Consider the following 72,089-nt stretch of genomic DNA (forward strand, 5'->3'; position numbering starts at 1 on the left):
CTTCTGAAACATAAGGTGCCTGCATAATATGTAAAGTGCTTTCGAAAGCAAAAACAGCTCGAAAGCACTTTGCATGTGATGCGCCTTATGTTTTACAAGACGACCATTGACGACCGTGCTGTGCGCAAATATGCATGACATTTCTTAACGAATTTACCACTATGTGTCCACATCTGTTGCTATACATGCACTTGAAAATGGGCAGTATATGAAACTAGTAGTGCAAGTAAAGTAATTTGCACATCATTTTTTAAATTTATTGGGGCTGTGGGGCCCACCCAGAAGAAAATAATTTCTCAAATATCTTTGCCCTCTGTTGTACGATGAGACATACATGAAAAAACTATACATTTTCATGAATATTCTGCAATTTGCACTTAAGTTCCTGGTAGAGGGTTCATCGAACCACTTCCAACTTAAACCTCTAACGTTCCTCTCTCGAATAGTGTGAGGAAACAACAAGCACTTAATTACGGTATATTGATAATTTTTACTTACGGACCATCTGACAGCAACTGAATAAAACAAAATATTAGTGCCATACGCGTTTCGCCTTTATTTTCTGCAAGGCATCATCAGTGGCAGGTTGCGTGGACGATTTCCTACATATTAAGGCCCCTGTTGCATGTAGGAAATCGTCCACGCAACCTGTCACTGATGATGCCTTGCAGAAAATAAAGACGAAACGCATATGGCACAAAAATTTTGTTTTATTCAGTTGCTGTCAGATGGTCAACAAGAAAAAATTATCAATACACCGTAATATTACACGCAACTGAGGAAGACAGGACTACAAAAGTTTAAGATGTCAACGAGAACTTAAACCTGTGCGAGTTCTAATTTCTCCTATTTATTTTTTTTTTTTCTCCCCATTTATGTGGACAACACCAACATATATTCGCATTCGGATGAGGTGTAGCATATCCGTGACACTTTCTCCCCTATTTCGCTGTAATACAAAAAGATCTGCTCTTCTCTGAACCTTTTCGATATCCTCTGTCAATCCTATCTGATGCGAATCCCACACCGCACAGTAGTACTCCAGAGAAGGGCGGACAAGCGCCTAGTAACAGTGGCTATCGAGTTCTGCTTGGGACCTGTTAACTGTCAAAACAAGCTGCGACCAATCCCAGCCGAGACACATCCGTCAGGCACACAAGGTGGGTTGACGAGATGCTGGGACTCGAGCGACCCCCCCTACACGTACAACGGCGAACAGAGGTGGGCGCCTAGATTCGCTGCATCGCCTATATAAGGTATAAGGATAACCGAGACGTTGTCTCGACACCTACCAAAGTTAGATTCCGGCTTGGTCTCAGGGTTTACGGCTCGTTCTACTTTTAATGTGTTGATGGAAAACTAGATTCTGACAGTTACAACACATCTTTTTACTGGACAGCGCCTGTGTTATCTTAGCTCTCATACCGTTACAGAAGATTTGAGCACAGCAAATGTGCGACTTATTTGGAAACGCCTCCATCTCACCGAGCTCTGTTAAAATGTGCACCGACTAAGGCTTGCAAATCACTCCAGAAAAATTACCGAAGAAGCTGTACTGAATGAAAAAGAGTAGAGATCTGGGACAGGATAGGTCATAACTTGTTGTCCAGGGTCTAGAGTACAAGAACTTAAACTGGTTTTACGTTAACTTGTAGTAATTAAGGGAGATTGAGAATTTTTGTCAGTGTCGAGGTCATTACAAACAAGGGACATTGAGACTTTTTGTCGATGTCGAGGTCATTGCAAACGCAGTTTTAGCTCAGGTGAGGCAGGAAGCATCCACGGCCTCTTCAGAGGAACCATCCCGGCATTCGCTAGCGCACTCGTGATTTACAGAGACCACAACAAATATAAACCATTATGGTTGGTTACAGGTTTTAATCCCCCGCCCCCACATTGTAATCATTACATTGATTACCTTTCATGTAGAAGTAATACTGCCTGAGGAAGACGTTGAAAATAGTTCGTGAAGCAAATTTGGTTTCCATTGCAGCTGAAGTTGTTATATTTGCTCTAAGTTTGTCCCTGACTGTGATAGTCCTAAGATTATTGTTACAGGTGCAATCACACATTGCTTTCGTCATTACATACGTAGATTAGTATCAAATACGCAAAGCGTTCCAAACTCCTTATGTTAAAAACAAGTTTAATGAGAGGTCCGAACAACGTGACTTGAAACACGAAAAAGCAGGTCAGAAAAATCTACTAAACACCATGTCGTTGTGGATGAAAAGAGAACCTTAATTCTCCCCACAGCATCCAGCGTTCCAAAGAAATGTACTTCGCCAGTGGTTGAGAACTGTATCCCTGCTGACTTTGAAAGGATGTGGCTGCAAAGTCAGTGCCGAAGTTGAGCTTCACGTAGACAGTAACTTCCCTAATTGTCTGATTGCAAGGGCTGGTCCCATGCTGTGGTTGGGCAGTTTGTCGATTCTGATTGTCCTCGTCATGTGAGAAACAATATTCTTCGTGCTAAAATGCTATATGCACAGCTATTCTACAATGAGACGACACGGTTTTTGTTTATATATCTTACTATACTTCCAGCGGTCAATATACAATAGCATAGTTCGCATACGCCTTATTAAAGTCGTAACAGTTCTTTTCTACATTATCGGATTTCAGTACAGAAGCAGCCAAGTACAATATTCCTGATTTACTATGCAAGGAACAGTTAAACACTACTCTCTCGGTTAGAATTCTGTAAATTATACCACACGAGCTATTCTCTTTCAAATGAAACTCTGGAGATTTATGGATAAGATCATATTCTTAAAAGCTTCTGCAACATATTTCACACTTCCCATTACAGCTACATATGTATTCATCAAGCCACTTTATTTTGCGTACCTCTGTCATTTTTTCCTGTTGCAATCCCGAATATTGCGCGGGCAGAACGATCGTTGGTAAATTTCCGTGTGGTCCCTAAACTCTTTGATTTTATATTCGCGGTTCATTCGCGAGATATACGTCGGAGGAGACAATATACAGTATTAATTTTAAGAATTGAATTCAAATGGAAGTACGTGACCTCATAAACTTATATACAGAGGTCAAAATAAATGTTACGTGTTGTCGAAACTTTAATACTGGAAGGTGTGATCCAGAAATACTTTATGACTTCAATACATTGGTTTGTTTATAATGTAATTATAGAGGAAACGGACGGATGACCACAGCAGTTAAGTCCCATAGTGCTCAGAGCCATTTGAACCATTTTTTATAGAGGAAACAGTCCATGTTTCTACGGTGAGAGAACAGTATGTGCAGTCTATGGCAGCCGTATCACCTGTAAACATTGCAGTACTTCGGCTGTGTGTCATTACGACAGCTGTGTTGCTTCAGGATAGTTCGGAAAACAATAATGTACGATTAGAGGCTCCTTATAACCTCTCTAATTGGGCAGGGAATGAGACAAGTAGACATCGCAGCGAATGTCGCTGTGAGTTGAAGTGATGTCTCTAGAATCCGGAATAAGTTTTGAGGATCATCACAGAAGTGGCAATGGAAGAAAAACAATAGGTGTGCAGGACTGATACCTGCGTAAAAAAGCAAGCAGAAACCCTCAACACAATGCTACGCGTCTACGGCGGCAGTTCCAAACGTATACTGGAGTGCAGGTGTCAGCATAGACGATATGAAACAGGCTCCGTGATGTGGGATTACGTGCCGGAAGATCTCTCAAGCCTCCTCCTCTAAATTGGGTTGGGAGAGCGGATCATGTCGCATAAGTACTAAACCACTTTTTGTGGTCTTAGCAGCAGCAGGACACAACGTTCTTTTCTGAGGAGACAAAATACTGATATTCTTATGTGGAGGCAACAAGCACAATATTCACAGCCTTACTGCATCGTAGACTGCCATCCTTATCAAGGCGGTTCAGTCATGTTTTCGGGTGGAATAATGTATGGCTGCAAGACATCCCTTGTCCCAATACAGGGGAGGATAATGGGTGTGAAGTATGGGGACGGCATCCCTGCATGTATCGAGGCTCCATTTGGTGAACACATTGGAGCGGGATTCATGCTGGTGGACGAAATTGCACGCCTCCATCGTCAAATCTTATGAGTGGAGCTAGAATCAGTTGGCTGGTATGGCCACCGTATTCTCCGATCTCAGCTGCATTGAAATGGGCCATGCTAAAAAGAGCGGTTTGCGGTAATCCTATCCTAATACAGACGACAAGACGCCACAGAGACTTCTCTGGAGGAATCCCACACGCTTAAAAAATGGTTCAAATGGCTCTGAGCACTATGGGACTTAACATCTATGGTCATCAGTCCCCTAGAACTTAGAACTACTTAAACCTAACTAACATAAGGACAGCACACAACACCCAGTCATCATAAGGCAGAGAAAATCCCTAACCCCGCCGGGAATCGAACCCGGGAACCCGGGCGTGGGAAGCGAGAACGCTACCGCACGACCACGAGCTGCGGACCCCACACGCTTATTTAGACAACTTGATAAGCAGTATCCCTAACTGCATTCAGAAGTATCTCCAATTACGAGAAGGGCCCATTGGTTCACAAACAATATGTTATGCAAGATGACGGTGAGAAGAAATTGTAATGCGTGCAGTGGAATCTTTAGTGAGGTTTTGTTTTTGTTCTTCTGTTCATGTTTATCAAGGGAAATGTGTGTAAATTCTTTATTTTTGTTTCCTTATGACTCTACCCAGCAGAACGAAATCAGTTTTGTTTCCTATTATGTCCTATATTGACAATAAATCAGTATGCAACATGTATTTTGACCACTGCATAATAATTTATTACGACAAGATAGCTTATTTGTTGCTATATTCACATTATCGGTTTTGGCAGTGTATTACCACCTTCAGATGTCATATTAATTCACTTCGTCATGATGTATAAAAATTCAGCTTATGCATCCTGTACATCATTGAATGGTATAAAATATGTCAATGAATTATACATCACGTCATCACATGCTTTTTCATCTGTGAATTTCGGTAGTACGCTACTGCGTCGGCTCGCCCACTACGAACATTGTGACAGCCAAAAAACGAAAGGCGGCATCACCTTCCCCGGTGATAGATCTTCAACTTTTCTTGGGGTGAATCCACGTGTTTCCCCTGCCTGCTTTGCTCCTTTGCCTCCGTGTCTTTGAGATGCCTTCAGCACTCGTCCCTCGTACACGACCGATTTCCTTCCCCATCCTCTAGTCCGAGCCTGTGAGCCATTTCTAATGACCTCATTTCCGTAAAGACGTTAAACTTTAACTTACTTTAACTTTCCTTCCCTGTGCCACGGGCGTCAGACTCTTTTCGTAATAAAAGAGCAGAAACAGCACTCTTGTTTGTACTGTTAGGAGCAAGCCAGAGCACCTGTCTTTAACATATTATTAGTAACTTCACGGAAAAAAAATCACCGAAACGCAGCGAGATTAGTGAGAAAATCTGTTCCCTAACCATAATATACGAATGTGTCCCAACCGACTCTGTCACCTCATATATTTCTGAAAAGAAACCAAATATGTAAAATGAAATTGGCCAGTGATGCACTTATGTCAGGGGCCTCACACAACGGGCAGCAATGCATAATTCATAAAGGTCAACGAACACCACTTTTAACGAAAAGTTAGCTTTTTTTAATGGCACATATATGTTTCTTCCACAGAAATGAAAACCGGAAGAATAATTTAGCGATAAGACGTAGTTCTAGCGTCTTAAACACAATTATTAGTGGCACATAAAAGCAACATTAACTTCAGATTTCTGCCTGTCATCCAGCACGGAAAACGCACTCACAAATAATCGCTATCGTCACGTCCGATGAATCTGCGTCACTTCAATATAGATGTTCGAAATTCCCACCGTTTGCATCAGTACACTTGTTCAGACGGTGAACAAGTGATCGTTGCACAGTTTGCAGTGTTTCCACAGATGATGTTGCACACACAATGGTAGTATGTTGTTGTACATATTCTCTGGTGTCTTGGCGGGGAGGGGGGGGGGGGGGGGAGGGGGGAGTATACACACTCTTTCACTGCGTCCCAATCCCAGAGAAAGAAGTTAGCGGCAACGTCGTGGGACCGGGCTGTCCAGCTCACATGACTCCCCCGCTTATTCGCTTATCTGGAAACACTGCATCCACTACTCCCCTGGAAACACGTCTGTATTATGCAGAGCATCCGTCATGCTGGAATCACATTGATAGATGCGTTTCCAATCTCACGTCCTCCATGAGAAGTGTCTTAAAGAAATGGTGATAAAAGTGGGAACCTACAATACGAGTACCAATGATGCCGTACCAAACGCTGACATCCCGCGCGAAGCCAGTGGGGATTTTGCACGGATCAGCAGTGCATGTTCCGCACATTCACACGCCCATGATTTGTAAACGAAGCTTCATCCGTAAACAATGTATCACGTAGGGAGTCAAGATGAAATTGCTATCGCTGAAGTGCAAAATGACAGAATTCAATGCGGGATTCAAAATCTTTCCCGTACAGTTCTTGGTGGAGACGATATCACAGATAAAATATAAGCCTATACAAAATTCTCCACATACTACAACAGTTTATTCCAGAAACGTGTGCAATCTGTCGTACACTCACCTCAGGGTTGTACGCTACAGCAGCCAGAACAGCAATTTCGTTGCCATTGCTAGTTGCTGTGTCTGTATGCTGCCGCTTTCTGGGTGCCCAGCTGCCTGATTCCATGAGACGTGCAGATGTTGAAATGGTACGACGTGAAGAACGCCTTCGATCCGGGTAACGTTCAGCGCACACTACTACAGCTGTTGTTTCATTTCTGTGACATTCACCGTAAATTAACGTCATATCTAGTTTTTCTTCTTTAATGGCGACCGCATATCGACGAGACGACCCAAATGTCACAAGCCACACCAAAACAGGGTAAGCACTGTCCGAAACATACGCGAAACTCGTCGCAGTATATTTTCTTGTTTGAGACCAACAGCAGGAGATACAATTACACTGGACAATGTGGGTAGGATATGCACACTAATAATGTTCTGTTTACAGCTGGCGGCAGGAGAGTGCAGGTAAAATTTGCCCTGAACATTACGGCAGAAACCGAGGCACATTTTTAAGTCCAATATTTCAGAATGTATGAGGTTCATGGCAGTAAAACCAAGTCTTCCATCACTAATGGTACATCGAGATTTTATTTCTGTAGAAAAAACATACATGTGGCATTTAAAAAAACGTAACCACTGTGTGAGCCCCCGACATATGTGCATCTCTGACCAGTTGCAGATTTCACACTTCGTTTCATTTCGGAAATCATGATGTGGCAGAGTTAGGTGGGACAAACTGTATATACAGGCATATTCGTATACATTATGATACGCACATATAACTTCGTTTCTGTTAACGTTTGAGAAGCCTCTCAGGATTGACACACAATGTCGGAACGTACTTTACCCATGCATGAAGTGGCTCTTGAATGCGAAAATTCCATTTTATGAAACTTTGTTTCTGTGTGGTTGCACAGCCTCAAAATACTTAATAAAAGAAAATATGGTCTTTAGTAGGGTCTAATGTAATGTAAACGATCTGATCGCTCGATTTAAATAAAGGTCGTTTACATTGTAGTATACTGAGGACGATGTTTTATTTTATACTGACAGGTTTCAGATAGATTATATAATGGTAAGACAGAGATTTAGGAACCAGGTTTTAAATAGTAAGACATTTCCAGGGGCAGATGTGGACTCTGACCACAATCTATTGATTATGATCTGTAGATTAAAAGTGAAGAAACTGCAAAAAAAAAAAAATGGTTCTGAGCACTATGGGACTTAACATCTGTGGCCATCAGTCCCCTAGAACTTAGACCTACTAAAACCTAACCAACCTAAGGACATCACACACATCCATGCCCGAGGCAGGATTCGAACCTGCGACCGTAGCGGTCACGCAGTTCCAGACTGAAGCGCCTAGAACCGCAAGAAGAAACTGCAAAAAGGTGGCAATTTAAGGAGATGGGACCTGGATAAACTGACTAAACCAGAGGTTGTACAGAGTTTCAGGGAGAGCATAAGGGAACAATTGACAGGAATGGGGGAAAGAAATACAGTAGAAGAAGAATGGGTAGCTTTGAGGGATGAAGTAGTGAAGGCAGCAGAGGATAAAGTAGGTAAAAAGACGAGGGCTGCTAGAAATCCTTGGGTAACAGAAGAGATAATGAATTTAATTGATGAAAGGAGAAAATACAAAAATGCAGTAAATGAAGCAGGCAAAAAAGAATACAAACGTCTCAAAAATCAGATCGACAGGAAGTGCAAAATGGCTAAGCAGGGATGGCTAGAGGACAAATGTAACGATGTAGAGGCTTATCTCACGAGGGGTAAGATAGATACTGCCTAAAGGAAAATTAAAGAGACCTTTGGAGAAAAGAGAACCATTTCTATGAATATCAAGAGCTCAGATGGAAACCCAGTTCTAAGCAAAGAAGGGAAAGCAGAAAGGTGGAAGGAGTATATAGAGGGTCTATACAAGCGTGATGTACTTGAGGACAATATTATGGAAATGGAAGAGGATGTAGATGAAGATGAAATGGGATATATGATACTGCGTGAAGAGTTTGACAGAGCACCGAAAGACCTGAGTCGAAACAAGGCCCCGGGAGTAGACAACATTCCATAGGAACTACTGACAGCCTTGGAAGAGCCAGTCCTGACAAAACTCTACCATCTGGTGAGCAAGATGTATGAGACAGGTGAAATACCCTCAGACTTCAAGAAGAATATAGTAATTCCAATCCCAAAGAAAGCAGGTGCTGATACATGTGAAAATTACCGAACTATCAGTTTAATAAGCCACGGCTGCAAAATACTAACAAGAAATCTTTACAGACGAATGGAAAAACTGGTAGAAGCCGACCTCGGGGAAGATCAGTTTGGATTCCGTAGAAATGTTGGAACACATGATACAATACTGACCCTACGGCTTATCTTAGAAGCTAGATTAAGAAAAGGCAAACATACGTTTCTAGCATTTGTAGACTTAAAGAAAGCTTTTGACAATGTTGACTGGAATACTCTATTTCAAATTCGGAAGGTGACAGGAGTAAAACACAGGGAGCGAAAGGCTATTTACAATTTGTACAGAAACCAGATGGCAATTATAAGAGTCGAGGGACATGAAAGAGAAGCAGTGGTTGGGAAGGGAGTGAGACAGGGTTGTAGCCTCTCCCAGATGTTATTCAATCTGTATATTGAGCAAGCACGAAATGTAACAAAGGAAAAATTCGGAGTAGGTATTAAAATCCATGGAGGAGAAATAAAAACTTTGAGGTTCGCCGATGACATTGTAATTCTGTCAGAGACAGCAAAGGACTTGGAAGAGCAGTTGAACAGAATGGACAGTGTCTTGAGAGGAGGATATAAGATGAACATCAACAAAAGCAAAACGAGGATAATGGGATGTAGTCGTATTAAGTTGGGTGATGCTGAGGGAATTAGATTAGGAAATGAGACACTTAAAGTATTATAGGAGTTTTGCTATTTGGGGAGCAAAATAACTGATGATGGTCGAAGTAGAGAGGATATAAAATGTAGACTGGCAATGGCAAGGAAAGCGTTTCTGAAGAAGAGAAATTTGTTAACATCGAGTATAGATTTAAGTGTCAGGAAGTCGTTTCTGAAAGTATTTGTATGGAGTGTAGCCATGTGTGGAAGTGAAACGTGGACGATAAATAGTTTGGACAAGAAGAGAATATAAGCTATCGAAATGTGGTGCTACAGAAGAATGCTGAAGTTTAGATGGGTAGATCACATAACTAATGAGGAGGTATTGAAAAAATGGGGGGAGAAGAGGAGTTTGTGGCGCAACTTGACTAGAAGAAGTGATCGGTTGGTAGGACATGTTCTGAGGCATCAAGGGATCACCAATTTAGTATTGGAGGGCAGCGTGGAGGGTAAAAGTCGTAGAGGGAGACCAAGAGATGAATACACTAAGCAGAAGGATGTAGGCTGCAGTACGTACTGGGAGATGAAGCAGCTTGTTCACTGCATGGAGAGCTGCATCAAACCAGTCTCAGGTCTGAAGACCACAACAACAACATCCACTTAGTGCAATAGTAATGCAATCCTGCAACGACGGTAGCCGAGAATGTGTCTGTAACATCTGGTGAAGCTTTACATATGTAAAGAAAGAGAATTTTAGCCGTGTATTTTCGTGTTCAGTTCACTGGAGAGGCCTATTTACTGGTCAGGAAAAAATTCATCTGATACGTGCCTAATGAGGCATTCTGACGCTGAAATCAACCGTCAGACGACATTTTAAGGTCGTTAGAACCCACTATGTCGAACAAAACATATACAGTGGTCTGTTCAGAGGCAACTTTTCTCTCGATGTTCGAATTATGTTTTTGTTCCTTGTCGCGCGGGATTAGCCGAGCGGTCTTAAGCGCTGCAGTCATGGGCTGTGCGGCTGGTCCCGGCGGAGGTTCGAGTCCTCCGTCGGGCATGGGTTTGTGTGTTTGTCCTTAGGATAATTTAGGTTAAGTAAGTGTAAGCTTAGGGACTCATGACCTTAGCAGTTAAGTCCCATAAGATTTGACACACATTTTTTTTTGTTCCTTTTTTTAATATTTCTCACTCACATGTGTTTCACTTTTAACTAAGACTGGGATTTTATATATGGTCTTGCACCATCACTGAAAAGGGTTCTAGGTGCCGCCACACCCACCGTATTCTCCTGGACTGGCCCCTTTAATTCCAGTAGGCCGTCATCCACGTCCGGGTAGCTGCCCGCAGCTCTTGGAAGTTTGCGGAAAGATGTCCGCGCCGAGGTTTCCTCATAGCCCCGAATAGGTTGTAATTGGAAGGGGTCAAGACAGGAGAATACTGTGGGTGTGGCAGTACTTGGAACCCCATTTCAGCAATGACAGTGGTAGATTTCCGACTTTTATGGGAACGAGTGTTGTCGTGTTTGAAGACCATTTTTCGTGGCGGTGAACATCCTCCACACACTGCCACCCACACACGGCATGCAGTACGTACACCCTCCTTCCACAGAATCCACGTCTTTAAGCGCTGTCCTTGATGATCACGCTCCATGTTGTCACCTAATCTTGTCTGCTCACCTAATGACAGCAGTTTAGACATTGGGCTGTACTGCACAGCGGTTACACTTCTACTGATTGTTTTGCCACCTACGGTTAGACCAAAGTACTGTAATGATTGGTCAAATGACGCACCGTGAATGATGAGATAAAGTAAAGTGTAAATCAATAAAGTGTAAGTGTAGTTTTCCTAAGGATAAACAAAGGTCAAGAGTTAGAAAAGTAAAAACTGACGAATTTTCGTCTAAAAATATTTAGAAGTGCGATAGCTCACTAATTTTCTGTATAGTCATAGCTCCGAATTCAATATTTTTCGGAGTAGGTTCACCTTAGCATGTTGTCCATTTCGCGATATCAGCGCAGTGTAATTTATTAAAACAGAGACTCGGCAATGTGACCTAGTGCGGTACAAAATCTAAAAATATCGGTGGCTATCCCTGCTTTTCCTGTATAAAAAAAAATACAAAAATAGTTGCACCGGAGCTGTGACGACGCAACCAAGCCAAATGCTCTTCGAAGCTTTAAGTCAGGATTACTCCGTACATAGTATTCAAATTATTAAGACGACAATGAAACACGTGTACAAAGTCCAAGGTGCTTTGAAATGGGGGATGTACTGGCATTCATAATCTTCAGAGCGTTACTGGCAAACGTTATGTTGCACCATAATCCCAAGATATTTGGACAGAGTTCGGCAATCGATACTCGCGTTCGAACGGGCTCGAGATTCCCCGGTAAGCCGCAGCGCTCGATACAGTATTGGCCCTGTTTGAGCATTTACGTGGGCTTGGATTCACGCGGCGCGAGTGCAAAGGGTCCGTGAGAAATCACTAACTACTCATCAACAAGCATAAAGTCTGACCATTTCGTGAAACTCAGAAGGAAATAGCATTAAAATCACCGCTCCACAGATTGCTGTTGTATTTGAACAAATTTTCAGTAAGACTTCTCACAGAATAACGCTATGAATGGATATAGTATAAGCATTTATACTGGTTTTCAAGTAAATGTAACAGGCAAAAAAGAAAACGTTGTCCTTGAAAGAAAAATTATTTGACTTATCCCAGTACAATACCTTATTTCTTTATGAGAGATTAATAATTTAGCAAGTGGGTTGCAAAACAGCATTTCAATTACTTTTACATATTGTAATAACAGGTAAAAACGTTACAGATCAGTTGGAAAACAAGATGGCAACATTCATATAAAACAAGGGAAAAGATTGACCAAGAACTAAATACCTAACAAAATATACACGACGTGACAGAAGACGTGGGGAAGTGATATGCACATATACAGTTGACGGCAGTTTCACGTACATCCAGGTATAAAAGGGCAGTACATTGGCGAGCTGTCATTTGTACTCAGGTGCTTCAAGTAAAATGGTTTCGAAAGTCATTATGGCCGCACGACGAGAATTTACAGTCATTGAATGCGGATTGTTAGTTGGAGCTAGACGCAAGGGACATTCTGTTTCGGAAATCGTTAAGGAATTCAATATTCAGAGATCCAAGAACGTGCCGAGAGTACCACATTTCAGGTATTAGCTCTCAGCACGCCAACGCAGTGGCCGAGGCCTTCAGTTAATGGCGGTGAGCAGTTGCGTTAGCGTCGAGTTGTCAGTGCTAAGAGACAAACAATACTGCGTGAAGTAACAGCAGAAATCAATGTAGGATGGACAACGAATGTATCCGTTTTGACAGTGCGGCGAAATATGACGCTAATGGGCTATGCCTTTCCTGGAGTCGTGACCATATCGGTTGGATCCTAGACGGCTGGTGTGATCAAATGAGTTCCGATTTCAGTTGGTAAGAGCTGATGGTAGGGTTCGAGTGTGACGCACACCTCACGAATCCATGGAACCAAGTTGTCAACAAGGCACTGTGCAAGCTCTTGGTGGCTCAGTGATGGTGTAGATTGAGTTTACAAGAAATGGACTGGCTGAACCGATCATTGACTGGGAGTACTTGTGTTTGGTTACTTCAGGTGCAGCTGCTCATGGGCTCCATGTCCAAAACAACGATGGAACTTTTATGGATCACAATATGCCATGTCACCAGCCTGCAATTATTCGCGATTTGTTTGGAAAACACTCTGGAAAGTTCAAGCGAATGGTTTGACCATCCAGATCGCCCAACGTGACTCCCATAGAACTTTTATCGGACATAATCGAGAGGTCAGTTCGTGCAGAAAATCCTGCACCGGACACACTTTCGCAATTATGGACGGCTATGGAGGCAGTATGGCTCAGTATTTCTGAAGGGGACTACCAACGACTTGCTGAGCTCATGCCACCTCGAGAAGCTGCGCTACGTCGTGCAGGAGAGGACTCGACACGATATTAGCAGGTATCCCATGACTTTTATCATCTCAGTATATTGTGGGAAATTGACTGTAATAAGCCGGCCGGTGTGACCGAGCGGTACTAGGCGCTTCAGTCTGGAACCGCACGACCGCTACGGTCGCAGGTTCGAGTCCTGCCTCGGGCATGGATGTGTGTGATGTCCTTAGGTTAGTTAGGTTTCGGTAGTTCTACATTCTAGGGGACTGGTGACCTCAGATGTTAAGTCCCATAGTGCTCAGACCCATTTGAACCATTTGACTGTAATTGTCGTCCAGCGGCAAGAGGCGTCTTGGAGATGGTACTATCACACGACACTAGATCGGGGCACGAGTGAAAGGTCTAGAACTAGACATAACCATGATTGCTATTCTTTATTTATTTATTAGCTGCTGTTGTTGCATGTGACCCTACACCTGTTACAACACTGTAGTCCGTGCATCACAGTTATTTTTGTTATCAAAATTCACAATGCATTAAAACGCTAAGACAGGTAGTAGAGATAGTATCAACAATAGCCAAGATTGCAAGTCAAGCGAAAGTTCGAACAGAACCCGTGATTTCCTGAATTGTGACGTATATTGTTCCAACAGTTTGAATCGGCCTCAAACACAGCCATACTTTTGGAAAACAGTGCATGTTGGCTACAAAAATTCCATTCCGCGCATTTATATGATCATTCCATATATATTTTTATTCTATGCCTGGTTTCGCTCTTTCGTTTTTTAATTTTATTTTTTCTTCTGAAACCAGTCGCGATAAGAAATCATTATTATACGAAAACATTAAGGTGAAGCTATATAAGCGACATTAAAATAATGAGTATTATTGTCAGGGCTCTTAAAAAGAAAACGTGCATAGTTTGTGGCCGCACCAAGACGCCGAAAAGTAATTTCCGAGAGTTAATCAGGTCTGACAAAAATGTCTCGCCTAAGATTAAAGCGCCTGGGTTCATTAGCAAAAGAAGAGTAATTACCTGAAAAAACTGTGATCAAGCCGTTGCAGAAGAAAGACCTCGGTAATCGGCACGCTCTCTTCGGGGTTTTATTTACCTTGCAACGTTTATGCTTTCGACAGGCAAATTAATGGAACGTCTCATCAGAATACCGGATATCTCCTTTCTCTGACGTTGCTTAACAAGATACGTTTCGCCCACACCGCCCAAAGGAATAAAGCCTCTTTACTTTAGTCCTTTTATTCATGTGAGAAACGGGAGATTGGCTGGAGTTGGAGATTTCCTTTACTTGATCTTGTCTCTCCCAGATTTTTTTATCAAGCCAAAAGAACGAAAGTCTTCCGTTCATCTCTACTGTTATTTTGTACGTTTCTTATAACATGTTTGAACAACGAAGAGACGATTTAAAATTAATTTACTTTTAGTAAACGCTACGAATGCCTCATTTTGTTTAGGAATAGTAGTTTATACGCAGTGATAAAATTTCCTGCATATCCATAAAAACGATACGTACGAAACAATTCTCATTTCCTTTTACTATAGAGAATATATCACTGACATTTATCTGCAGTATGATTTTGGAACATATACTGCGTTTGAACATATTACCTCCAAGAAAACAATCTATTGACCCTCTGTCAACATGGATTCAGAAAATATCGTTCTTGTGAAACATAACTAGCTCGTTTTTCACACGAAGAGTGTTATCGACAGGTGGTCTCAAATTGATTCCATATTTATGTATTTTCAGAACGCCTTTGACACCCTTTCTCTCAAAAGGCTTCTAATCAAATTAGGTGTCAATGGAATATCGTCTGAGTTCTGAGACTGGATGTTTGATCCTGTCAGAAAGGTCACAGTTCGTGGTAACTGACTGAAAGTCATTGAATAAAACAGAAGTGATATCTGGCGTTCCCCAAGCAAGTGTTATAAGCCCTTTGCTGTTTCAGCCATCAGAAGATCAATACCAAAAGAGAAATGATTTAGACAAGATATCTGTTTGATGCGAAAAGTGAAAATTGACTCCAAATAACGAAAATTGTGTGGTCATCAACATTAGTACTAAAAGGAATCCATTAAATTTTTGTTGCGCTATAAACCACACAAATCTAAAGGCTGTAACTTCAACTAAATACCTAGGAATTCAACTTTAATTGAAACGATCACATAGACAGAGTTGTGGGGAAGGCGAATCAAAGACTGCGGTTTGTTGGCAGATTTGCTAGCAACTTGACTGTTGCTATCACCTCTTCGTGTGAAGCCCCTGTGAAACGGTTTTAATTCATTAAACCCGGGGAAATATGACACTCTATGGCATTACCTTTTATTCTGAGAGATGCATACGGGGCCTGAAGATGGCATGATGGAATGCCGAACCTGGTTGTCGTCAAACTAAAATAAGGTAATATCTTAGCTACACGGCTGTTGGAGACTTTCGTTAATACTGACAATTACTTAACCAGCTGATGTACCCAGTCCATGATGGATCAACAGACATTGGCTTGAATGTCGGTTACGTCATAAAAGCGTTGGCCTTCGAAGTTAATTTCTGCACTTTGTCATTCTGTGGTAGGTTCGTATTGATAACACCAAGTCACTGTGATGATTTTTTCTCAGAAAATAGCTGTCTGTGTTTTACGTTTCAAGTTGCAGCAGGCGTCCATGCGCCATGGTTTTAGTTCGAGAATCGAGATGTGCGTGAAAAACTTTGCACACCACTTCCCTTCTTCGAAGCGTTTTGAAAAAGTCTTGAACTCTAATGCACAATACTGAATAGGGATGTTGTTCCATTTAGATTTGTGGCTTAACAACGTTCGCACACTACGGTCGTACATCCACTACATAGCGCTGCCTGCTCACAAATGGCTATTCGCATGCACATCTGTTGTTTACAGCTGTTTGGTCCAGCTGGGACCGTCGTTACCGCGCTGACGTTGCTTATAAGCCAGGTTTACAATCAGTCTCGAAACTCTTTGGGCGCACGGCGTACAATTGCTGGAGCACGATCTTTATTGAACATGGCATAAATTAGTTATACAAGCACTCATAAATGATGCCATCACTAAACAACGGCCCTCTTTTGTATTATAGTTCTCTCAGTAGTGCATGTATACTTCAGTTGCCGTCACTAAACAACGGCCCTCTTTTGTATTATAGTTCTCTCAGTAGTGCCTGTATACTTTAATCTCGTTATCAGAGTCCTCGTTATCAGAGTCTCAAAAAACTTTCGTCACTTGACGTCACGGTCTGTGCTCCGTTCTTACACTTCTTTCACACCAATTATTAACTCTTCGGTCCGTCAGATTCATCTTCTATTACCTTCGCTGTTTCTTCCTTACAACATGTCCTCTACGCCAATTCTTCTTCGTTCCGTCTTTCCGCTGTAATATTCCCAAGGGTTCCCTCTTCCATCTTCAATACATGTGCATATTAATTTCTCTGTTCATAGCGTGTCACAATAAATATTACATACAATAGTATGGAAATCATGTTCCCAAATATATTACCGAGCCACAGCTTTTAGTAATTGGTTTGCAGAACATTCTTGACAATTCGAAAGAATAGTTTGACCAGCCACGTCAACGGACACGAATCCTATCGAAAAATTTATAGGATATAATACAGAGGTCAGTTGGTGCACAAAATGCTGCACCGACAACACTTTCGCAGCTATGGATGGCTATAGAGGCAGCATGGCTCAATATTCCTGCAGGGGGCTTCCAGCGAATATATATATGGAAGCCCCTGCAGGAATATTGAGCCATGCCAACTCTATAGCCGTCCATAACTGCGAAAGTGTTGTCGGTGCAGCATTTTGTGCACCAACTGACCTCTGTATTACATCCTATAAATTTTCGATAGGATTCGTGTCCGTTGACGTGGCTGGTCAAACCATTCATTCAAATTGTCAGGAAAGTTCTGCAAACCAATCACGAAAAGTTGTAGCCCAGTAACATGTCTGGGAACATGATTTCCATGAATGACTGCAAATGGTCTCCAAGCAGGCGGACATAACCATTTCCAATCAACGGTCGGTGCAGTTGGACCAGAGGACCCAGTCCATTCCGCGTAAACAGCCCACGCCATTATGGAGACAACACCAGCTTGCAGTGCCTTGTTGACAACTTGGGTCCATGGCTTCGTGGGGTTTACGCCGTACTCTAACGCCACGATCGACCCTTAACAACTGCAATCTGGAGTCATAGGACAGGCGACTGTTTTCCAGTCGTCTAGCGTCCAAACGATATGGTCACGTGTCCAGAAGAGGCGCTGCAGGCGGCGTCGGGCTGTTAGCAAAGCCACTAGCGTCGGTCGTCTGAAACTATAGCCCATTAACACCAAATACCACCGCACTGTCCTAACGGATACGTTCATCGCACGTCCCACATTGATTTCTGTGGTTATTTCAAGCAGTGTTGCTTGTCCGTTACCTCTGAGAACTCGTCGCAAATGCCGCTGCTCTCGGTCGTTAAGTGAATATCTTCGGCCACCAAGTTCCGTGTGGTGAGAGATAATGCCTGAAATTTGGTATTCTTGGTACACCCTTGACACTATAGATCTCGGAATACTGAATTCCCTGACTGCCCTCTTATGTCTCGTGTACGCGATACTACCGCCATCTGTATGTGTGCATATCGCTATCACATGAATTTTGTCACCTCAGTGTATATTCTGTGTTTTGACAGATAGATGGTCTGTCTGTCTCTCTCTCTCTCTCTCTCTCTCTCTCTCTCTCTCTCTCTCCATCTCCATATCTCTGTCTCTGTCTCTCTCTCTCACACACACACATATATATATACCTCACTAACTCTCTTCCAGCATGTCTCGCGCTACAAAATGCGGTTATTCTGGGTTTCAACATATATACAGGGTGTTACAAAAAGGTACGGCCAAACTTTCAGGAAACATTCCTCACACACAAATAAAGAAACGATGTTATGTGGACATGTGTCCGGAAACGCTTCATTTCCATGTTAGAGCTCATTTTAGTTTCGTCAGTGTGTACTGTACTTCCTCGATTCACCGCCAGTTGGCCCAATTGCAGGAAGGTAATGTTGACTTCGGTGCTTGTGTTGACATGCGACTCATTGCTCTACAGTACTAGCATCAAGCACATCAGTACGTAGCATCAACAGGTTAGTGTTCATCACGAACGTGGTTTTGCAGTCAGTGGAATGTTTACAAATGCGGAGTTGACAGATGCCCATTTGATGTGTGGATCAGCACGGGGCAATAGCCGTGGCGCGGTACATTTGTGTCGAGACAGATTTCCAGAACGAAGGTGTCCCGACAGGAAGACGTTCGAAGCAATTGATCGGCATCTTAGGGGGCACGGAACATTCCAGCCTATGACTCGCGACTAGGGAAGACCTAGAACGACGAGGACACCTGCAATGGACGAGGCAATTCTTCGTGCAGTTGACGATAACCCTAACGTCAGCGCCAGAGAAGTTGCTGCTGTACAAGGTAACGTTGACCACGTCACTGTATGGAGAGGGCTACCGGAGAACCAGTTGTTCCCGTACCATGTATAGCGTGTGTAGGCACTATCAGCAGCTGATTGGCCTCCACGGGTACACTTCTGCGAATGGTTCATCGAACAATGTGTCAATCCTCATTTCAGTGCAAATGTTCTCTTTATGGATGAGGCTGCATTCCAACGTGATCAAATTGTAAATTTTCACACTCAACATGTGTGGGTTGACGAGAATCCGCACGCAATTGTGCAATCACGTCATCAACACAGATTTTCTGTGAACGTTTGGGCCCCATGTTCTTCCATCTACGCTCAATGGAGCACGTTATCATGATTTCATACGGGATACTCTACCTGTGCTGCTAGAACATGTGCCTTTACAAGTACGACACTACATGTGGTTCATGCACGATGGAGCTCCTACACATTTCAGTCGAAGTGTTCGTACGTTTCTCAACAACAGATTCGGTGACGGACCAATTCCATGGCCTCCACGCTCTTCTGACCTCAACCCTCTTGACTTTCATTTATGGGAGCATTTGAAAGCTCTTGTCTACGCAACCCCGATACCCAATGTAGAGACTCTTCGTGCTCGTATTGTGGACGGCTGGGTTACAATACGCCATTCTCCAGGGCTGCATCAGCGCATCAGGGATGCCATGCGACGGAGGGTGGATGCATGTATCCTCGCTAACGGAGGACATTTCGAACATTTCCTGTAACAAAGTGTTTGAAGTCACGCTGGTACGTTCTGTTGCTGTGTGTTTCCATTCCATGATTAATGTGATTTGAAGAGAAGTAATAAAATGAGCTCTAACATGGAAAGTAAGCGTTTCCGGACACATGTCCACATAACATATTTTCTTTCTTTGTGTGTGAGGAATGTTTCCTGAAAGTTTGGGCGTACCTTTTTGTAACACCAAAGGTGTTTTATATATATATGGTGAGTCACCTAACGTTACCGCTGGATATATTTCGTAAACCACATCAAACACTGACGAACCGATTCCACAGACCGAACGTGAGGAGAGGGGCTAGTGTAATTGTTTAAGACAAACCATTCAAAAATGCACGGAAGTATGTTTTTTAACACAAACCTACGTTTTTTTAAATGGAACCACGTTAGTTTTGTTAGCACATCTGAACATATAAACAAATACGTAATCAGTGCCGTTTGTTGCATTGTAAAATGTTAGTTACATCCGGAGATATTGTAACCTAAAGTTGACGCTTGAAACCGCCGACGTTCAGGTGCGTGTTGTAACAAACACGGGCCACGGTCGGCGAGCAGCATCTGCAGGGACATGTTTACGATGACGACCGTGTTTACGAGTGTGGCTGTAGTGCACTGTTGTGGTTTGGTCTAGCTGTCGCAGTGTCCGCATGTAGCGCATGCTGCTATTGTTATTCTGCATTCGTCTCCGCACGCAGACCAACTGTAGTACACCGTGTCACCAGACGTCTGTGATAGTGTAGTGTTGTAGGAACTGTGACCATGGTGTATTCGAACTCTGAAAAGGCGGAGATGATACTCATCTATGGCGAGTGTCAACGAAATGCAGCTGAAGCCTGCAGGGTGTATGCAGAACGGTACCCGGACAGAGAGCATCCAACGTGCCGCACATTGCAAAACGTCTACCGCCAACTGTATGCAACAGGTATGGTCGTAGAACGCAAACGGGTCCGTAACAGGCCCGTCACAGGAGAAGCGGGTGCAGTTGGTGTGTTAGCTGCTGTTGCCATGAACCCACACATGAGTACACGGGACATTGCGAGAGCCAGTGGACTGAGTCAAAGTAGTGTCATGCGCATACTGCATCGTCACCGCTTTCACCCGTTTTATGTGTCGCTACGTCAGGAATTACATGGTGATGACTTTAATCATCGAGTGCAATTCTGTCAATGGGCATTAACAGAGAATGCGTTGCAGTTCTACCTGTTTACCGATGAAGCGGGTTTCACAAACCACGGGGCAGCGAATCTACGGAACATGCATTACTGGTCCGTGGACAATCCTCGCTGGCTCAGACAGGTAGAGCGACAGCCACCGTGGACTGTAAATGTATGGTGCGGAATCATTGGCGACCACCTCATTGGTCCTCACTTCATTGCAGGGGCCCAAACAGCTGCAACGTTGCTCGAAAATGTCCCACTGGAAACGCGTCGACGTATGTGATATCAGCATGATGGTGCACCTGCACATTCCGCAATTAACACTAGGCTGACCCTTGACAGGATGTTCGACGGGTGTTTCACAGGACGTGGAGGACGCATAAATTGGCCAGCCTGTTCTCCTGATCTTACACCTCTGGACTTCTTTCTGTGGGGTACGTTAAAGGAGAATGTGTAACGTGATGTGCCTACAACCCCAGAGGATATGAAACAACGTATTGTGGCAGCCTGCGGCGGCATTACACCAGATGTACTGCGGCGTGTACGACATTCATTACGCCAGAGATTGCAATTGTGTGCAGCAAATGATGGCCACCACATTGAACATCTATTGGCCTGACATGTCGGGACACACTCTATTCCACTCCGTAATTGAAAACGGAAACCACGTGTGTACGTGTACCTCACCCCTCATGGTAATGTACACGTGCATCAGTGAAAAAGACCAATAAAAAGGTGTTAGCATGTGGACGTTATGTGCTGTTCCAGTCTCTTCTGTACCTAAGGTCCATCACCGTTCCCTTTGGATCCCTACGTAATTAGGTGCTCTCCGATACACACGATCGAACAGCGGAGGAGTGGTACTCAAGTTTCAACTTTAGGTTACAATATCTTCGGACATTTTACAATGCAACAAACGGCACTGATTACGTATTTGTTTATATGTTCAGAAGTGCTAACAAAACTAACGGGGTTCCATTAAAAAAAACGTAGGTTTGTGTTAAAAAACATACTTCCGTGCATTTTTTTATGGTTTGTATTAACCAGTTACACCAGCCCCTCTCCTCACGTTCGATCTGTGGAATCGATTCGTCAGTATTAGATGTGGTTTACGAAATATATACAGCGCTAATGTTAGGTGACTCACCCTGTGTATATATATATACTATCTATCTGACAAAACCTAGAATAACAGTATTTTGTAGCGTGAGACATGCTGGATCACAGTGAGGTTCTGGAAACTACCGACAGGGATGAATAGCAAAACCGACTTCACTGCCGTAACCAGCTACGTTAGGTTTCTCGGTGAGGATTCCTGGCGCAAACAGCCCAATCATGTTGGTTCCACAGTTTATCGATTGAGTTTATATCCGGAGAGTTTCGTGGCCAGAGGACCACGGTAAACTCATCCTGATGCTCTTTCAACCACGCATGTACACTACGAGCTGTGTGATACGTTGCGTTGTCCTGGTGATAGATGTCATCGTACCGAGGACAAGCAAATTGCATTTAGGGCTGAACATGGTCCCCAAAGGTAAATGCATACTTGTGTTGATCCATTGTGCTTTCCAGAATGACGAGATCACCCATGGAATTCCTGGTGCACGGGGTTTGTATTAAAACGTTTCACGCCGTACACACCAACGGCTGTTTGTCCGATGGAACATAAAATATGATTCATCTAAATAGGCTACTTGTCGCTACCCAGTGAATGACCCGTTGCAGTATTGGCGTGCAAATTACGTACATGTGTATGAGAACTAGTCTGACTACTTCTCGGCAGGTAGCAGCGCTGTTCGCCACCGATGAACAGGAGTCAGCATAGGTGCACGAACCAGGAGCCTGCTGCGGAGGTCCATGCGCAGCAACGTTCACGGTTGGTAGCTTCTTTTTTCATTCCGGCGGTAACTTGCTCAACAGTTGCACGTCTATTCGCCCGTGCATATCTCCACAGCCGTCGTGCAATCCTGTCATCTATGGCCCATGTTGCACCGCAGTTGCCTCGGCGCCGGTTTTCGGTAGCACCATTTTGTTGCCATGCACTGTATTCTGTAACCACGGCGGTTCACGATCAGTTCACAAACTTGACCTTATCGGAAATGTTTCCACACTTGACCCAAAAGCCTGTGACGTTTGCTCATTTGGACGCCAGACAAATCGGTTCGTTTCCTAATTTTCCTAATTACGACAATAACTGCATTGTATTCCGCGTCTCCCCGGCACGATTTATATATCCTCCGTTGCCAGCGCTGCCGCTTGCCGTCTGTGAGTGGTTATTGCACGTTGGCGACGAACATACGCGGTGGTCACATTAATGAATGGATCACGTAGGCTCTACATGCTCAACATACAGATTTGGTAGTGATCGAAGGTGATGGCTGTAATTGTATTTGTGGCTTAAGGAAACACGACAGATTCCGTGGAGAAGATAATCACAGTGAATAAGAGTCTAGTGCTATCTCATTTAACAATCTATTTTGGTGCTACCACAGATAGTAAAGATACTCTAGGCAGAGCAGTACGTTGCATTACTAGAAAGTATGCATTCTGTTTCTTTTTTCTTCTTTTTTACCTAGAGAACTTGTGATCTATTTCTATTACTCGTAGCTCTTTGCTGAATCCAAAAGAATGGTAACATATGAGTCAATAGGCTGCGTGATATTCCTGCTCAAACTTCTTCACTGCTCGACGTTCCGATCCCCCTGCTGAGTCTTCTTAAGGATGTCATTGGTGTCCCTGCATGGCTGAACACTCTCGAAAGACAGTCTCGCGTTCACATATAAAAGGCTATTTTCTCGTGCTTTTTCGGAGAAGCTGAGTTATTGGCTAAAATCCTTCAGGCTGTTGCTGGTAGGTCATCTTCACTGGATAAATATTGAAGGCAGATACTGAAAGAGAGGAAAAATCGAAAATATCTCTGTTGTTGTACGGCCTCGATTTTTTTCATAGTACCCGATACGTCCCTCACTCGCCGTGGCTGAGTATTTACTTGCGTGATTGCGGGCAGCGACGAAGACGGAAGCGTGCAGCCGCCATTGCTTTTGAAATTGTGCTCGTTCTTCGAGGTTTCGATTGCTTCCCAGACATCCCTTCTACAAACACATTGCTGCAATAAATGATTATTTCGTTTCCAAAGTTCTATATTTTCCAAAGTATTTCATCTACTAACACGACTGACGCATGAACAGAACCGAAGATTCGCCGAGTTTGCATTGTGCCCACCAGTTGGCGTTACAAGTGCAGTGCGTTGACAGAATGACGACAAAGTAAGAAAATAGTTTTTGTGTGTTCGAATATGCGAGATGTTTATCTGTTACAACAGTGTAGCGTGTTCAGAAGGAATTCTTCATCTACATCTACTTCTGAATCTACATACACACTCCGCAAGCCACCTCATGGTGCGTGACGGAGGGTACTCTGTACCAATACTACTCATTTCCATTCCTTTTGCAAACAGAGCAATGGAAGAACGGTTGTTTATATGCCCTATAAGTCCTACTTTCTTCTATCTTCGTGGTCCCTACGCGAAATGTATGTTAGGGGCAGTGAAATCGTTCCGCAGTCAGCTTCAAATGCGAGTTCTCTAAATTTTATCAATAGTGTTCCCGAGAAAAGAACATCGGCTTCCCTCCAGTGATTCCCATTTGATTTCCCGAAGTTTCTCCCTAATACTTGAGTGTTGTTCCACTCCATGAGCAACAAATCTAGCAGCCTGCCTCTGAACTGCTTCAATGCCTTCCTTTAGTCCGATCTGGTGTGGATACTCGAGCAGGACTGAAGAAGGGTCGCACTAGCGTCCGATAAGCGGTCTCCTTTACAGAAGAACTGCACTTTCTAAAATTCTCCCAGTAAACTGAAGTCGACCATTCGCCTTCCCTACCATTACCGTCTTACCTTCACATGTTCCAGTTGTGGTTGTTGCGCAACTGGCTGCTCATTCAGAAATTTCCTCTTCCAACAAGATGGGACACTCTCTCATAGGAACACTGATGTTCATCGGTACCTAAACGCTCGGTTTGACGTAGCGGTGAAGATGATGTGACGCTGTCCCCTTGGCCCCTCAAATCGCCTGATCTGACGCCTTGTGACTTTTTCCTTCGGGGGGGAGGGGAGGGGGCGGGGGTGACAATAAGGGGCATGTTTACGCGACCTCACTGCCAAGAACACAGGGAGAGCTCGGAGAAAGCATCAATGTTGCTGTGGTAGCCACCGACAGAACGTTGCTGTATATGATGTGGAACGAAACTGACTACTGTTTGGACGTGTGCAATGTAACCAGAGTAGCGCTCATAGAATATCTGTAGCGTACAAAATCCAAACTCTCCGAGTTTACGGTTCTGTTCATGCAGTATTCATATTAGAGCATGTAATACTTTGGAAAATACAGAGTTCTGAAAACGAAGAAATTGTTTATAGTTGCCCTTTGTTACCTTCTGTGGCTAACATGGTCACATTCTTCTTGGTGATCCTCGATCGCTTCTTTCATATTTTGCCATGAGTGTGTTCTTTAACGTATTTTTTATTGTTATTCCAGTTTCGATGATAACTTATATACTTTGCCACAACCACACGTCACTTAAATACTCCCGCTGCGTGGGGGACCCCAGAAAGTCCATTGTAGGACAGAGACCGAGAAGACTTATTTTGCGTCTACTGAAAAATGTAGTCCTTATACCATTCTTCCAGAGAATTCTTCTCATGCGGTCGGTCACTATTCACAAACGATAACATTACAAAAAGTGCGGAAGGTTCCTTGTTATTCTTGTTCGCGTTATTATTATTACAGCTTTGTTTAGAGGCCATGTTTACGGAAAGGCCATCATAGCCGTTAGCCACCAACATTTCCTTAAGGAAACAGATCTCTGGTGGCAAGCTCTAACTGTCCCTGATACAAAATAAACGCGGAGACAGTGTCCAGAATGGCTTTCCCCTGGTCTGGCTGGTGGCGCGAACCGGTTTTCAGGGGTTGGACAAAAATATGAAAAGACCGAGAAAGCACGCATTGCAAAGCAGATGCTAGCCAAGCCTGCAGGCTTCGCTGTTGTATTTGACCACAGGCGGCACCAGTGATGTGTCCTCAATAAGTTGCAAGTGTCAGTCGTGGTCACAACAGTATACTGTGTATCTGTGAGTGCGATATGTCGGAACTAAGTGACCTTGGGCAAATTGTTAACCTGGATGTTTCTATATCCAAGGTAGGCGAGGTGTTTGGTACACTACTGGCCATTAAAATTGCTATACCACGATGATGACGTGCTACAGACGCGAAATTTAACCGACAGAAAGAAATTGCTGTGATATGCAAATGATTAGCCTTTCAGAGCATTCACACAAGGTTGGCGCCAGTGGCGACACCTACAACATGCTGACATGAGGAAAGTTTCCAACCGATTTCTCATACACAAGCAACAGTTGACCGGCGTTGCCTGGTGAAACGTTGTTGTGATGCCTCGTGTAAGGAAGAGAAATGCGTACCATCACGTTTCCGACTTTGATAAGGTCGGATTGTAGCCTATCGCGATTGCGGTTTATAGTATCACGACACTGCTGCTCGCGTTGGTCGAGATCCAATGACTGTTAGCAGAATATGGAATCGGTGGGTTCAGGAGGGTAATATGGAACGCCGTGCTGGATCCCAAAGGCCTTGTATCACTAGCAGTCGAGATGACAGGCATCTTATCTGCATGGCTGTAACGGATAGTGCAGACACGTCTCGATCCCTGAGTCAACAGATGGGGACGTTTGCAAGACAACAACCATCTGCACGAACAGTTCGACGACGTTTGTAGCAGCATGGACTATCCGCTCGGAGACCATGGCTGCAGTTACCCTTGACGCTGCATCACAGACAGGCGTGCCTGCGATGGTGTACTCAACGACGAACCTGGGTGCACGAATGGCAAAACGTCATTTTTTCGGATGAAATCAGGTTCTGTTTACAGCATCATGATGGTCGCATCCGTGTTCGGCGATATCGGGGTAAATCCACATTGGAATCGTGTATTCGTCATCGCCATACTGGCGTATCACCCGGCGTGATGGTATGGGGTGCCATTGGTTACACGTCTCAGTCACCTCTTGTTCGCATTGACGGCACTTTGAACAGTGGACGTTACATTTCAGATGTGTTACGATCTGTGGCTCTACTCTTCATTCGATCCCTGCAAAACCCTACATTTCAGCAGGAAAATGCCCGACCGCATGTTGCAGGTCCTGTACGCGCCTTTTTGGATACAGAAAATGTTCGACTGCTGCCCTGGCCAGCACCTTCTCCAGATCTCTCACCTACTGAAAACGTCTGGCCGAGCAACTGGCTCGTCACAAGACGCTAGTCACTACTCTTGATGAACTGTGGCATCGTGTTGAAGCTGCATGGGCAACTGTAGCTGTACACGCTATCCAAGCTCTGTTTTACTCAATGCCCAGGCGTATCAAGGCCGTTATTACGGCCAGAGGTGGTTGTTCTGGGTACTGATTTCTCAGGATCTATGCACCCAAACTGCGTGAAAATGTAATCACATGTCAGTTCGAGTATAATATATTTGTCCAATGAATACACATTTATCATCTGCATTTCTTCTTGGTGTAGCAATTTTAATGGCCAGTAGTGTCTTTCAAAGGGGACCCTATCGAAACTTCATACACCTAAAGGGAGAGGGGAAAATCGTCATTCACTGAGTCAAACACGGATGAATGTGTGTGTTGGTTGATCGTGACAGACGGCCATTGAAGAGGATTGTGACGACAGCTGCAAAAGTCAATGCAGATCTGAAGTCGCGAACTTGAACCCCCCCCCCCCCCCCCCTCACCCCTCCCCTGTCAGCACCAAAACAACACACATGGAGTTGCATAAGCTGGGAAATGCAGGTTGTGCTGGAATTCGAAAGGGACACACCAGTGATGCAAATGGCCGTGACTGGAAAACATGGTGCCAAAGTAATAAAACCTGGACTTTGGAGCAATAGAAGGAAATCATTTGGTTGGATGAGTCTTGATTCACAATGTTTCCAACTTCTAGACGAGATTACGTCTGGCGTACGCCGTTCCAAGCCTACGATGTAGACTGCTGTGCCGGCCGCGGTGGTCTAGCGGTTCTAGGCGCTCAGTCCGAAACCGCGGGACTGCTGCGGTCGCAGGTTCGAATCCCGCCTCGGGCATGGATGTGTGTGATGTCCTTAGGTTGGTTAGGTTTAAGTAGTTCTAAGTTCTAGGGGACTGATGACCACAGATGTTAAGTCCCATAGTGCTCAGAGCCATTTGAATTTAGACTGCTGTCTGCGAAGCGTCAAACATCTGTGGGTTTAGTGATGACTTGGACACTCATGTCCTGGTATTCCATGGGCGTCGTGTTTAGTCTGCAAGGACGCATTACTGGCAAGGATCACGTGACTATTTCAGCTGATCAGGTCGATCCCATGGTACAGTTTTTTTATATCAATGGTGATGCTGTTTTCCAAGAGGACAGGGTTCCTGTTTGCACAACTCACATCGTCCAGGAATGATTTTGTCGGATCTTCCTGGCTACCACAGTCACCACATCTCTGTATTATTCAGCTTTTCTGGTCTGTTTTGGAGACAATGGTTCGTGATTGTTATATACCTCTATCGCTGTTGCCTGTAGTTACCACTATTTTGCAGGGATCACGGTATAAGATTTCCTTGGAAACCGTACACGATTTGCATTATTCATTCTGAGACAACTGGAAGATGTTTTGAATGCCAACGGTTTTTTTTATACCGTATCAGTCATGTTAATGTGTCGTATTTTTGGTGTTTCCATATTTTTATCTACGTCCTGTAAATACTTGTGCCCTAGATTATGATCAGGTCTTCTGTAGATCAACACATCTGTAGCGTGTTTCACAATTCGTGTTACACATATCGAGAGGTTGTAGAGGGCCTTAGTAGATCAAGTTTTACATAGAAACCCATGTCCGGAAACGTCAGAGTCGGTGTACCCGCGTGGTCTGGGGAGTCAAGCCACGGTTCGCGCGGCCTCCCTCCGTCGGAGGTTCGAGTCCTCCCTTGGGCACGGGGTGTATGTGTTGTCCGTAGCGTAAGTTAGTTTAAGTTAGATTAAGTAGTGTGTAAGCTTAGGGACCGATGACCCTTACTACAAATTTCCAATTTCCTGTACCGGAAATGAACGAGTCGAAAGTTATAAGCAAAAACCGTTCTGATACCTCTGACACTGGAATACATATAACGATACAGTTGTTGCTAATATTCTAGGGCAGGCAACTTTGAGAGGTTGTAGGATCTACCAAAACAAGGAAATAATGTCCAGTACATACGGGCTCTGAAATGCATAACTGAGGAACTATGAGACCTTGTTCATCTTCGATCCCGTGAAACAGGTCTCCTCTATTGAACAAGTGTTCACAGCTCTTCAGGTATGAATTTTACAGCCCTCGTTTACTAGACATATTTGTTGTTTTGGTCCATACCTAACCTATAGCCTTACCAACAAAAATACGTGTATATACACTTCAGTGTCTCAGGTATGAGAACGGTTTTCACTTATAACTTTCGACTCGTTCGTTTACAGCCAGGGACCCTTACCTCAAATTGATACATTTGTCCTTCTCCGTCATCCTAGAAAATTTGTAACATCATCATACATTTACAGGCGCCTATAACTTTGACGCTCTGTAGCGTCGCTGGATGACTTTCCGGACAAGGATTCCTATGTAAAACTGCATGTACTAAGTAGCCTCTATAGCCTCTAGAAGTGTGTAACATGAAACTCCCTGTATACAAGGGGCCGAACTCATTCTGTTGATCAGTACACTAGGGTACAGAGTTTACAGAATTCCGACGACCACGATAGCCCGCAGCTTTACTTCTTTCTTTCCATCCATAATTATGTAGCCACATATTACTGTTATCCATCAGAAACAATCCTGCTGCATGCTGCGGTTGTTTTTAATTAAACTTGTTGGCGCTCAGATCACGGATATTCAGTTACGTCTCCAAACACATTTGATGCTGCTTCGACGTGTGACAACGTGGGTGTTTACGGCCCCGTGTTTATCCTGCGGTGGTGATGCGTTGCACGATAAACCCGGCGGCAATCAATAACTCGCTAGTTACTTCCCGTCCCTTCCCTGTGCCAGTTATCGCCCTGATGGAGGGGAGTGGGAGGTGCAATGCCGTAATAATTACCTCATATCGGGCGCAGATTTCATTAACCTCTATGCGGGCAAGTGGCTACAAGTGAAAGACTTTCCGTTCGGAAATTAGTGCAGCAAGGGAGGAAAAGCTTGTCTGTGCGAGCAGGATATTTCTTGTGATGAACAGTGAATGTTTCATCTGTTAAGATGAAGAAAACGAAGTGCAACTTAAAATAGGACTACGTGTGGTGTCTGGTAGGCATTGTTGAGGAACGGCCCCATTAATTAATTCGAATGGGAAGTATATGCGCTGGCTGAATATCTGGAAGCATAGGATGAAAGCTGGCTCTAAATATGCAAAAGCGATCGCAATCTCTCTGTTAACTGGAGTATATTGTTTAGGATGCATATGTTGTTGGATTTTTTCCGGGTCACAAAAAATGGCTCTGAGCACTATGGGACTTAACATCTGAGGTCATCAGTCCCCTAGAACTTAGAACTACTTAAACCTAACTAACCTAAGGACATCACACACATCCATGCCCGAGGCAGGATTCGAACCTGCGACCGTAGCGGTCGCGCGGTTCCAGACTGAAGCGCCTAGAACCGCTCAGCCACACTGGCCGGCTCCGGGTCACAAAAACGCGCCCACATTTCATCTGTCTCCACACAGGAATAAAAAATATGTATCCCTTTATTGGCTTTGAACGCTTGAATATATCAGATTTCTCCCCGAAATGGGTGTCAATGTCACACACTACCCCACACCATCGTCCGTATGGCGTTGCTTTTGCAGATCCATCGTATAGATGAGGACACGGGATGCGGCTGGTCAGTAACTCCCAGAACAAAGACACCAACAAGCGTAATTCTCCCTAAAAGTTTTATTATTTAAGCAACTAGTTTCGAAGCTTCATTAGCGTGATCTTTGGTCCCCTATGCGAAAAACGAAGGGAGGGATCGAAACATTGCCTCACAACTGATGCTGTCGTGCATTTGGAGTGTACACGTAGAATAAATAGAAGGCTACGGCACCCGGTTCAATATATATATTCTATGTGCTCCAGTGTTTCAACGTCACCATTCGTCTTTCGCATATCCGGAGCACGCTAATGACGCTCCGGCCATTGTGGCCGAGCGGTTCTAGGCGCTTCAGTCCGGAACCGAGTGACTGCTACGGTCTGAGGTTCGAATCCTACCTCGGGAATGGATGTGTGTAATGTCCTTAGTTTAGTTAGGTTTTAGTAGTTCTAAGTTCTAGGGGACTGATGACCTCAGATGTTAAGTCCCATAGTGCTCAGTCATTTGAACCATTTTTTGAGCTAATGAAGCGTCGAAACTGGTTGCTTAAATAACAACACTTTTAGGAAACATTCAGTTCTGCAGTGTGAATGAATTCTTCTACACAGTGACAATTTGTGTCCGTGTAGACGCAATTGATTGTTTCACATTTACGATGGGATTTGATTTGCGTTTGATGCTGGTTTCCTCTTCTCGTCCCGTTTCTTTTGCCAGTGGCACCATCTCTATGCATCTTCAATAGCCTAGAGTCGATTTTTCACGTCTTGAATTCCTCTTCCGCCACGGACTGAATTAAATCACATTATACCTGCTTTTAAATCCAATGTTCAATTTCAGTGACCAAAAAGGAAAAAAGTATGCTGCACCACATGTATAGAGAAAGAATTTTTTAACAATATATGTGCTTTGGTCCATATACGAGGGGTAGTAATTATAATTATCTCTTTACCTATATGATGTTCTTTCCAGAATTATATACAACTTTTACGTTTACTTGCTACTATACTGTGTATGCTCAATTAAGAAATTATCATTACTTTATGTTTTTCGTAGTATTTCAATTTTGATCGTCACCAGTATAGTATTTTGCGACGACAACGAATCATTGTGAAAACGGCGAGATAATGTGAGAGCGTAAATACTGCGCAGCTGCACTCTGGCGCCTTAAACAGTACGGCCTTGTCTTCAGTGCTGTTCGCTGCATCGTTTGGAGGTATTTTTCACTGCTCTTCACCATACGTTTCACATTGATGGTAAGACTGCATCATGGCCTTACAAAACCAAACAACTTGCAATTTTCCCTTTTCTTTTTGTGTGTTTGGGGCTAAAGCCCCGCTATCACTGTTTTCGTATCTTCTCCCCGCAGGACGCCGCAGAGTCTGTTGTACGCTGTGTACTAAGAGAACATAAATATGTAATGAAATGCAAAAGCAACTATCTCTGCTTGGCTGCTAATACCTGAGTCTGCGATCTGTGGAGAGGACATAGTGTAAAAACAACTGCAGGTCCTCTCGACATTACCTTTATATACCTTTACTAAGAGGCGTTCTTTGTTAACATATTTCGTACTGCGTCTCAATGTGAGTACAGAGAGATGGGCAAAGTCGTTCATCCTTGGGAACTAGTTCACTGGCGATCGATCTTTTTTGGGAACCGTTCATCGTTACTGGTTCACCGTGCATTGTGCTTGGTATAAAGTTCTTATGAAAATTTGAAAATTAGTAGCATAGGTGACTGAAGGTGGAAGGCGCTAAGATGGGGCACTTGCCTACCCCCTGGAGTACAGAGTTTTCATTCATAACAGAATTCTCACACACTTGTAATTTTCGTGATTCTGCAAAACATCTCGTTTAGCCAACTGTAGCGTTATGTGGCTGATCGCAGTGAAATAATATAAGGTGGTGCACGAAATCCCGGTCCCGAGTACAGACTGCTCGCCAATTACGCACGATTTGTCGACCGCTACGAGCAGAATAGATAAATATGTAATAATTAGGCAGTGAAGAAATAACAAATAAGCTAATGCAAACTGCTTCGAAACAATAGATGCCTATCGGTAAGCGACAATGTGCAGTCTAGTACTCGGGGCAGATTTTTCGTGCTCCACCCTGTACCACTGAAATAATATTGTAGGAGTTATCACATTGTCTTTACAAAATGTGACACCATACATTCGATTACGAAGCGCGGGCTTCATTCGGTTGTGAGTCGGTCTGCCTTCATAACAATGAACATACTCTTGAACCTTGGATCAAATAAAGACGTAAAATGGCCACTCGTGTGTGCCGTGCCGACGTCCTTTGCATGTGTAATAACAAAAAAATCTTGCCTTTTTACAAGTAGCTGTTTATCGAAATAGTGAAGTAAGCTGATACACCGTTTTGTTACCTGAAAAGATGTATGTATTACATACCACGTAATTTTTATCTAATTTATGTAATAATGTAATCACAAAAGACACTTCAATTACCGGCCGTGGACGCTGAATAGAATACGAAAAGAACCAGAAGTTCAGAGTTCAGAAAGGATTTGAAACGGATCTAGAATGGGCGTGCGAAGCGAATGAAAAGAACGACGACAACTCGATTCTGAACTATGAACAGTCGGCAGTAGAACTGCGACTAGTGGCCACACGAAGAAGGACGAGTGCGGCCGAGCGAGACCGGGACAGGCAGGAATGGGACCGAGGCTGGAACGAGATCAGCCGACGTGCCGTTCGGGAACGGGACCGACCGTTTCCGTTTCCGGGAACTGTAAGTAGAGAGCCGAGACCGAGACAGACAGGAATGGAACCAAGGCTGGAACGAGACCGGCCGACGTGCCGTTGCGGGAACGAGACCGACCGTTTCCCGTTCCCGGGAACTGTAAGTAGAAAGCCGTGACCGAAGTGAATTATGAAAGATCGTTCCTTAGAATTCGTTCCTCGCTCGTTCCGTTCGTCTTGGTGAACCGTTCCTTTGGACCCGTTAGTTCGCGAACGACCCATCTCTAGAGTACACGGTGCTACATATCATACTTTACAGAACATTACGCAAGAATAAAAGATGAGTGGGTGCTTAAATAATTATTAAGGTTACTACGAATAAGAAAGGAGCTGAAGCGGTAAATACTTAGTTTCGACTTTTGGTTATTATTTCTTCTCAAAATAACTGTTTACATCCGTGAGTGCCACTTGTACTGATAATTTATTATTACATTCAATATGACAATAATATCAAGAGAGCCAATCGAGCAGTGGTGTCTAATTGCATCCGGTTTGCTAGATGGGTGACGAGAGAAGAAGTGCAGAGCAACAGGAAAAAGAATGAAAGTCGCCCAAAACATATGATGGGCGTAATTACTTTAGAATGTCCCTCTGTAAGTGTTTGCTGTCTCTGCTAATAACTAGAGTGCTCTATGTAAATATTAACTGTATTTAATCGAAACATTACAGATGGAAAGTGTTGGATGCTTCGGATGGTATTTTGGCTATGATATCTCGCCCCCACTAATGGTTCAGTCATCTAGATCAAAAAGGTTTTCTCGAGTGAGTATTGCGACTGCAACAGTGCAGTTTACGTGTCTGTGATGAGTGCAAGCAGAGCGTTGTGTCGTGTTTATTTTGGTAGTTAACTGTGACATAAAGAAGTAATGGGCGAGAAAAGGTGTCGTTAACGTCTCCCTCCGTCGGACAGACCACCGCCATCAAAATCACATACCCTTAATCCAGGAATCTAGGATTAACTAGCGAGATGGCTCGGTGGTAAGGCATTGGACTCTTATTGGGAAGGACGACGATTCAGATGCAGGTCTCGCTGGGTTTTCTGTGATTTCCCTAAATCGCTTAAGGCGTATGCTAGGTTGATTCCTCTGAAAGGACATGGGCAATTGTCTTACCCAATACGAAGTTGTGAACCATCTCGTCGACGAAACGTCAAACCCTAATCTTTCTTACTTTTTCGTCTAGCACTGAACCCGCCAGATGTGTATACAGTATCCTCTTCGTGCTGGCAATATACTGATAAGCCACCATTGGGACTAGAAACGACGATTATGTGTGTGTGGTTTGAGGCCTCAACTAGTGGGAAGGCGATCTGCTATCGTTTCAGCTATTCTTTGCCTGACTCTCCTATGCCGGTGGCCGCTTTCAGGTGCGAACTGCGCCAGAACCTCTGGCTGGCACTGTGCTGCCCCACTTCGCATACTTCGACTTAAGGTCGATTCACCACTAACGGAACGGAACGTCAAAACATTCCACAATGCATTTCAAATTGTGGCATTCAAATCATTGGCCGGAACGGAACGGTGTGAGGGAAGGGGGGAGCAATGGGGGGGGGGGGGGCGTTGTTGTCGTCGTCTGCTACAATCGAAAGGTAATCACGCCACGCTTATTCATGGGATGATAGTGGATTTCGTGCTTGTTTGTATTCTTAGTTTTTATTTAGTTGCCTACTTTGTTTTTGTGACTCATTTGCATATTTTTCCCATGTGTATTCTTCCACAAAAGAGGGCAGATACCTGGAATCAAAAAATGATTGAAGTTGTACGGAACCTGGAAGGAGATAAATAGTTGTGTTTTACGTTATTTGGCTCTTAGAAAGAAAATAATAACACAATGAATAAGGTAACGACCTTCTATGCGTTCTATTGTAAATATTGTTTCATGTGTTTGCATGTATATGTGATAAAATCCTCTCGAGTGATCAGCCGAGTGGTGACGTCTTGTTGCAACGTTTCAGTGACTTTCATACCCATCATCTTCACACGACGTGTAGAGATGCTGTCACCTGAGAACATTTTATCACTGGAATACGCAGAGTAAGCCTGCTTGTATGTCTGTATTTTCTCTAGCAAACAAATATCAATCTTTTGAAATCTTTAGACATTTGTTTTCCTTTTGTTACATTTCTCAACAGTTAACCACATAAACTTTGTTAAGAACATGCATTATTAAGCTTGATTCTGCTACTACTTACATACTCCAGGGGTTACAGCCTATATAGTGGCTTGGCCTCTCTGACGATCGCAGCCCAGTCTTGGTGATCTTCTGTTGTTTCCTCCATACTCTTAGGCTCATCTTTCACAAGTCATCCTCAACATCACCCAGCCATCGTTTCCGTGGTTTCCTTTTTCACCTTCTGCCACTTGGATTTTCTGTGTTGACCTTGTTGACAGAAACTATCCTCTGACAGTCGCTCCACATGGCCCAACCATCTTAATCGGTTGCTCTTGGATTCCGATAAAAGTCAGCATAATCGTATGTTCTTCCAGTTCCTTGTTTTACCATATTCTCTATTGCTCTGCCTAACTAAGTGCTCGAAAAATCTTTCTTAATATTTGCCTCTCTCATCTTTTCAGAAACTCCCCCTCTCCCCCCCTGTTAGTCATTTGACTATGTAGATCAAAAAAATACTAGGAGTATATGGTATAAGATGTAGTGCAGGAGACTGGATCCTATCATACAAGATAAACAGGAGACAATATACAGAACTCACAAGAACGACAGCAGAGAAAATAAGAGCTGAAGCGAGAACACTTCTCTTCACTGTACCACCGGAACCAATTCTTGGCAATTGCTTTTCATTTTATACACAAATCACACCCCAAAAATCATTAATTATGGCAACAAAGTTACTAATGCAAGCGACACTACTGTTCATGGATAAATACACAGGAAATCTAGAAATAAAAGCCAACTTAGAAGTAAATAATACTATTCAAATCAAATAATAGAAAATCCAGGATGGAAGGTAACAACACCACACTTAAAGCTTTCGGCAAATGTCCTTTGTCAACAACAGGCACATATACGCACACACACACACACACACACACACACACACACACACACACACATACACACTACTGCAGTCTCAGGTTTCAGTTGCCTGAGACTGCAGTCTTGTGTATGAGTTGCGTGTGTGTGTGTGTGTGTGTGTGTGTGTGTGTGTGTCTATTGTTGACAAAGCCCATTGGCCGAAAGCTTAATGCTATTCAAAGATTCACTGAATTAACGATTTTACTAAAACACTTTGTCTAAATTTCAGACTAAAAAGAACCTTCACAGTGAAGGTATCAACACTTGCATAGAAGTGTGCTTAGCAGATAACGCCAAATACACCAGTTTCTTTGAATAATAATAGATTAAAATATGGTTCAAATGACTCTGAGCACTATGGGACTTAACATCTGTGGTCATCAGTCCCCTAGAACTTAGAACTACTTAAACCTAACTAACCTAAGGACATCACACACATCCATACCCGAGGCAGGATTCGAACCTGCGACCGTAGCAGTCGTGCGGTTCCGGACTGCGCGCCTAGAACCGCTAGACCACCGCGGCCGGCGATTAAAATATAAATTGTGATAAACACATTGAATATATTAGTGGGAAAATCAGCTCAAACCCGTATGTAATTCACAGACTGCGCTACCTAAAACGCACAAACATTACGAAAATGATGTACTATACAATAATCCATTCGACAATAAGTTATGGCATAGTCTCATGGGGAGGCACCTCCAAAACAAACAATTGTGTTCATATTACAAACAAGGGCTGTAAGAACGATAGCCAACATTAAATGGACAGAATCAAGAAGGCTACTGTTTAAAGCTCTTAAGATCCTAACACCAACTATCGTATACCAATACGAATTCTTGTGTTGGACAAAATTCATATATGCTCGCGGTACTCAAGATAACAACACATCAACACAAGCACGATACGAGGAAATGGAACCTCTTCCATGAGCCTGAACACAACGCTATGACATACAGAACAGATCTTCCACCATGCGATTCCCATTTTTTCGCCAAGCTGTACGAACATCTGGGGCGAAAGAGATTTTCCAACGATGAGGACGTTTACATAGTGGTTCTCGAAGGACTCCGTGACAAAGGAGCAGATTTCCATCGTCTAGAAATTTAAACGACTGGTAGAACGTTTCCATTACTTACAGAGACTTGGTGACTGTTTTGAAAAATAGCGTCATGTATCGCTTTCACTATGAAAAGTAGTGCAGCATTCAGGTTTCTTGACCTGCCATGATAATGTGTAATTACTTTTTGAATCCCCCTCGTGCGTCATAACCTCACTTTCACCATTTGTTACTGCGCAAACTTGATGCTGACGTCACCTTTTCCGCTCCCTGCCGGTAACGTCTAATGTGAAACGAACTATGTCCATACGCACAGTGCCAACACTCAGCAGTATTGTGCGTTTCTGGCGCCTGTGATGGGTTTCCTGTGCCGCCAAAGTTTTTGACGTTGACGCACAATGGAATTCGAAATATAACACTCAGGCTACCTAAGGCTCCTCCATCACTTATCTTTCACAGTAAAGGGCAGTTATAACGATATTAACTGGGAACAAATTTTCGTTCCGGTAACTTGAATTTTAAGTATGTTGCCGTGCTTCTAGCTGAAAACGAGGTATGTGTGTCAGCAGAGAGACGAAGTAACGCCGACTTGTAAAGAAGAGTAGGCGGCATTTTAGCAAGCGTCCGCAAATACCTTCCCCTCGTTGTCACTCTTTGGTGACGCTCCCTGTGCTAGGTGCCAGCCAGTCTTATAGCGCGTGACACACAGTTGCTCTGTCTCAGCTTGGAATCTTTTCCCACGCACTTAGCTTCTGTCTTGCCCCAAGAATACATAGCATCTCTCGTTTAAGAGGAGCGCTTCATATACCCGAGTGTTCATCCAGATTTATATTTTCCTCTGTTTCCATCTAGAACCCTGGGATGGTCCTTGAGATACGGGCAGGGCATTCTTTTCTATCATTGTTTAATCTACATCTGACTCCATACTCTGCAACTCACTGTGAAATGAGTGCCAGAGCATTCCTCCCACTATACCATTTATTAATGTTTCGTCCGTTTCCCTCGCGTACGGACTGCGGTAAGAATGACAGCTTAAATGCTTCTCTACGCTCTGTAGTTAGTCTAATCTCATCTTCACGGTACCTACTGGAGAGATACGTGGTGTTCTAGATTCTTCATTTCGTACTGGTTCTTGAAACTTTGTATGTATGATTCTTGGGATAGCTGGCCTTTACCTTCAAGCGTCCGCCAGTTCAAGTTTACCGGCATTTCCGTGACCCCATACGAAGGTCAAATTAGTCTGTGATATTTCGTGCTGCCCTTTCTTATATGTGTTCAATATTGTATAGTCCGAGGCTATATTCCATCTGCGTGGCATCGATGTAGCCAAGACACTAAACTTCAAAGTCCTTTTCCTTTAGTTACTTTTTTTAGTTCTTAATTATTTTTCCCTCCCCCCATGAACCATGGACCTTGCCGTTGGTGGGGAGGCTTGCGTGCCTCAACGATACAGATAGCCGTACCGTAGGTGCAACCACAACGGAGGGGTATCTGTTGAGAGGCCAGACAAACGTGTGGTTCCTGAAGAGGGGCAGCAGCCTTTTCAGTAGTTGCAAGGGCAACAGTCTGGATGATTGACTGATCTGGCCTTATAACAATAACCAAAACGGCCTGGCTGTGCTGGTACTGCGAACGGCTGAAAGCAAGGGGAAACTACAGCCGTAATTTTTCCCGAGGGCATGCAGCTTTACTGTATGGTTAAATGATGATGGCGTCCTCTTGGGTAAAATATTCCGGAGGTAAAATAGTCCCCCATTCGGATCTCCGGGCGGGGACTACTCAAGAGGACGTCGTTATCAGGAGAAAGAAAACTGGCATTCTACGGATCGGGGCGTGCAATGTCAGATCCCTTAATCGGGCAGGTAGGTTAGGAAATTTAAAAAGGGAAATGGATAGGTTAAAGTTAGATATAGTGGGAATTAGTGAAGTTCGGTGGCAGGAGGAACAAGACTTCTGGTCAGGTGAATACAGGTTTATAAATACAAAATCAAATAGGAGTAATGCAGGAGTAGGTTCAATAATGAATAAAAAAATAGGAGCGCGGGTAAGCTACTACAAACAGCATAGTGAACGCATTATAGTGGCCAAGATAGACACGAAGCCCATGCCTACTACAGTAGTACAAGTTTATATGCCAACTAGCTCTGCAGATGACGAAGAAATTGAAGAAATGTATGATGAGATAAAAGAAATTATCCAGGTAGTGAAAGGAGACGGAAATTTAATAGTCATGGGTGACTGGAATTCGACAGCAGGAAAAGGGAGAGAAGGAAACATAGTAGGTGAATATGGCTTGGGGCTAAGAAATGAAAGAGGAAGCCGTCTGGTAGAATTTTGCACAGAGCATAACTTAATCATACCTAACACTTGGTTCAAGAATCACAAAAGAAGGTTGTATACATGGAAGAATCCTGGAGACACTAAAAGGTATCAGATAGATTATATAATGGTAAGACAGAGATTTAGGAACCAGGTTTTAAATTGTAGGACATTTCCAGGGGCAGATGTGGACTCTGACCACAATCTATTGGTTATGAACTGTGGATTAAAACTGAAGAAATTGAAAAAAGGTGGGAATTTAAGGAGATGGGACCTGGATAAACTGACTAAACCAGAGGTTGTACAGAGTTTCAGGGTCAGCATAAGCGAACAATTGACAGGAATGGGGGAAAGAAATACAGTAGAAGAAGAATGAGTAGCTCTGAGGGATGAAGTAGTGAAGGCAGCAGAGGATCAAGTAGGTAAAAAGACGAGGGCTAGTAGAAATCCTTGGGTAACAGAAGAAATATTGAATTTAATTGATGAAAGGAGAAAATATAAAAATGCAGTAAGTGAAACAGGCAAAAAGGAATACAAACGTCTCAAAAATGAGATCGACAGGAAGTGCAAAATGGCTAAGCAGGCATGGCTAGAGGACAAATGTAAGGATGTAGAGGCTTATCTCACTAGGGGTAAGACAGATACAGCCTAAAGGAAAATTAAAGAGACCTTTGGAGAAAAGAGAGCCACTTGTATGAATATCAAGAGCTCAGATGGAAACCCAGTTCTAAGCAAAGAGGGGAAAGCGGAAAGGTGGAAGGAGTATATAGAGGGTCTATACAAGGGCGATGTACTTGAGGACAATATTATGGAAATGGAAGAGGATGTAGATGAAGATGAATTGGGAGACACGATACTGCGTGAAGAGTTTGACAGAGCACTGAAAGACCTGAGTCGAAACAAGGCCCCGGGAGTAGACAACATTCCATTGGATCTACTGACGGCCTTGGGAGAGCCAGTTCTGACAAAACTCTACCATCTGGTGAGCAAGATGTATGAGACAGGCGAAATACCCTCAGACTTCAAGAAGAATATAATAATTCCAATCCCAAAGAAACCAGGTGTTGACAGATGTGAAAATTACCGAACTATCAGTTTAATAAGCCACAGCTGCAAAATACTAACGCGAATTATTTACAGACGAATGGAAAAACTGGTAGAAGCCGACCTCGGGGAAGATCAGTTTGGGTTCCGTAGAAATGTTGGAACACGTGAGGCAATACTGACCTTACGACTTATCTTAGAAGAAAGATTAATAAGGAAAGGCAAACCTACGTTTCTAGCATTTCTAGACTTAGAGAAAGCTTTTGACAATGTTGACTGGAATACTCTCTTTCAAATTCTAAAGGTGGCAAGGGTAAAATACAGGGAGCGAAAGGCTATTTACAATTTATACAGAAACCAGATGGCAGTTATAAGAGTCGAGGGGCATGAAAGGGAAGCAGTGGTTGGGAAGGGAGTGAGACAGGGTTGTAGCCTCTCTCCGATGTTATTCAATCTGTGTATTGAGCAAGCAGTAAAGGAAACAAAAGAAAAGTTTGGAGTAGGTATTAAAATCCATGGAGAAGAAATAAAAACTTTGAGGTTCGCCGATGACATTGTAATTCTGTCAGAGACAGCAAAGGACTTGGAAGAGCAGTTGAACGGAATGGACAGTGTCTTGAAAGGAGGATATAAAAGGAACATCCACAAAAGCAAAACGAGGGTAATGGAATGTAGTAGAATTAAATGGGGTGATGCTGAGGGGGGAAATGAGACGCTTAAAGTAGTAAAGGAGTTTTGCTATTTGGGGAGCAAAATAACTGATGATGGTCGAAGTAGAGAGGATATAAAATGTAGACTAGCAATGGCAAGGAAAGCGTTTCTGAAGAAGAGAAATTTGTTAACATCGAGTATAGATTTAAGTGTCAGGAAGTCGTTTCTGAAAGTATATGTATGGAGTGTAGCCATGTATGGAAGTGAAACATGGACAATAAATAGTTTGGACAAGAAGAGAATATAAGCTTTCGAAATGTGATGCTACAGAAGAATGCTGAAGATTAGATGGGTAGATCACGTAACTAATGAAGAGGTGTTGAATAGGACTAGGGAGAAGAGAAGTTTGTGGCACAAGTTGACTAGAAGAAGCGATCGGTTGGTAGGACATGTCCTCAGGCATCAAGGGATCACAAATTTAGCATTGCAGGGCAGCGTGGAGGGTAAAAATCGTAGAGGGAGACCAAGAGATGAATACACTAAACAGATTCAGAAGGATGTAGGTCGCAGTAGGTACTGGGAGATGAAGGAGCTTGCACAGGATAGATTAGCATGGAGAGCTGCATCAAACCAGTCTCAGGACTGAAGACCACAACAACAACAACAATTATTTTTCTGGATGTATTCCAGTCTCTGCCTTCCTTCACAGTTTTCACCGTCTACAACTCCCTCTGACACCATGGAAGTTGTTCCCCGATGTCTTAACAGACATCCTAACATCCTGTCCCTTCTTCTTGTCAGTGTTTTCCATATATTCCTTTCGTCGCCGATTTTGCGGAGAAACCCATCCCCACGTTATCAGCCCACCTAATTTTCAACATTCTTCTGTAGTACCACATCTCAAATGCTTCGATTCTCTTGTGTTCCTGTTTTCCCACGGTCCACGTTTCACAATCGTACAATGCTGCGCTCCAATCCTACATTCTCAGAAATTTTCTTCCTCAAATTGAAGCCTTTTTTTGATACTAGTAGACTTCTCTTGGCCAGGAGTTCCCTTTTTGCCAGCGCTAGTTTGCTTTTGATGTCTGTCATTGGTTGTTTTGCAACGTAGGTAATAGAATTCCTTAACTTCATGTACTTCGTGACCAAGAATCCAGATTTTAAGTTTGTCACTGTTCTCATTTCAGCTACTTCTACTCTCGTCGTTTTTCGATTTACTTTAATTCATTTTCTGTATTCATCAGAGTGTTCATTCCATCAACAGATCCTCTAATTCTTCCGCAGTCTCACTGAGGGTGGCAATGTCATCAGCGAATCATATCGTTAATATCCTTTCAACTTGAATTTTAATTCGACTCTTGAACCTTTCTTTTGGTTCCATCATTGTGTCCTCGATGCATAGATTGAACTGTATGGGCGAAAGACTAATCCCCATCTTACAACCTTTTCAATCCGAGCTCTTCGTTCTTTGATCTTCCAGTCTTATTGTTCCCTCTTGGTTCTTGTACATATTGTATATTTCCCGTCTCTCTCTATGGCTTACCCCTATTTTTCTCAGAATTTTGAAAATTTCCTTGTGAATCAGCCTATCTATTAGAGAAAACGGTATCGAAATCTCTACAGCAGGTACTGAGACTGGCCATCGCATTCAGACAGAGAAACGCAGCGTCGTACTGTAATGTATAATATATACAGATATAGGTACAGACATGTATATCCGCGTCCGTAGTAAAGATCGCTAATGCACGCTAATGCTCAACTCGGAAGCACCGAGTTCGAATCCCGCTGGTGGAAAAATTCCACGGCAGTATTTGGACGACAATGGAGGAGAGATGGTAGCGTAAGAATCCTGATGACCAGTATTTGCGCCAATACCCTGGCTTAAATTCCAAAACTCTCTGCAGTGTCTCATGGTGATCCGCCCGTCGGATGAGGACGTTAAGCTCGGGATCCAGCCTTTGGTGCTACTCGAGATGAGCAGGCCGTGTGCTGACGTTGGGTTTCATCAAGACCCTAACACGCCGTATCGGAGAAGTGAGGAAACCATTCCTGAATCGAAGGCCACCATTTACTGGGATGAATATGAACACTGGCCTACTATATAAACGATGTGGGAGGCAACGAAAGGAAACCGAAGAACAAAATGAGAGGATGCTTACTCCACAATTCCTACTGAGTAATCATATTTGTCATACATGATTGTAGTTTCCTAGTGCTCTGTATCAGATGTCCATCCAAAGACGGGAAGTTATAACTATCTATCCAAAAACATAAGATTCGCTTCTTATAAATATAAGCGAAAATGCATCAAGTTATCGATTCAAGATAGTTGCATGAAACTTATGAGGTAGCAGGTATTGAGATTAGTTTATCATTCCCCAAGTTTTTCATTTTCGGTTCTCATTAATATTTCGTGGCACATATTCTGCGTCTGTCTTTTGCAATTATTTTTCAGTCATCAGTTTAGTTTTGTATGGCGTAATTTTATCTACCATACTTTCCACAGTTTTATCGTACTTTTCATTCAACCAGCTTGGTCTTGTACAATTGTAATCTCCAATAACTTCAACTGGCGACGTCTCTTTCACACTTTTTTTCTAACAACAGAGATACAGAGTCCTTATGAAAGTTATTTACGCATGTTAAGTCATTGCGTATGCCACGTTTTATCAGATATCAAATCATTTACTAAGGGGCAAACCATGCAAATGGAGGCTTCAATATGGGAGCGTTATACTAGCTCTAGTGAGCGGTGTAGTTATTTTTCACCATGTCCCTTCCCTTCATCCATAACAACACAATACACATTACACTGTACAAGGGTTCATCAGAGTCATCCACCGACACAGAGACAGACTTGACACTCAGTAACAAGTCCGAGGAACTCTGGACTTCGCTGCTCTCTGGAGTTTCAGCGGCTGTTTACTGCTTTCCCAGCCAAGCGCCACCTCCTCTGTAGCTGGCTAGCTCGTAGTTTCTACCACTGCCTAAGAACTCACTGCAAACGCCAATTAAATATGAAACAGATAACAATACATAGACTACACACTCATCATTACTATAATTATAAATTATATACACAAATCTCCCTCAGGAATCAGTCTACTTATAAGTGAAAACCGTATGAAAATCCATACAGTAGTATTCACGTACCGAAAGAAAAACGCGGCTTTAATTTATAATACGCTGTGTATAGATTTTGATGTTGAGCCAGTAATCATAGAATTTACGATTTAATTTTATATGTTAATTTGCCCATATTCCTCAAGCGTTGCTTAGTCTGTCGCTAGGTAGCATGGTGATTCAGTTACCTCTACCGATGTCGTTTTATACAACCCGCAATGTTATATCAGGCCTTCAGGAACCACGCGTGAGATTTTCATATTCTCTCGCTCGTTACGCACAAACTGCTAATCCTACAGAAAAAATTAACAAGTCCTTCTTTTAGGAAATTGAGTATATCTAAATTTTGTACTGGGATACATTTTCGCTGGAGGCCATGATATTTGAGTCATCTTCAGACGCACTTCCATCCCCATACTCTTTCCTAACCAGTTAGGATTTCTAATTATCTTCTTCGTGGCACTCGCTCCTACCACTGCACAAAAATTTGTGACTACACGAACTATTCTCGATATTCCAACTTTTCTTGTCTCTACTGATTGAGTTATTACGCCGTCAACATAGTCGGATATTTCGTTAACATTATTAATTTAAACGTGCCCTTGAAGATAATGAAAGAAAAACGAGTTCTGTAAACATTACTCTAAAACTAATTACGTTGACAATTCGATCCAAATTTAAACCTTACAAGCACAGTAGTTCCGTGGCCAGAAGTTCTGACGAATACAGCGATGTAACTGGATATTTTATGTTGTTAAAATTCACAAAATTGTTAGATAAAATTTCTACAAATATCAGTTACAATTCTTAAGTACTGTACTAAGCTGGTGGTGTAATAAGGCCAGTCAACGACGACCAATACAGGTCGAATGTGGCAAATAATTCGTGCAGTCGCTAATTTTTGTTCAGTGGTAGGAGGTAGTGTCATGAACAACTTACTAGAAATCCTGACTGGTGGGTGTTGAGTGCCGTGAGGGGGGGGGGCGTTTTAACGTCCCTTTTGTGCGTTACTCTTGAATAACTCTAAAACTACGGTCTCTCACGAAAACGTATCCCAGTACAAAATATCCTACTAAAAAGATACTGTTGATTTTCGCTGTAGGATTAATAGATTGCGCATAGCGAGTGAGACGATATGAAGATCTCGCGCGTGGTTTTTGAAATCCAGAAATCACATTTGAGGTTGCGTAAAACGACATCGGTAGGGGCAGCTGAATCACCTTGTATAAGGTATTTGCGTAGCCTCCTCTGTTAGAGCATATTGTGACTACGTATATGTGTATCAGAATTAGAAAATTTCACATGCAGCCAGAGATATAAACAGGGTACATGGCTGCCGAGTAACGTGCTCTGGGCATCGTTTTAGTGGGGGCGCATTATTGTGATCGCCGAAAAGAAAAAATTAGAAAGAGCAAAAGAGAAAGCAAAGAGGACGGGTGAGGTATTAGGGAGAAGAAGGGGAAATTTTGGAGAGCTCTAGAACAGAAAGAGCAAAAGAAAAAGCGAAGAGGACGGGCGAAGTAGGAGGGAGAAGAAGGGGACGGTTTGGAGAGCTCTAAAACAGCACGTGGGTGGGAATGTGTGAAAATACATCATGTGGAGATTCATATTGGACTGTGTCAACAATAGTTCCGTAAGCTTTGCCTCTCCTTGGCAAGGGGACGCCTTTGTCTTGTTTCTGGCAGCTCTATGCAGCCATCATCGTCATGACTTGGGAGCCAAAGCTACACAAGTGTGAAAAGTATATTTTGCGTTTCTTAAGTTTGTTTGTTACGCCAAATTATCAGCCACGAAATCTTGCGTTATCGTTGCAAGCACTTTGGACCGTATATTTTCTATGCCTTGAATCACTGTAAGATTGTCTTGATCCCAAGAAACGAATACATAGGTTATGCAGCGATGCGTATCAAACAAAAATTTGATCTGCATTGGGTGGGGGGCGGGGTGGTGTAAGGAGTCGCAAAATTCGTCCAGTGCGCCAATTACCTTAGTTACGTCATTGTAAACAGCTTGTACGCAACTTACTGTTTCAAGCATGCAGAAAAGCACTCGATTATTTATATAGCAGGTGTTGTCTGACAACTTCCTTAATCGTTTGTGATATGGGGGTTTCGACTTTACAAGTAAAAACGTCCACAACAGGCACTTTGCTGCCGTATGTTGAGTCATGTTTGGTGCGGTGTACATGCTTGGCACTTGTGATGCATCGAGTGTGTCTTTTGGAGTGTGTTAGTGCTACGCATGCTGTCGGGGAAGTAGCGTGTTGTATGCGGTCGATACGGTGGTAATGCGTATGACGCCGTTATCAAGGGGAGTTGTTGTCGTGGCACACCTCTTTCCAGGTCACGGGGCACACCAAGCAAACAGCAACGATTAAACAGAACTAAATCCCCATACCCGCTCATGGCTTCCCGCTCTCCCAGCCTCTAAAGCGCCCTTAGAAAGCAATTTACGTACACTCTAAGCCCGGCGCAAATCACCGCGAATACAAGACCCAGAACCTTTCTCAAGATAATATATGAATACACAATAAACACTGAAAGTAATCAGTATAATGGAGGCTCTTGAGTGGAATAACTATTACGCCCTTGTACCGTCATCAGATTATTATACAAATGTGACTGGGAGAATTTGGTGAATGCATGCAGCTCATTGTTTCCAGAGAAATTTATGCTATTCATCACTCTGTGCTACGCTCATTACGTCAGTGATGGCAAGAAATTTTCGCTATTTTAATAAATATAAAAGCGACGACGAGTCGCATGTTAATTGATCACTTTTGAAAAAGGAACTAAGCAAACGTTTCACATTCTACATCTCTCTACGACATTCATCTAAATTAACACAATTACAACTCCATTAGAAGGCAGGTAAATGACGAAAGTAGAAAGGCGATGCAAAACACAGTGTCACCAATCCCCATAAACACAGCACAAAATACCAAGGCGTGGAAGAACTTAACAGCTTAAGGAACAACGTATACTGCACGTAAAGAAACATAACAATACGCTCATATCTCAGATAAGAAATATTTTTAAATGACAAGCGTTTGAAGTCGTCCTTAAATTCAGTAACGCGACAACTAAAGCAGTTCGAAGCAATGACAGGAAAGAGAAACAAATACAACGGGAATGTATACTTTGCAATTACAACATCAATGTACAGAGAGATAGAAAGGAATTTTAGAACACTCTCGAAGGAGAATACTGAAAGCTGAGTATGGCTATTCAACGACAAGATCCTCTGTGTTGCTACATATTTATGTTATTATAAACGGCTAACCTACTTCATGGCTCATTCCCAACAAACCCAGCTGAAAGTTGCCTGTCTAACAGTTTCCAGTAGCAATAAAAAAATTATTTTCAATATGTCTCGTGATTGCTGACCCAATTTAAAAATCTAAATGCTGTCTTCATCGACTCATTAAAAGATGTAATCTTATGTTACAGGTTTACATTCAGTAACTGTGTGTATTTTGAGCAGCATAAACCAGTGTGCACAACCCCCAGATTATGTGATTCCGGTATTAGAGAGTGAGAGCATTAGTGGCTTGCTACAAACGTAACGTATAATTTCAATCCTTTTCGAAACTTTTGCTTACTGAGATCCTTCGCAAAATGAAGAAAGGAAAGAAGTTTACCGCTTACTGCTTCTCCTGTTCATGCAGCAAAACTGCCGCATCAGGCATGACGATTCAATTTATTACTTCATTACTACTAACTCTGTTCGCAATAAATTTTGTAGACAGTATCCACAGTTATCAATGACTGCTCCTACAGAATTGTATTGTCGTGCGACGACAGATAGTTCAGGAGATACGGCGTCACAAACATTGAGATTCGTAAAAAACTAACTTTTGCTTAAAAATAGAGCTCAAAGTACCCTGGCTGCACTCATCCAGTGTTTGATAATGAGAGCACTTAGCGACTTCCAACGAATTCTAAACATAACTTCAAACATTTTCTAAATTACTTCTAGCTTATATGCTTTAAGTCAGATATTTAACACATTAACTCATGTTTAAAGTAATCAGAAGTTTAAGCCATTTTATACAAGGAAGTTCGATCCTTTAAAGAATCGGGGGCTACTACTACACGCTCTATTATCAAAAGTATACAGGCGCTTATTAGTGAACAACAATACGGGGTATGCCCGCCTTTGTGATAGCCTGAACACTGCTAGGGACACTTTCAATGTGGTGTCTGAATGTCTCTGGAAGAATGGCTGCCCATTCTCCGTTAAGAGCCGAAACCAGAGAGTTATTTTTGAACGCTGGAGTATCGAGCGAAGTCAGTATTCTTATCCCATTGGTGTTGAAACGTCCCCTTTGAACAATTATACATGACTGTGCTTAAACTGACACACAATATTTTGTTAGCGCAACGCAATCTGACTTTCAAAATTCCCTACAAAAGAATGGCCCTGACTAACATTAAACTATACCTTTCACAAATCACTTACCTCACAAAAATCTTCGCTGCTCAAGCTACTGCAATACAGCGAGCGCCACTACTGCCAGCTAAATAAAAGATTCAAACTATGGAAGGCACTAACTACTGATAGGGATGGTTAGCAAACGAAAGATATTAATAGAGAACAAACAATGTATTGACCTTGATATCATCATATATAAATATAGCAGTTCATGACAAATTTCAAAACTCCGCCATCTCTCTCCCCACATCCACCACTGCTGGCGGCTCGCCTCCAACTGCGCAACGCTACGCGCTGTTCACATCCAGCTGCCGCTGCCCAACACTACAATGGCGAGTATTACAACAATGCAAAGCAGCCACAGACTGCACACAGCACAGCCGGTGATTTTCATACAGAGGTGGCGTTACCAATAAAAAAACCTAAACAGCCTACTTACAGTGTTCCATTGGATTCCGGTTGGACTCTGGGCAGGCTAGTCCATTTTAGAAATGTTCTTGTCCACAAATCATTGTCTCACGGACTCTGCTTTGACAGTATGCGTTGTAATGCTGACACAAACAGTCATCGCCTGCGAACTCTTCCTCTGCTGTTTGATGTACAAAACGCAATAAAATGTGTCCACGTACTTCCGTTTTGGCGTTTTCTTAAGCGCAATAAGGCGACCACAATCTAATGACGAAAATCATCTGTATACCGTAACGCCGCCTTCTCCACACTTCACTGTTGGTGTTACACATGATGGCAGGTAACGTTCTCCAGGCATTGGCCGAGCCCAGACCCCTCCATCAGATGGTCAAAGGCTATAACAAGATTCATTACTCAAAAGCATACGTTTCCAGTCATCTACTGTCCAGTGTCGTCGCTCGATACACCACCTCAGGAGTCGCTTAATACTGACTACGGTGTTGTGTGGCGTGTGAGGAGCTGCTCGGCCACCGTGTCCCACTCGTTTCTCTCACGCACAGTAACTGCGCTGCCTTGACTACTGGTAGCACTTTGGTACTCACGAGTGATTCCTTCTGCTGATTTCATGCTATTTTTTATAAGCCTGCTTGGCCTTGGTTTAGCTTCCACACCACAATCATAGCGCCAATAATCGACTTCTAAGGCTTTAGGAGTGTTGAAATGTATTTGATTGTTTTGTTTCTCAGTTGACAGTCATATCGAAATCACTGAACTCACTTGACCTTCCCATTCTACTGTTACGTCTCTCTACTGAAAACATACAAGTCCCCACCTCCTTTTATACTGACAGGTCTGCCTCTCTTGATATCGAACGATCAATTCCGCGTTACATAGGGGTATCCGGCCACTTTTGGTCAGATAGTGTACTTTGCCTGTCAGAGCAGGGAGCATCTCATTACAAGAAACCAACAATAACTATAATCAACACTAACACAATTGTAATTAGTTTATATATATTATTGTTTTGTATTGTATTGTAAGTTAACCGGGGGTCTAGAAACGGTGGAGAGGCTTCGTGTCCGCCGCAGCCGCAGTGGTCCACAACCCCACGACGACTACCGCAGTCCACTTCACCCTCCGCCATCCCACACCGAATCACCCTTTTCAGCCTTTCAGGGTTAGTGGTAGAGTAATGGTGGTGAACGCGTACGAAGAGAACTTGTTTGCGCAGCAACCGCCGACATAGTGTAGCTGCGCGGAATAAGGGGAACCAGTCCGCATTCGCAGCGTCGGATGCAAAACTGCCTAAAAACCATCTACAGACAGACTGGCTCACCGAACCAGGACATAAGTTCGCCTGGCGGATGCGTGCCGGGGACCAGGCGCTTCTTCCCAGTTATATATAGTAGTAGTAGTAATAAGACTAATACTAATAATAATAATCATATACATGTATGTTCAGAAAAACCTTGAACGATTAGAAGCAGAACGATCATACACTACTGGCCATTAAAATCGCTACACCAAGAAGAAATGCAGATGATAAACGAGTATTCATTGGACAAATATATTATACTAGAACTGACATGTGAGTACATTTTCACACAATTCGGGTGCATAGATCCTGTGAAGTCAGTACCCAGAACAACCACCTCTGGCCGTAATAACGGCCTTGACACGCCTGGGTATTGAGCCAAACAGAGCTTGGATGGTGTGTACCGGTACAGCTGTCCATGCAGCTCAGCACGATACCACAGTTCATCAAGAGTAGTGACTGGCGTATTGTGACAAGCCAGTTGCTCGGCCACCATTGACCACACGTTTTCAATTGGTGAGAGATCTGGAGAACGTGCTGGCCAGGGCAGCAGTCGAACATTTTTTGTATCCAGAAAGGCCCGTACAGGACCTTCAACATGCGGTCGTGCATTATCCTGCTGAAATGTAGGGTTTCGCAGGGATCGAATGAAGGGTGGAGCCACAGGTCGTAACACATCTGAAATGTAGCGTCCACTGTTCAAAGTGCCGTCAGTGCGAACAAGAGGTGACCGAGAAGTGTAACCAATGGCACCCCATACCATCACGCCGGGTGATACGCCAGTATGGCGATGACGAATACACCCTTCCAATGTGGGTTTACCCCAATGTCGCCAAACACGAATGCGACCATCATGATGCTGCAAACAGAAACTGGATTCATCCGAAAAAATGAAGTTCTGCCATTCGTGCACCCAGGTTCGTCGATGAGTACACCATCGCAGGGGCTCCTGTCTGTGATGCAGCGTCAAGGGTAACCGCAGCCATGGTCTCCGAGCTGATAGACCATACTGCTGCAAACGTCGTTGAACTGTTCGTGCAGATGGTTGTTGCCTTGCAAACGTCCCCATCTGTTGACTCAGGAATCGAGACGTGGCTGCACGATCCGTACCGTCATGCGGATAAGATGCCTGTCATCTCGACTGCTAGTGATACGAGGCCGTTGGGTTCCAGCACGGCGTTCCGTATTACCCTCCTGAACCCACCGATTCCATATTCTGGTAACAGTCATTGGATCTCGACCAACGCGAGCAGCAATGTCGCGATACGATAAACCGCAATCGCGATAGGCTACAATCCGACCTTTATCAAAGTGGGAAACGTGATGGTACGCATTTCTCCTCGTTAATCGAGGCACCACAACAACGTTTCACCTGGCAACGCCGGTCAACTGCTGTTTGTGTATGAGAAATCGGTTGGAAACTTTCCTCATGTTACCACGTTGTAGGTGTCGCCACCGGCGCCAACCTTGTATGAATGCTCATAAAAGCTAATCATTTGCATATCACAGCATCTTCTTCCTGACGATTAAATTTCGCGTCTGCAGCACATGATATTCGTGGCGCAGCAATTTTAATTGCCAGTAGTGTATTAACAGGACATGTACATTAGTATTTTCTGCGGAAAAAATTAGCATTTGAACCATTTCGGCCGGCGGGTCAACATTGACACCGCGGCGCAACATCACTACTGTAAAATATGCCTGCGGCTCTGTTGCCGCTATGGACCGACCGTAACGAATCATTATGACTTTAGCAGTCGTGCAGGATGCCACTCAGACGCATGCGCGAACCGTACCGTCAAATCAGTGGGTTTGAAAGAGGGCTTGTTATTGGCATGACAGGATGTCATTCATCCATTCGGGAAATTACTGCTCATGTGGAACGAAGTGTTTCGGCGGTGCAACGAACGGCCGTAAAATACGGAACAGATGGGTCAGGTTGCACCACCAGACCATCCGCCGAAGAGAATGATATCTCATCCAAATGGCACTGCAGGCCAGATCTTCGTCCACCGCGGCTCTGGCGCATCAGTGGAACAGCGTAACACATCGTACGTTATCAGGGGCGACAGTCCGCCGCCGTTTATTAATTCATGGGTTACGTGCGCGTCGTCCACTTCTCCGCCTACCATTGACGAGAGTACAGAAACGTAATAGAAGCCAATGGTGTATGGAACGACGTCACTGCGGGCAGAAATGGCATCAGATAGTGTTTTCAGATGACTCCAAGCTCTGATTGTTTGAAAACGAATGCTGCATTTTGGTTTGCTGTAGACGGTGGGGGCGGAATCACAGTCACTGCATTCGCACAAGACATTCAGCGCCAACTCAAGGCTTTGTGGTGGAATGCTATTGGGTATAAACACAAAGCATAGTTCGTGCGTCTCCAGCGCACTGTGACCAGTATGACATACGTGAATGACATCCTGCGACCCGTAGCTGCACCCTTTCTGACAACACCCAGACGCCATTTTTCAACAAGACAATGCACGATGACATGCTGCTGCACGAACATATGCCTTCTTGGTTTCACAAGATGTCAGCCTTTTGCCCGCCAGATTACCAGACTTGTCGCCAATCGAAAATTTGTAGGGTATGGTGAAATGACGGGTGCAGCACTGTGACCCGATGACAACCACAACAGATTAACTTTGGAATAAGTGTATGCAGCATGGATGTCTATACCACAGAAAGCCATTCGAGCCTCGTACGCGTCGTTGCCATTACGCATGGAACGAGTTATCAGGGCCCATTGCCGACTCGTTGCCTACTAGGTAACAGGAAACGTGCTGAATCGACGTGACTGAATGCTAATAACTTATGAAGAACATATTAATGTACGTGTCCTGTGAGTGTGAACGTCTTGTTTCTAGTCGTTCAAGGTGTTCCGTTTTTTTCTGAACAAGAGTGTACGTATGCTGCCGAGAATTAATTCATACAAGATGAATCCATATGAAAATATATGCCTGCCGCACCACTAATTGTTAGATACCAAATTCGGTAGCCACAAAGCCGCCAGGATAGCAGCTTCCTAGTTACGAACAAATTAAACTGCCTGTAACCCTTATTCACTCCTCGTCTCTCCACACTAGTTAATTAAATCTCATTCAAAGCATATACCAACGGCCCTAAAATCCACTTCTTAATATAAAATACGAAATGAAGACATATTAGAATAGTGATGAATAAAATCTGTGGAAGACTGTTGCCAGAAGAAGGGCCAGCTTTGTTGGACATTTGCTGTGACATCCAGGAGCAGTTAACCTGGTGTTGGAAGGAGTACTAGACGGGGAAACAGTAGGGCGCAAAACCTAGGATAACCAAACCAGATTATATAGGCTCTAGAGTATAATAATTATATAGAGGTGAGGAAATCAGCGTAAGATAAGAAAAGTATAGGAATAGCACCTAACTGGGTCTGGTCCTACTGCGTCTGATAAACTCTTATCTTTCTCCATCCTGTGTAATGATTTGCCAACGCTGTGACAGGAAGTCTAACAGTGTAACATTCAACCCGAATCACGTCTCCACATACACATTGCCAAATGTGAACATCATACTAACAATTCCTAGCACCAACCGGATATCGAATTCCGGGCTTTTGAATTAACAGTGTGGCACCCACGCAGCCATAAAGCTGTGCACGATATGGCAGCAAAGACACCAATAACTTGCAGACGTCTCATCACGTCAGTAAGCCCAACTCGACTGTTGCTAGCGACAATAAGCGCAGAAGGAAAAACACGACCCCACAGATATTCATCATTGGCATATTCTCTTACAGAAGATTTCCCACTACCATGGAATTTTTTTTCTCGATTTTCAGCCTTTCTGATCACCGTGGCAACACCATCAATGTAGCGTTAGTACTGAAGATTTAGCGATCGTAAAATTCATCTCCGTCCAGATACCTATTTCTCTTCTACTTTTCCCTCTATGATTAATTATACTTCCCGCTTCCAAATATGTCTAAAATTTCGCTGTTTTTGTTAGTGTTTATGTCTTCTTCTTCTGCGGCCCTATAACTCATGATGCGTATCGGCCTCCTCAACTATCTCCTTCAATTTATCCCGGTCCCTTGCTAGCGTTTTCCAGTTCCTGTAGCTCATCTTCCGAAGGTCTTATATGACTCCGTCCTCCCATCTCGTCTTTGGTCGACCACACTCTCTCCCTGTCCCTGTCCACCTGCCTTTCCTTGTAAAATCTTTTTTTTTTTTTGTATTTCTATATCATTCATCCGTGCCATGCGTTCAGCTCACCTCAGCCTAGATGACTTCACAATTCTTCTAAGAGGCTGGTCTTTGTAGATGGCGTACACCTCATGGTTGTGTCTCCTCCTCCATCTTTCCCTTTCGCAAACTGGGCCGATGATTCTCCTGAGTATCCTTCTCTGGAATATATCCAGCGATTCAGCATCCTTTGCTGTCACAGCCCAGGTTTCAGAGGCGTATGTAAGCACTGGTCTGATCAACGTTTTATAAATGGTTCATTTTGTTGTCCTAGTTAGGAGCCTTGAAGATAGAAGATTTGTTAAGGCGAAATAAGCTTCACTTGCTGCAAATAGTCTCTGCTTTATTTCATATGAGATATCATTTACGCTGGTTATAATCGAACCCAGGTACTTTAAATGATCGACTCTTTCAGTGGTGTAACTAGCCATCATTATTTTGGCTGGCATGTTTTTCCTGTGCGCTTTCCCAGCAGCCAAATACTTTGTTTTCTGCTCGTTGATATTTAGTCCTATATTCCAGCCGGCCTCCTCAAGCGCAGTGAATGTCTCTTCCACCGCCACCAGAGTTCTCGCTACAATGTCAATGTCGTCCGCATAGGCCAATATGTGCACAGATTTACGAAAAATCGTTCACCTAGTCAAGATATCTGCTTCTCTCATCAATTTCTCCAAGGCGGCGTTCAATAGGAGGCATTCCACCGCGTCACCTTGCCGTACTCCATTTTTAATTTCCAAAGTACTGGACAACATTCCTCCACTTTTTATGCTGCCTTGCGTTCCTCTCATTTCATCCTTGCTACCCTTACAAGATTTTCATGGAATACCCAATTCACGTAGAGCTTGATGTAGTTGCTCTCTGTCTGTATTATCGTAAGTGCTTTAAAATCAATAAAAATATGATACGTTCCGAACCCATATTCCTTTGTTTTCTTTTACGGAATTTGTCTTAGGGTAAATGTCGAGTTGACGACTTACCAGGGATAAATCCAGATTGGTACGGCCCCATTACCCTCACTGATACTGGAAGGAGTCGGTGGTATAGTATGTTACAGAGGATTTTATATCCCAGATGAAGCAGTGTGATCCCTCTATAGTTACCACACTCCATCTGTCTCCTATCTTATATATAGGGCATTTAACTCCCACTTTCTCCGTTTGAGGCAGTGCTGCTTCTTCCATATTAGATTAACCAGTTTCAGGATGTTCATTTCCAATTTAGAGCCTCCTTGCTTAAAAAATTCCTTTGGAATATCGTCCATTCCTGCCGCTTTGTTGTTCTTTAATTTCCTCATTGCAGTTCTCACCTCTTCTAAGTTAGGTGGGTCCACACTGTTATCTGGGTCTTCTTCCTCCTGTATTTCTATTTGGCTCCTTGGTACAACTGGTGATGGATTGAGGAGTTAATCAGAGAGACGACGTCACCTCTCACAGATCTCCTTCTCTTCGCTTATAATTTCGCCATTCTCATCTTTTACTAAATTTTTTCTGCCTCTGAAACGTTTTTACGCCTTGTACACCTCCCTATAAAATTTCCTTGCTTCGTTTGCACTTCTCAGACGCCCCGTTTCTTCAGTATTTGCCTTCATCCACTCTTTCTTTCTCCTTTGATGGGTCCTTTTTTCATACTCCGTTTTTCTTAATATTCTTCCAATATCCTCCGGATACAATGTGGTTGTACGGCCCTTCTGTTTGCTTCATTTTTTTCGTTTGTTACTATTTAACATTCGGTATCGAACAACGAGGTTCTTGTTTGCCTTATGCTGTTTCCAAGTACCTCACTTGCTGCTGTCTGAACCTTTTTATCTTTTCACATTGATCTTCTTCTCCAGCGTTTTCAAGGGCCTGAATTTTTCTCTCCTGGTATCGCTCCCTTGCTTCCTCTGATTCTAAAACTGTGACGTCATATTTCTGTATCTTGGGCAAGGTTCCTTTCACTGCGTTAGATATTCTTGCACTTAGCCGTGCCCAAATTAGGAAGTGATCTGTGTCTGTATTTGGACCTATTATACTCCTTACATCCAGCAAGTCTAAGTCGTGCCTTGCAGCAATTAGTATACGATCGATCTGATTTATTGTATTTCCTTCTGGTGCTGTGCATGTCCCCTTGCGTATTTCCTTGTGAGGGGAAATACCACCCTGTTTTTGGTTTTACTGTAGATGCCACTTATTGGTCTGTAGATACGTTCTCTTGCCACCTGGACGTTTAGGTCTCCGGCCAGTATTTTTATATCAAGCCCAGAACATTCATCATATGCTCATTCGAGATTCGTAGAAAGCTTCTTTCTCCTTATCCTCTGATTCTTCAGTTGGTAAGCGGGCATTAATTATGGAGTAATTGAAGAATTTCCCCTTTATGTGTCGACAGTCTTGGATTTACGGGGTTGAAGCCTATTACTAAGTGATTTTCTTGTTGATGCTCCACAAATCCTCTCCCGAACTCACGGTTCCTTTCGCTACAACTGTAAAATATGTTTGCGTCTTCCTTTTCTAGTATTTCACTCATAGTCCATCTTACGTGTTGTAATGCTATGGCCCTCTGCTTCGGTTTCATTCTTTGGTCTAGCATCACTTTCAGGGTTCCTGGGCGTTAGAGTGATCTGACATTCCACGTACCTATGAATAAATCCGATTTACGCTTTATATTACTTTTCTTTCTTTTCTTACTTTTCTTGTCTCCATCGTTTGGTTGCCCGTCCTCCATAACCTTGTCCATGCCATGTCAGCCAACCTTTAGCCACCCGACTTTTCTTTGTTGAAGTTTCGTAACAGGTGCTTTTTTTATAGAGTGCGCTGTCAACCCCACGTCCAACCTCTATCGGAGGACGCGTAACTTTTATTCAGGTTTTTCTTCCCTTTGCCTTTGGAGACCCAACTCCCAGCTGCAAGGCAGCAGTTTGCTAGTTTTGGTCTGCACCGGGTATTTTATTTCCTCGGTATCACTTCCTAATTTGGGCACGGCTAAGTGCAAGAATATCTAACGCAGTGAAAGGAACCTTGCCCAAGATACAGAAATATGACGTCACAGTTTTAGAATCAGAGGAAGCAAGGGAGCGATACCAGGAGAGAAAAATTCAGGCCCTTGAAAACGCTGGAGAAGAAGATCAATGTGAAAAGATAAAAAGGTTCAGACAGCAGCAAGTGAGGTACTTGGAAACAGCATAAGGCAAACAAGAACCTCGTTGTTCGATACCGAATGTTAAATAGTAACAAACGAAAAAAATGAAGCAAACAGAAGGGCCGTACAACCACATTGTATCCGGAGGATATTGGAAGAATATTAAGAAAAACGGAGTATGAAAAAAGGACCCATCAAAGGAGAAAGAAAGAGTGGATGAAGGCAAATACTGAAGAAACGGGGCGTCTGAGAAGTGCAAACGAAGCAAGGAAATTTTATAGGGAGGTGTACAAGGCGTAAAAACGTTTCAGAGGCAGAAAAAATTTAGTAAAAGATGAGAATGGCGAAATTATAAGCGAAGAGAAGGAGATCTGTGAGAGGTGACGTCGTCTCTCTGATTAACTCCTCAATCCATCACCAGTTGTACCAAGGAGCCAAATAGAAATACAGGAGGAAGAAGACCCAGATAACAGTGTGGACCCACCTAACTTAGAAGAGGTGAGAACTGCAATGAGGAAATTAAAGAACAACAAAGCGGCAGGAATGGACGATATTCCAAAGGAATTTTTTAAGCAAGGAGGCTCTAAATTGGAAATGAACATCCTGAAACTGGTTAATCTAATATGGGAAGAAGCAGCACTGCCTCAAACGGAGAAAGTGGGAGTTAAATGCCCTATATATAAGATAGGAGACAGATGGAGTGTGGTAACTATAGCGGGATCACACTGCTTCATCTGGGATATAAAATCCTCTGTAACATACTATACCACCGACTCCTTCCAGTATCAGTGAGGGTAATGGGGCCGTACCAATCTGGATTTATCCCTGGTAAGTCGTCAACTCGACATTTACCCTAAGATAAATTCCGTAAAAGAAAACAAAGGAATATGGGTTCGGAACGTATCATATTTTTATTGATTTTAAAGCACTTACGATAGTATAGACAGAGAGCAACTACATCAAGCTCTTCGTGAATTGGGTATTCCATGAAAATCTTGTAAGGGTAGCAAGGATGAAATGAGAGGAACGCAAGGTAGCATAAAAAGTGGAGGAATGTTGTCCAGTACTTTGGAAATTAAAAATGGAGTACGGCAAGGTGACGCGGTGGAATGCCTCCTATTGAACGCCGCCTTGGAGAAATTGATGAGAGAAGCAGATATCTTGACTAGGTGAACGATTTTTCGTAAATCTGTGCACATATTGGCCTATGCGGACGACATTGACATTGTAGCGAGAACTCTGGTGGCGGTGGAAGAGACATTCACTGCGCTTGAGGAGGCCGGCTGGAATATAGGACTAAATATCAACGAGCAGAAAACAAAGTATTTGGCTGCTGGGAAAGCGCACAGGAAAAACATGCCAGCCAAAATAATGATGGCTAGTTACACCACTGAAAGAGTCGATCATTTAAAGTACCTGGGTTCGATTATAACCAGCGTAAATGATATCTCATATGAAATAAAGCAGAGACTATTTGCAGCAAGTGAAGCTTATTTCGCCTTAACAAATCTTCTATCTTCAAGGCTCCTAACTAGGACAACAAAATGAACCATTTATAAAACGTTGATCAGACCAGTGCTTACATACGCCTCTGAAACCTGGGCTGTGACAGCAAAGGATGCTGAATCGCTGGGTATATTCCAGAGAAGGATACTCAGGAGAATCATCGGCCCAGTTTGCGAAAGGGAAAGATGGAGGAGGAGACACAACCATGAGGTGTACGCCATCTACAAAGACCAGCCTCTTAGAAGAATTGTGAAGTCATCTAGGCTGAGGTGAGCTGAACGCATGGCACGGATGAATGATATAGAAATACAAAAAAAAAAAAAAAGATTTTACAAGGAAAGGCAGATGGACAGGGACAGGGAGAGAGAGTGGTCGACCAAAGACGAGATGGGAGGACGGAGTCATATAAGACCTTCGGAAGATGAGCTACAGGAACTGGAAAACGCTAGCAAGGGACCGGGATAAATTGAAGGAGATAGTTGAGGAGGCCGATACGCATCATGAGTTATAGGGCCGCAGAAGAAGAAGACATAAACACTAACAAAAACAGCGAAATTTTAGACATATTTGGAAGCGGGAAGTATAATTAATCATAGAGGGAAAAGTAGAAGAGAAATAGGTATCTGGACGGAGATGAATTTTACGATCGCTAAATCTTCAGTACTAACGCTACATTGATGGTGTTGCCACGGTGATCAGAAAGGCTGAAAACCGAGAAAAAAAATTCCATGGTAGTGGGAAATCTTCTGTAAGAGAATATGCCAATGATGAATATCTGTGGGGTCGTGTTATTCCTTCTGCGCTTATTGTCGCTAGCAACAGTCGAGTTGGGCTTACTGACGTGATGAGACGTCTGCAAGTTATTGGTGTCTTTGCTGCCATATCGTGCACAGCTTTATGGCTACATGGGTGCCACACTGTTAATTCAAAAGCCCGGAATTCGATATCCGGTTGGTGCTAGGAATTGTTAGTATGATGTTCACATTTGGCAATTATTGGTCAGATGAGCCATCCGTCGGATATTCAACTTACAACGGCATATTCAGATTTCAGATCCTTCACGCCTTTAAGACCTACGCACGGACTTCATGCAGCAATAACTTCATTACACCTACCCACCTGTATTAAACTGGAAGTCACAATTACATGTTACACGTTTGAGTTTCCGAAATATTGGCAGTGCAGCGACAAATATGATTCTTGTCTCCTCATCAGAATTTTATTTTTCTGTTAGCTACCGTTCTAGGAACTTGATTTTCATTATTCTGTCCATGTACGTGCCCATGTAAGTTCATAACCACATTGTCTATCATCATTCTGATAAAAACCATGTTTTTTTTTTACAATATCGATGCAAGTTTTGCTGTCACATCCTTCCTAGAAGCGGGAATTATCTCCGTTAGCCTCTTACGCTGTTTGACTCTTATGTTTAACATCAAGTTCAGCTGTATCATTGTATTTCTTATTTATCCTGTCTGTAAGATGTAGTAAAAAAAATTCTGCAACTAAAAGTTCACACTTATTTTGTGGTGTCACCGCCAGGCACCACACTTGCTAAGTGGTAGCTTTTAAATCGGCCGCGGTCCGGTAGTATACGTCGGACCCGCGTGTCGCCACTATCAGTGATTGCAGACCGAGCGCCGCCACACGGCAGGTCTAGAGAGACTTACTAGCACTCGCCCCAGTTGTACAGCCGACGTTGCTAGGAAAGGTTCACTGAGAATTACGCTCTCATTTGCCGAGACGATAGTTAGCATAGCCTTCAGCTAAGTCAATTGCTACGACCTAGCAAGGCGCCATTTATCCTTTGCTATGTATCTAATGAAGCATGTACAGTAACAAGACCAATGTTCACCAATTGTGGATTAAAGTTAAGTATTCCAGCAGCTACGTACTTTTCTTTATAGCATTCATTACGTATCCTGTTTCAGACCTCACGCCAGCCTGCGTGAGTTTAAGCGCGTGCCTTTCGGTTACCCGTCACTGTGGATTGGCTGTCTTGCCAGTCCACAACATATTTCACTGTATATTCAGTATCACATTTGGAAAGAACGTATGAGCTGGAACAGAAGCCGTTTCACGCATTTCGTTTGAAAACACTAGCAAGCTCTCGAATAAGGTGGTCCAAGATTGTGAAATTGCCTACGATATGCTGCACAAGCAGGAAGGGCATCTTCATCATAAAGCTCGTGAGCAGTCAACAAACATTCGTTATACCACACAGACAAACAGCTTCTAATGCCAGTCTCTTAAGACACAAAGGAATTACAGACATTGACTGCGGGCCTGCACTGATTGAAATCAATGGGGAAAGTTGAAAATTTGTTCGCCGATTCCCAGGCTCTAACTCTTACTGGAATCGGCGAAATGCTGCGAGTAGCCCGCATCTCGTGGTCGTGCGGTAGCGTTCTCGCTTCCCACGCCCGGGTTCCCGGGTTCGATTCCCGGCGGGGTCAGGGATTTTCTCTGCCTCGTGATGGCTGGGTGTTGTGTGATGTCCTTAGGTTAGTTAGATTTAAGTAGTTTTAAGTTCTAGGGGACTGATGACCATAGATGTTAAGTCCCATAGTGCTCAGAGCCATTTGCACCATGCTGCGAGTAATGAGGATAATAGGCAAGGGACACTACGCTAGTTGTGTGTGGATAAGCTGAGAATTTGAGATTGACCGGAGGCGTACTAGGATAGTCCGTGCAGTTGCTATGCCCACTGAGTCCGAACGGCATCTGCCTACTAATGGTGGATCTGTGATCTTACTTCGTTTCCACATTAGCCAAATAAATCAGTCCCAGATGGGTGAGGTAACTCGCCTAAAATCTGTCTCCATACTTTTCGTTTCCAACATTACGGCAGCAACAAGACTGAAATATTTGTGATTCACTCCCATGCTCTAAGTGCGCCAAAAGAATGCAAAGCACCCGTTGTAGAAAGTTCGCTACGGACTTTTTGTTCACTTTAATTAAAGAAGAAAAGTCTCCAGAATGAATCAACAAGCGGAGGAGTCTTCGTGAGTCTTGGAGAGGCAGCGCCGGAAAGATCGGTTCGGCAAAGGGCAAAGTGGCGAAGTTGAGGAAGTTGTTTGCCGCCGGAGTTCTAAGGTGGAGAACTGCGTGCGTCTGCAGTATAATCTCCCTGGGCGAGGAAACCGGGTGCTCACTAAATCTCTTGAGGCTATTGCTGTTAGCGCTGAGCCGGAAACAGCAGGAACGACGCTCCTTCGTGAAAGCCAACTCATTTGTGATACCACATCCTGAAGTAATGAGACTAACTTACTGAAAGGAGAGGTGACAGGAAGCATCGTAACATCTGGAGTCCTTGGTGGACTCCAGTGGGTCTATGGTTGAAACCATTATAAATGTTAAAAGTTTAGTGTACAGATGAGGTATTGAATGAAGAGACGCGAGAAAGAGTGATGAAGAGAGAAGTCTGTGAAAAACCTGCACCAGAAGAGGGAACAGATATATGGGACAATTACTAAAACCTTTGTATGTCCATCCTTGTAGTATATGGTTACAGTGATTTCGGCTATTCAGTATGAAATGGAAACTGAAACACCCGCTGCCGTCTCTTTTGCATCTAATTTATTTACGCAACCAGCTTCGGAATTCTGTTACACCATCTGCAGACCACCATGTAAAAACAATGGAAACATGGACAAGTCAATAACCATTCTAATACAAGGATGGTATGAAAATTGAGAGATCATTAATGTGCAAGAGAATTTACTGTAAATATTTCCCAACATCCAAACCACACAGGATGTTACATCAATGTTAATCAATCACACAAAAGTAAAAAGAGAACAGTTATAAATTATTTTTATGAATATGAACTGGGAAACAAAAACATTCTATGTATTGACGTCAACTTCAGATAATAAGGCGTCTCGTACTAAATAAAAAACTAAAATGTAAAACTAACAGAACACACCGTAACGAATTACCACGACGCAAACAATATTAAAATGCAATATGAGAGCTAGGTGCAACCAAATAAGATCATTAGGAGGATAATAGATGGGTAAATGATAGGGTAGCTATGTAACACAATAGACGGCAGATTGCTGAAGTAGGCGTACAAAAATGCACGGGAATTTCTGTAGAGTATGACAGATATATGAAAGGATAGGAGTATTCAACAAAATCAGAAAGCAAGAAATCCAAAGAAATGTGCATCTACAGTATATGACAAGTATTCCCTGCCAGGGACGAGTCAGAAAAAGTGTCGACTATCAACTATTAGTTATGAGACACAGGTATCTGAGGTTGACGTATGTTTCTGACCTTCGACGCATAGGTTAGTCTTTATTGTTGTATGACTTTTATATATTACTGATCTCTCAATATTTCCATCGTCCACTAGTGCGGTTGTTAGCTTGTCTACGTTGTCATTGCTGTTATTACAGGCGCCTGAAGATTTTGTAATAAATTAATCGCAAAAGCGACGTCTGCAGGTGTAATTTTCATTTCAGTTACTAAAACATCGAAAAACAGGAAACTGTCGTAAGAAGAATTAACAGGAGGGAATGTTATAGAAGTACATGAAAGGTAAAAATTAGTAGTGGTATAACGAATTAGCGAGCATTTTGGGTGTAGTAGACACACACAATGTTCAGATAGGAAAAGGGGCAGGTCTTGAAAGACACCAAATGGTTAAAGAAGAGGAAGAACGCGCCAGCACCAGTGTTTAACTTCAAGAGGTAAGACGAAAGGAAGCTCTGTATCGCAGGTTCGAATCCTGCCTCGGACATGGATGTATGTGATGTCCTTAGGTTAGTTAGGTTTAAATAGTTCTAAGTTCTAGGGGACTGATGACCTCAGAAATTAAGTCCCATTGTGCTCAGAGCCATTTGAAACATTGTTGAAGCTCTGTAAGGAACTGAAATTCTCCTGGCTGGGAAACCGAACAAGAGATTCTAATATTGCTCTAGTACTTGCGATGTTAGTCAAGTGGCTCTGATGAAAGACTCCGTAAGAACGGCCGTCGGACTGCCATAATTGTAGCATCCGAAAGTCCTCTGCTAGAATTTAACAGATGACTTACATAGTTCGAGGACGACGACAAATTTTTGCGATGTCCTAGTGACTAAATTTGTTGTTGTGGCCTTAAGGCTGAAGAATGGTTTGATGCAGCTCTCCACCCATCTGTCCTGTGGAAATCTCTACGTGGATGCATGACTACTACACCCTACATCTATTTGAATTTGTTTACTGTAGTCAACTGTTTGGAATAGCAAGGTGTCTATTAATACTTGACTCGTTTCGTGTAAACTGATGTGAAAGTCTCTTTAACTCATTATTCAGTTGTCCCTCCACCTTCAGTTGTCTCTCCACATTGTCACAATGAACTGTAAAGCACATTTACAAAAGCATTGTAATAAAAGTGCAACATAACTATGTTATTAACCTTTCTCCTACCTCTTTCTCTGTAAAACTGCTGCTGCAAACGATCTAACTCTACGTTTGTTGCTTTAGTCAACTTCTAAGAGCAAAATTCATTTTTCCTTTTTTTTTTTGGCCAAAAATGAGCAAGTCACACGGTAGATATTTCCCAATTTGAAACCTAATGTTTGTTAGGACGATAAGAGTTGATAAATAAAAAGTACTACTAGAAAAGTAATTCAATAATAAAAAAATTAAGTTCCATCTCTCAAATGGAACCTTGTCATCCCAACTAATCAAATAAAGCGATGTAAGTTGGGGCTTGGGCGTTTTCTTACTCGAATATTTCTCCGCAGACTGTACTAAGAATGCGTTCCACTTGTAGTAAAAGTCAGATAGAACCTTGTCACACAAGCAACTCATTTTCTTCGATTTTTCAGTTGGAAACTTGACATTGCAAAGGTTCAAAAAAATGGTTCAAATGGCTCTAAACACTATGGGACTTAACATCTGAGGTCATCAGTCCCCTAGACTAGAACTAATTAAACCTAACTAACCTAAGTACATCACACACAACCATGCCAGAGGCAGGATTCGAACCTGCGACCGTAGCAGCACCGCAGTTCCGGACTGAAGCATTGCAAGGGGTCGCAGTGTTGGTCTGCCCTCCTATTTTAACCATATACTTCCCTCCATTATCAAATTAACTACTCCTTGATGCTTCAGGATGCCTCCTATCAATCAATCCCTTGTTTTAGTCAAGTGGTGCCATAAATTTATTTTCTCCCCGGTTGAATTCAGAGTCTCTTCACTATCCGATGTAACTCACTGATCTTCTGCATTCTTCTTTAGTAACACATTCCAAGCTTCTATTTTCTTGTCTATGCTGTTTATCGACCAAATTTCGCTTCCGTTCCAAGCTACACTCCAGACAAATATTTCCAGAAAAGACTTCCTAACTTTTAAATTTTTATTCGGTTTTAAAACATCTCTGTTTTTCAGAAAAGTATATTTGTTATTTCAAGTCTGCAGTTTATATGTCCCTAATTGTGGCATCACCAGGCATTTTGCTATTCCCATACCAAAAATCGTAGTTTTACCTTTGTTGATGTTCATCTTATAACCTCTTTTCAAGACACTACTTATTTCGTTCACCTTTAGCGTTACAAGTGTGTAAAGATGCAGGATTGTTAAACTTTAACTTTAATTTTAATTTAATAGGTGGAAAGTCATTTGTAAATGGCAGCAAATAAATTAAAATAAATTTTAAAAAAATCCGTTCAACTGATCTTCCAGGTCCTTTGCAATCTATGACATAAATACAATGTCATTGATAAATTTAAATGTTTATATTTATACCCCCTGAACTTTAATCCCCCTTTAAATTTTGTATATAAAGAATCTAAATCCAGCAAACGTCTGTGTGAGGTAGACTGTGCGACGTTTCTTCTATTTCTGTCTTATATCTTGGAGAGAGATAGAGAAAGTAATAAAAAAACTGTGTCGCTATGAGATAAAGGTGATCCTGTTTTATAATTTTATGAACAAAGCACAATCTATACGACGTTTTTTATTTATAGTAATTACCTGTTTCGGTGTAATTAGACCAACTTTCTGAAGTAACATAGGGGAGAGAACTGTAGCTGTCATGTCGCGTAACTATCATGCTCTCCTGTATTTTAAATCTGAAGAAGACTTAATTCGATCGCAACCGGTTATTGCAATAAATACATGTGTGATCTAAACTGTTCTTTGTTCAGAAAAATAGGAAAAGCATTAGGATGTGTACGGGGGTATTCCGATATTTTTCCTGCGCTCCACAGGCGAACGGCGTAGAACATGGTTTAGCAAGGACCCTCCACTACGTACTGTACAGCGGTTTGCAAAGTTCAAATATAGATGCACTTGCCGCATACGTGATACCTATGGATAAGCCTTCACCCACATGTAATCTTGCTGAGTGTCAACTGATATTTTTTCAGAAAGAGCAAACATACTGGATGGCTCTGATACTTTGTCTACAACAGAACGCTTCTTTTTGTCCTTTGCACCTTATTTTTGTACAGTTAATTTATCTCTTAGTCCTGTAGACAGGTATATAATACACATTTCGTACGATAGATCCAAAGTGCGGATATCCTCGAAGATTTGGATCATATAAACACAAAGAATTATAGTGAATGTTAACAAAAAAGAGACAAGTTAATATTCATTCGTACTTAGTGAGTGGAATGCTTGTAAAAGTTGTCCGATAAGGAAAAAGCTGAAGCAAATTTTCATTTAAAATTTGTTACCAAACTTGTTACACAGATGTAAATGTATGTAGTCAGGTGCATATAGGACGGATGACTGTGCAGCTCCACGGACACGGGGGTTCCCCTGCTTTGACGATAGCGTCCTTCGACGCAGATGAGAACCTGACTACGAGTACTGGCAACATTGTCCATGCCACGTTCTCCTGTAGAGCATGCAGGTCATAGCTCACCGTCTCCACCCTTGCACGTACCGTGAAGCGGGAGACTTGAAAGTGATCCGATCTACAAACTTATTTTACATCCAAATCTTTTTCTACAGAGAACAACGTACAATCCCTATCAGCCTTTAATAGCATGATTGCTACGCCCTGTATATATTAGTTGACTCTACTGATGAAAGAGATTCACCAAAGGAGTAAGAGTTGGCGACAAATACGTAGATCCTTTATGCTCTTAAATTGTATTTAATTAGGAGCTCAACTTTTACGATGAGACCAAAGTGATTCTCAGTCTTAATGTAGATACAGGTGTTGAACGAAAGTACGGCAGTACCAAAAGCCTTAACACATTACCGTGTCTAATACGGGGTAGGAAAACCGTTGGCATTCCAGTTGTCTCGGAATGGATGAATACGGATCCCGTGTGGTTTTCAGGGCAATCTTGTATCATTCTTCCTGCAAAAGAGTGGCAAGTTCAGGTAATGACGATGGAGGTGGAAAGCTATTAGGCACCCTTCTCTCCAATGTGGACCATAAAAGCTTAATAACAATGAGATGTGGTGACCGTGATGCCCAGGGGAGATGCGACAGTTCATACTCGCGATCACAAAACCAGTCCTGGGCGATGCGAGCTTTGTGAACAGGACCGCTGTCCTCTTGGATCACAGCATCACCATTGGGGACCAGACTTTCTACCGTGGAATGTACCCGATCAACCAAAATGGTTAGATATTCCTTGGCAGTAATGAGACCTTGCAGAGTAAACATGGGGCCCATGGAATAGCACGATATGGCCGCCGAAATCATCACAGAGACTGCGCCGTGTTTCACTCCTGAGACGGAAACTCGGCCAGAAGTTGGGAACAGTGTGAAAAAACACTCATCTGGGCAAATGATTTTCTTCCATTTGCTCGATAGTCCAGATTTCGCTGTTTCGGGGACTTGCATCACTGATGTATGGTTTTCGAATTTCAGCATATCCTGCAGTTCCCAGATTATGGAGCTCGCCTCGTCCCGTTTTGGTGCTGACAGGGTTCGCGAGTGCAGCATTAAGTTCTTCAGTGACTTCTGCAGCTGCCGACCCTTTATTTTTCGTCACAATCGCCTTCAATGATTGTTCGTCACGATAACTCAACACACACTTTTGTCCGCGTCGTGACTTAGTGGATGATATTTTCCCGCTTTCCCTTATATGCAGCATAGGTCTTCAATATGATGCCTCTTGAAACAGCAGAAGAATTTGGGTACCTTGGTTACGGAAGTGCCCGATCATACGAGCACCAAGAATTTGCCCACGTTCGAATTCACTTAGCTGTGAGACATGGCTTGAAAACTGCACGGAACACTGTCCTGAACATGACTGACACTTGCAACGTATTGAGGAGATTGCACGGGTGCCGTTCATGGTCAAATAGAACAGCGCGGCATGCAGGCTTATCTGTCACTGAATTTGTTCCCGTTTCTCGTGGTGTTTCCATATTGTTGGACAACATATATAGAATAATATTGGTTAACAATTCTCTCTCTCTCTCCCTCTCTCTCTCTCTCTCTCTCTCCGTTGCTAGGTTGTGTCGGAGTATGTGCAAGAGAAAAAACATGTCGATCGTACCACAGGCATCAAAATACCATGAACTTCAAAAGTGACCTGCAAGTAGGCCAAACATCACGGTACGCACTCGGAAATGTATGCGAACGTAAACAGATGTAACAAGACTACAGTGCAATCTCACAACGTAAAGGGAACAACTCACTGCATATCACTGACCAAACTAATGTTTACATCGATGTTACACGGAAGTATTTTGGAAATTTGTGGTAAGGTCTTACGGGACCAAGATGCTGAGGTCATTGGTCCCTAAGCTTACACACTACTTAATCTAACTTAAACTAACTTACCATAAGGACGACACACACACCCATGCCCGAGAGAGGACTCGAACCTCCGACGAGGGGAGCCCCACGGACCGCGACAAGATGCCTGGACCGCGCGGCTGCCCTGCGCGGCCACGGCGGTATTCCAGCACGCTGTAAACCCTAGTATGACACGGTGCACCAATGCAACAACGGGACTCAATCGACAATCACATGTTCGTGGTGCCTTCCTACCAGGCCGTATTCCAGGCCAGGGGTTGTATTTAACTTTAATTATCGGATAGGCGTCTGTAGTAGACGTAATGCATTTCCATAGATGACACCACAAGAGCATCTCCTATAAACACGTGTTCATATACCATATGTCAGAACGTATGCTTTGTAGGACCCACAGTCATACGACATTTTTGTCTTATTTCGATGCGATCCATCATCCCCTGAAATAGTGGATGGTTTTTTAACATCCTGTATAAAAGGCAATGTTCTGACTGACTGACTCATCATCGCCTAGCTCAAAGCCCTAAGAAATTTGAAATTTGGAGAGGGTGTTGATCTCATACTGTAGTCGTCGTTTAAGAAGGGATTTTTCGAATTCCACCACCAAGGGGATGAAACAGGAGATTGAAATTTTTTTGAAAATATGTCGCTGCTAAGGCAAAGTTAAACTACAAAAATTGGGATTTGGTTTCTCAGTCAGAAATTTAAAAAAATAAGAGTTTGTGAATTTTTGGAAATGGGTGTAACAGAGGACGCAGTAGAGCCTGGGAGCTTTTTTTAAATAAAACGTTGTGAAAGAAATACTAAAGCATTTTTACGAAAATTGCTGCTTGACTTCCCGGTTAGAAATAACGAAAATACGTGTTTCGTTGTTTTGAAAATTCACTTCCTAAGAATGTGAAACAGGGGAAGAAAATTTTTAAAAATATATTTCGTTACATTAAAACGTTTTTAAAGCTAAATGTACGAAAACTTGTATCACACTTCTTTATTAGAAATAAAAAAAAGTTCGGGATGAAACTTTCTGTGGGAATATCAGCATAAGAACTCAAAAGGCAGGATTAATAAAAATCTCCGACTTCAGCTACCAGAATCGCATTTTTCTCAGAACTACATTCAGAAACGATAATGTCTCAATGGCCTTAACTAGCGCGAATAGCTTAGAAGGTGTTACAATTTAATTTGCGAATAACATAAAAATCTGTGCAGACCGTACAGTCTACGTGAGCGAAGCAGCGGGAGCAGGGCCATATTACTAATGGGACATTTGTGGACGCAGCGGTGAGGCGAGGTGCAGCTGATAAGGCGAGAAGGCTGCGAGGCCCACAGAAAGCCGTCGGTCCCGGCACAGACGTGTCGGCAGAATTGGGGATTGGGATGCAGGCCGACTGAGCCGCCATTGATCCGCGCGGCGGGCCGCGGCTCTAAAAGCCAAAGGTCAATCAAACACGGCGTCTCCGTACCCTGTCCCGCCGCCGCCGCCGTTCCGACGTCTGCCCGCCGCCACTCGCCGCCGCGGCCAACCTCTGCCCGCGCCCAGCGGCACTCCGGGCCGCGCTTCAAATATTAACGCCGACTCGCCCTTCGCCGTAAAGTTCTCCAACCGTTGTGCCGCACAAAACTACGAGTTTATTTCGGAACATTTCGGTCACTGTGGAACGAAATCCTCTTTCTATTTCGGGCTACCAGCCTGTAGTGAAACGAACACTAGCGAAACCAGCAAAGCCTCGCAATTGCTAAATTTGAAAAGGAGCTGGATTTACATTCTAATCTCTTTCCCCCCCCCCACCCTCCCCCTCTCTTCCCACGTCCTCCACCCTCTTCTCTTCGTCCATCCCCTCCTCCTCCCCTTCCTTTCTCTATGCGTTTGACACTGTGTGCTACAACACTCTGCTGCTGAAATTAAAAACTGTAGGTTTCTCAGTCTCTGCTGTTAAAATTATTCAGTCATACTTATCTAATAGATCTCAAACTGTTTACTTCAGTAACCAATATTCTAGTTTCTTACCCGTTAACCATGGTGTTCCTCAAGGGTCAATCTTGGGCCCTCTCTTGTTCATATTATATATGAATGACCTACCTAGCAATCTAATAGATGACACTACACTCTGTTACTTGTATGCAGATGATATCAGTTTAAGTGTTACAGTGCCTACGAACAATAACATAAGTAACTCTGCCTCACTCAAGGTAGATATACTTTCTGACTGGTGCAATGCCAATAGCCTGTCTATGAAAATAAATAAAACACAGGAATTAAACATTTCTTATAACAATAGAATCACCTTAGAGACAGTTCCTGTAAAATTTCTTGGCATTGTTTTGCAAAATAATTTAGGCTGCCAGGCACATGTGAATTATTTAACACCAAAAATTTCTAAAGGAATATTTATGCTCAGAAAATTACAAGCAACAGTAGATGAGAAAATTTTGCTTTCTGTCTATTATAGTCGTATTCACTCTCATTTGATGTATGGGACAATCTTGTGGGGAAATAATTGCTACTCAAGATGCTTATTTACAGCCCAGAAAAAAGCTGTTAGACTGGTATGTTAAGTACCACCTAGAACTCACTTTAGATAATTATTTATTAAATTTAGTAATATGACCTTGCCATGTATATACATATTTCAATGTCTCTTGTACATTAAAAAGAACTTGCTAGTTTTGATCCGAATTCTGATGTACATAGTTATAACACACGACACTGTAATGATGTAAGAAAA

The sequence above is a fragment of the Schistocerca piceifrons genome, chromosome 3 (assembly GCF_021461385.2).
Source record: "Schistocerca piceifrons isolate TAMUIC-IGC-003096 chromosome 3, iqSchPice1.1, whole genome shotgun sequence".
Taxonomy (NCBI): domain Eukaryota; kingdom Metazoa; phylum Arthropoda; class Insecta; order Orthoptera; family Acrididae; genus Schistocerca; species Schistocerca piceifrons.